This window comes from Xenopus tropicalis, chromosome 10 (genome assembly GCF_000004195.4).
Source record: "Xenopus tropicalis strain Nigerian chromosome 10, UCB_Xtro_10.0, whole genome shotgun sequence".
Taxonomy (NCBI): Eukaryota; Metazoa; Chordata; class Amphibia; order Anura; family Pipidae; genus Xenopus; species Xenopus tropicalis.
This window is the reverse complement of record NC_030686.2, coordinates 46,758,533-46,810,403: the sequence shown is the minus strand read 5'-3', so window position 1 is coordinate 46,810,403 and position 51,871 is coordinate 46,758,533. Positions and strand designations below refer to the sequence as shown.

At 44.8% G+C, this 51,871-nt stretch overlaps 3 protein-coding genes and 1 long non-coding RNA gene across 8 annotated transcripts; 3 read left to right on the top strand and 1 right to left on the bottom strand.

The window, feature by feature from the left end:
• Positions 1-1,927: 1,927 nt before the first annotated feature.
• LOC105945212 (extended synaptotagmin-1-like) lies at positions 1,928-9,433 on the bottom strand. 5 transcript variants are annotated; one of them, XR_004220636.1, is made up of 12 exons: positions 8,547-9,433; positions 8,315-8,443; positions 7,496-7,569; positions 7,322-7,394; positions 6,869-7,235; positions 6,590-6,639; positions 6,055-6,490; positions 5,771-5,906; positions 5,017-5,088; positions 4,761-4,848; positions 2,365-2,616; positions 1,928-2,175 (listed from the first exon to the last, which is right to left on the bottom strand). XR_004220636.1 is itself a non-coding variant. In XM_031894393.1 (4 exons), exons 1-4 carry the CDS (start codon positions 5,314-5,316, stop codon positions 2,594-2,596), a joined length of 228 nt encoding a protein of 75 aa, XP_031750253.1. In that variant the 5' UTR covers positions 5,317-5,649; the 3' UTR covers positions 1,928-2,593. The 5 variants fall into 5 exon arrangements, 2 of the variants coding, with proteins under 2 accessions (XP_031750253.1, XP_031750252.1); XR_001925410.2 differs by having other exon boundaries at positions 1,928-2,616; XR_004220635.1 differs by having other exon boundaries at positions 1,928-2,616; positions 6,055-6,216.
• An 8,293-nt stretch (positions 9,434-17,726) lies between these two features.
• On the top strand, positions 17,727-18,355 carry LOC101731062. Its single transcript, XR_004220637.1, has 3 exons — positions 17,727-17,787; positions 18,129-18,202; positions 18,306-18,355. It is a non-coding gene; the product is annotated as an uncharacterized LOC101731062 (long non-coding RNA).
• Positions 18,356-26,436: 8,081 nt separating this feature from the next.
• LOC116407955 lies at positions 26,437-48,212 on the top strand. The gene is made up of 5 exons (XM_031894390.1): positions 26,437-26,537; positions 28,273-28,515; positions 29,388-29,781; positions 35,353-35,408; positions 46,501-48,212. The coding sequence occupies exons 2-5, from the start codon at positions 28,282-28,284 to the stop codon at positions 46,543-46,545; spliced, it is 729 nt and encodes a 242-aa protein (XP_031750250.1). The 5' UTR covers positions 26,437-26,537; positions 28,273-28,281; the 3' UTR covers positions 46,546-48,212.
• Positions 48,213-48,309: 97 nt separating this feature from the next.
• Positions 48,310-51,061, top strand: LOC100485327 (UNC93-like protein MFSD11). The gene is made up of 3 exons (XM_031894391.1): positions 48,310-48,362; positions 48,442-48,577; positions 49,111-51,061. The coding sequence occupies exons 1-3, from the start codon at positions 48,325-48,327 to the stop codon at positions 49,261-49,263; spliced, it is 327 nt and encodes a 108-aa protein (XP_031750251.1). The 5' UTR covers positions 48,310-48,324; the 3' UTR covers positions 49,264-51,061.
• Positions 51,062-51,871: the final 810 nt, after the last annotated feature.

Below are 51,871 nucleotides of genomic sequence, written 5' to 3'. Positions count from 1 at the left end.
GGTATAGTAGGGAGAGATGGTGCCTATAGTAGCAGTGGGGGGATAATAGCCCCTGGGAAGGGACTGGGGCTGTGGGATAGCAGGTTTAGTAGGGAGAGATGGTGCCTATAGTAGCAGTGGGGGGATAATAGCCTCTGGGAAGGGACTGGGGCTGTGGGATAGCAGGTATAGTAGGGAGAGATGGTGCCTATAGTAGCAGTGGGGGGATAATAGCCTCTGGGAAGGGACTGGGGCTGTGGGATAGCAGGTATAGTAGGGAGAGATGGTGATTATGGTTTCAGTTACACTGATATAATCATAGAAAGACAAGCATTATGGTTACCTAGCAGTAAGAATGCTCTTCTGGTTTCAGTGCTGGGCACAGGAGAGTCAAGGGGGGCTCTGCGGCGAATGAATGACATTTTGGAGACGCTGGTGAGGAGAATGGACATGTTGGCGCGCCTGGAGAATGCCAGTGAATACCGTAGAGGAGAAGAAGCTGAACATTATGGGCTGGATGGGTCTGTAATCACTTCTTGTACCATAATAAATCTGTAATATAGTATAGTTATATACAGTATATATGCCCCGTGTTGACCTTGGTATAAAACCTCCTTGTCCTTGGCAATAATCACTCTCAGACTTACCTTTATCTCCCATCAACAAGACCAGAGGCAGTTGGCTGCGCTTGCAGAGCTCTGTTACTGTCACAGAATTGATTTTATAATCTGTGTTGCATCTCGGCTGCAAGAACTTCTTTTAATTAAGTGGATAGAAATGACTTTATCACTTTAATTACATCTGTTTTTGATTCCTTGTGTATATTTGGGTAATATCTGATGCACTGAGATCATCGAAACCTGGGGAGGAACATCAAAAACCCTGGGCCCCCTGCATTATATTGGGAGGGTGCAACTCCTATACCACAAGTGATTTCCCCCCAACCTGTCCTTCCCAGTCCCCCCTCCCAGGTCCGCAAACAGTTGCAGGGCTGCCATCAGTAATCCTTTGGCTCCATGCTACTTGGCTAGCAGCCCCTCCCCCAATTATTAGCCCAGCTGGGTCAGTGCCAAGACTGACCTGCCATTATGCCCCACCACCATGTTATTCCCAATCAAAGCTGCTTGTCACAACCATAGCATTCCCCAAACCCCTCTCCCAGCTAATGTACTGATTTAAAGTTATGGAAGACAGGAAAAGTTATGTCCTTAGGGTCTTGGCACTTTCCTCACCGTTGTCCTTCCTATCCCTAGTACCTGCCCAGAGCTGGGCCTCAAGTAACATGGGGTCCTGATGAAAGAAATAAGCCCCTCACATGCAAGGCCACACTCCACCCATTCCCCCAAGCTATAAACCATGAATCTCACTTTTAGATTGTAGGGCCCTCTCTTCCATGATGGACCACCCTGATGGCAGCTGCCTGTAGGCCATCATACCACTATGTTGGGCAGCAGTGGTGCTACTGCTTCCATCTTGCTTTCTTATGCTCCCATCCTTCCTGCCTGAAGCAATTAGTGGCCTCTATTTAAACCCTTAAGGCCCCCATACACGGGCCGATAGAAGCTGCCGATATTCGTCCCTTGGACCGACTCGGCAGCTTATCGGCCCGTGTAGGGGCAGAAACAAGCGGACTGGCCGACTGATATCTGGCCTGAAATTGGCCAGATATCGATCGGCCAGGTTAAAAGATTCAGTCGGATCGGGGGCCGCATCGGCTCGTTGATGCGGTCCCTGAACTGACTGATACATCGCTGCCTACATAATCCGGTCGTTTGGCCCCAGGGCCAAACGATCGGATTATTTATTTTTTTAACTTCAAGCTCCCCGATATCGCCCACCCGTAGGTGGGGATATCGGGGGAAGATCCGCTCGCTTGGCGATCTCGCCAAGCGAGCGGATCTTACCGTGTATGGGGACCTTTAAAGACAAATCTGGTGACCAAAGTTCCTTTATTTTAAATATCAGTGTTTATTCTTCATAGCAATCAGCAAACAGCTTACAGTGTGTGCTTAGCCTTAGAATGTAAATAACTGCTATATTTTTTTTTTTCCAGCTTGCAGTCAGTTGGGCTGATGGAGAAGATCCAGGCCATCGCTCAAAACGTGTCGGACATTGCAGTGAAAGTAGATCAGATTCTGCGGAACAGCCTTCTCCGATCAAAGGGTCAGTATGGCCAAGGTGCCCGGTTCCGGTGTTCTGTCATAGGGAGTCACGGATGGATGCCAAAAACAGGTGTCAGTGCTGCCAGTTTCATGCCAATTCTACCAGTGTTATGAGTGGTAGGAGGGGGTAATATGGGCCTTAACAGCCTTAAATCTTACAGGTGTATTTTCTTTGTATCTTTAGTGGTGGAAGGCCAGAGAGACCTCCACGATAAGCACCAACCTCTTTTTTTGTTCCCCCAGGCTGCCTTCCGTACGGAGCTCTCCTCCCTGCTGGACTCAATGGGAACTGGCAAGGAGTCTCTGATCTTCATGAAGAAGAGGCTGCACAGATTAGAGGCTCAGTGGCTGCTAGCGGCTAGGAGGCTGGAGAATAACATTTTGGACACTCTGAAAGAGCAGAAGCAGGTAACAGGTGCTCTCTTGTGTATCTTTGTCTTTTCCTAAGCCCCTCATTTTCTGCTTTTTCTCCAACCTGTTATGTTACAATACCAAAAAAATGCAATTTTCACTAAACTGAATCCATTTCCTTCATGGGTAGTTTTGGTTATTAAACAAGTTACATACAGTAATTTTAAGATGTTTTAATGCAACCTGCGCCTGGTAGCTATGTAGAGTCTCAGCCATAAAGCAGGGCAGGACTGCTGCTTAAAATGGGGGGATCAGATAGGATCTGTGCCACTGTGACAGAATGCTCTGTTATACAGATAGCTAGAATCTCAGCCATAAAGCAGGGCAGGACTGCTGCTTACAATGGGGGGATCAGATAGGATCTGTGCCACTGTGACAGAATGCTCTGTTATACAGATAGCTAGAATCTCAGCCATAAAGCAGGGCAGGACTGCTGCTTACAATGGGGGGGATCAGATAGGATCTGTGCCACTGTGACAGAATGCTCTGTTATACAGATAGCTAGAATCTCAGCCATAAAGCAGGGCAGGACTGTTGCTTACAATGGGGGGGGGGGGATCAGATAGGATCTGTGCCACTGTGACAGAATGCTCTGTTATACAGATAGCTAGAATCTCAGCCATAAAGCAGGGCAGGACTGTTGCTTACAATGGGGGGGGGGGGGATCAGATGGGATCTGTGCCACTGTGACAGAATGCTCTGTTATACAGATAGCTAGAATCTCAGCCATAAAGCAGGGCAGGACTGCTGCTTACAATGGGGGGGGGATCAGATAGGATCTGTGCCACTGTGACAGAATGCTCTGTTATACAGATAGCTAGAATCTCAGCCATAAAGCAGGGCAGGACTGTTGCTTACAATGGGGGGGGGGGGGGGGGGATCAGATGGGATCTGTGCCACTGTGACAGAATGCTCTGTTATACAGATAGCTAGAATCTCAGCCATAAAGCAGGGCAGGACTGCTGCTTACAATGGGGGGGATCAGATAGGATCTGTGCCACTGTGACAGAATGCTCTGTTATACAGATAGCTAGAATCTCAGCCATAAAGCAGGGCAGGACTGCTGCTTACAATGGGGGGATCAGATAGGATCTGTGCCACTGTGACAGAATGCTCTGTTATACAGATAGCTAGAATCTCAGCCATAAAGCAGGGCAGGACTGCTGCTTACAGTAGGTTTGGTACAGCATTTTCCAGCCTTCTCCTGGAGCTAGACAGGCTCCAGTCCTTAAGAAGGATATTAATGAGCTGGAGAGAGTGCAGAGACATGCAACTAAACTGGTAAAGGGGATGGAAGGGTTAAACTATGAGGTTAGACTGTCGAGGTTGGGGTTGTTTTCTCTGGAAAAGAGGCGCTTGCGAGGGGACATGATTACTCTGTACAAGTACATTAGAGGGGATTATAGGCAGTTGGGGGATGTTCTTTTTTCCCATAAAAACAATCAGCGCACCAGAGGCCCCCCCTTTAGATTAGAGGAACGGAGCTTCCATTTGAAGCAGCGTAGGTGGTTTTTCACGGGGAGGGCAGTGAGGTTGGGGAATGCCCTGCCGGGGGATGTTGGGTAGGGGGTTCCTCACGGGGAGGGCAGTGAGGTTGGGGAATGCCCTTCCTAGTGATGGGGTAATGGCAGATTCTGTTAATGCCTATAAGAGGGGCCTGGGTGAGTTCTTGAACAAGCAGAATATCCAAGGCTATTGTGATACTAATATCTACAGTTAGTATTACTGGTTGTATATATATAGTTTATGTATGTGAGTGTATAGATTGGTTAGTATAGGTTGTGTGCTGGGTTTACTCGGATGGGTTGAACTTGATGGACAATGGTCTTTTTTCAACCCTATGTAACTATGTAACTATGAGTCCTCTGACAGCCAGGGTAGCTTTGGTGCTGTTCAGGTGCCTCCCGGTCTATACCATACAATAGTGCTAAGTTTAGAAAAAGACACACATCTATCAATGTCAACCTTTTAAACATTCCTTCTCCATCTTGCTCTCTTCACCAGATCCTTGTTCATATTGTATTCCTGATGAAAGAGCAAGGGGATATTTTCAGTCCACGGGTGCTGAAGGACGGGCCTTTGGGCGAGATGGTACAGTGGGCAGACATTTTAGTGGCTCTCTATGTTTTAGGGCACATCCTAGCTGTAGGTGCCAGTGAATCTACATCTACAGACCCAAGGGGAACAAGCCAGGACTCTTCTACTCACCAGAACCTTTTAACACCTCATTCCTTGGGTCCTTTAATGGGAAGCTGAATTTCTGCTTCCACTCCGGGGACTTGGCATCTTTGCGAAACTGAGAAGATAAAAAAAAGTTTATAAGTAAAAAGTACAATCAAAATGATGAACAATCAACTTAATCATTAGTGAACTACATCTTAGCATCAGGTATGAGGAATACTGGGAATTGTAGTTCACAAATGTCACAAAATCAAGCAGAAGATCCATATACACAAGTCAGTACCTTAGTCTTCCGCTTGGCGTCCTGGATCTTCAGCTCTACTCTGGCTGTTGGTTTCTCCTCGCTATTGTTCAGCTGTTGGGAAAGAACAGATAGAAATGCATGAGGGATTATTGTCAGCAGTGACCAATAGTATAGTAGCCGAAAATGCCTTAATCTGAATGGGCCGGGAGATCTCATTCGCCATCAGGATCTGAAAAAAACAGATATGTTAAAAATGACAAAAAAGGGGCCAAGCATTGCTCAAACAGCCAGAACCTGATCAAGCATAGCGGCATCTGGCACAGCGCTAATGCTTTCCATCCTGATGTGGAGCCTCCCTGATTCCGCATTCTGTAATGGCAGCCACTGTAGGGGGAAAGAGAAGCAGAACTCAGTACAAAGCTCTGGCCCAGCTCACAGGGCAAAATGTCATTATTAACTCCTGGGCAAATACATTTTTACTGTATCAATGACGTCGTGTTCCATTACTTTCTCTAGACTGAATTGGCAGCTGCAAATGAGAAAAATTTAAAAAATCTCAATTAAAACACAGTAAGTAGAGTCCATTAAGCAGAACTGCCACATAGACCCAATATCACTTTGGGAGAGCAACACAAGCGTCATAAAAATTCAACGAGGTGCCAAATAAGGGCTGTGATTGGCTGTTAGGCAGCCTCTATGCACCCTATCAGCTTACAGGGGCTTTATTTGGAAGTAAATCTTATTTTTATTCAGCCAAAACTTGCCCCCAAGTCAAGAATTCAAAAATAACTACCTGGTTTGGGGGCACTGAGAGCAACATCCAAGGGGTTGGGGAGCAACATGTTGTCCCAGAGTCACTGGTTCGGGATCACTGATGTAGATGTAGGGTGCAGGGGGGGGTACAGCCAATGCCAATGCAATAAATGCCCCTACAGTATAACGGGATAGAAAAGCAGATTTCCTCATGTTAATAAAATAGAAATGTTAGAAAGAGAAGGGGAGTTGGAACAAGGATGAAAGGAGAAAGAGAAGGGGGTTGTAGTTTTGTGTGTAGGAAACTGTATAGAGAATTGGTACCTCATATGCTTGGTTCCATGATGGGTTCAGGCTTCTCTTGGCTAATTTGGTCTTTCCTTTCTTGCCTGCCCCACTCACAACCACGTAGGGTCGGAACCTCTTCGCTATAAAGCCGCGTGAGGCTAAATCTTCTGCCTCCAGTACACGGACACGAATCACATTCTGCAGAGACAAAAACCATTGTATTTATTAGTTCTAATTGCTTAATGCCCAGTCACATTGATTAAAGTCCCGCCCCTACTCTTTGTGGGCTTCAGCCAATGGTAATGTTAAGGCAGTGGGTGATGGTACTTTTCCGACTAATGATTATAAACTCAGTCACTCAGTCAAGTGCAAAACATCCACATCAGCTTCTTTCCACATTTTAGTTGATGTGTGAACTGGCTCGACAAAGAAATAGTCTACAAATTTGTTTGCAGCTTTATCCAGTAATTTCCTGCGATGGAACATAATAAATCAATAAAATAAGTGATTTCTACAGAAAGAAATATGGAAAATAACAACAATACAGAGACGGCTGGTTAGAAGCACTTACTTTACTCGTGTAATTCAAGTCACGGTTCCAGTCCATTTTAATTTCGTAGCCTGCAAAATATACATCTCAGCTCAGTAAATGGGAACAGAAAGAACCAATCCCTAAACTTCCCCTTTTAATTAATTGTGGGGTCTTACTGCCCGCAATGACTGCTAATGATTACCCCTCAGCACAAGCGCCTGGTTAGCAGCCCTGCCCCCAAATTAAAAACCTCCTATCTAACATTCATACTACATTTTAGGCCCCAATAATGTCTAAATGGGGTTATTATTAACTTACTGGTCGGTCGCACAGATACCAGGTCACCGCTCCAAACAGTGGTATCTCATCCAACAGCGGCCCCAGTATCACCCGCACTGTTCCACGTAACTAAAAGAAAGGAGAGGCTCATTACTGATATATAGAAGATAAAAGGGAACATACACAGTTAAATAGCATTTGACAATAATGCACGCAACAGCATATAAGGCAGGCATATTACTTCTGCCATGTAAATATGCAAGAACAAATGCAATAGTATATTTAATTTAAAAATTATTTATAGTCATTTTTAAAAATTAAAAAAAAGCTTCACAAGCTGGCAGTGTTAAGAGATGTCTCCGTCAACAAACAGCGGCCCCAGTATCACCCGCACTGTTCCACGTAACTAAAAGAATGGAGAGGCTCATTACTGATATGTAGGAGAGAAAAGGAAACATACACGGCAGTACATAAATGGCGTCTCCAACTTACCTCAAGATGATTGACTCCAAGCCTCAGGAAGCGCTTGAAAAGAGCCACTTCAACCTCAATAGGTCCATCAAAGCTGCAAGAAAAAGACACATTATATTCATTGGAGATAATATTCTGGTTATAAATGGGTTCCTGTGGGATTGGATCAGTTCTGTAAGCAAATAACATCCTTACCTAATGTCCAAATCCAGGACAATTTGTTTGTTTTCCGTCCGTCTGTGGAACCTCACTGCGGTTATCCGTGGGGGCTAAACAGAACATGGAAGGGTTAGTGAGTTGGGTATGAGATCTCTAAGCAACACAATGTACCCTGCAATGTTATTAATACTGTTACATAGTTACATAGGGTTGATATAAGACCAGAGTCCATCAAGTTCAACCCATCCAAGTAAACCCAGCACACACAGCCTATACTTACCAATCTATACACTCACATACATAAACTATATATACACCCACTAATACTAACTGTAGATATTAGTATCACAATAGCCTTGGATAGTCTGCTTGTTCAAGAACTCATCCAGGCCCCTCTTATAGGCATTAACAGAATCTGCCATTACCCCATCACTAGGAAGGGCATTCCCCAACCTCACTGCCCTCACCGTGAGGAACCCCCTACCAACATCCCCCGGCAGGGCATTCCCCAACCTCACTGCCCTCACCGTGAGGAACCCCCTACCAACATCCCCCGGCAGGGCATTCCCCAACCTCACTGCCCTCACCGTGAAAAACCACCTACGCTGCTTCAAATGGAAGCTCCGTTCCGCTAAGCTGTTGTGAGATATGGGGGCTAAACTGCCTTTAGGCAGCTGAATATGTATTTTGGTTATATTTGGGGGCCAGATGATGTAGAAAGCAACATATAATCATTAACTGTATAGGCCAGTTATGGATTTGGCATATGTATTGAGCTGGGGAGTTTAATAGCAACTAGACGACAGACACTCTACTACTGACACAATTATTTAGCGGAAGAGTTTGAGTCGTTACCTTTTCTCCCAAATCGAATTCCAGGAAGCGGAATAGCCACAAGAAAATGGACATCGCTCAGATTCGAGGCCAATCAATAAGGAGGTTTTTCAGATAACAATTAAAATAAGGCCAGACTTCTGCGAGGAGCTGCAAGAGAATGGAAATAAATTGAATTTATAAAGGAACATAGAATCAGGGCAGGTTACAACAATCATTGTTACACCCGGTACCTACAGAAATGGCCACTTACCTTGTTCTTACAGTCGACTTGATCATTTAGCTCCTCTTCTGGCTCATCCTCTTCTTTTTCTTCGTGGGCAGTCTGCAGATTAACAGAGAGAGAGAGAGATTAGGGTTCATCTTCTGATTGTGAAAAATAATAATTATTTGCTTGAAATGGACTCTATTTGAGATGACCTTCCTGTAATTAAGAGCTATTGGGATATGGGGTTTCTGGATAAGAGATCCCATACCTGTACCGATATAATTAGCCCTGAGAATGTCCTCCTGCCCCTGATTATGCTTTATTCTATAAAAAAAAGTTTGGGGGAGGAGAAATGTAATATTTTAGAGACTTATCATGACTGCTTCATCCTTTTCTTCTTCAATGTGGGGTCTCTCTTCCTTAATTTTACCTACATACCCCAGGAACGCGATTGGAAGAAAACAGAGGGATTTCCAGTTTTCCGGAATTTCTTCATTCCGTGCCAGTATCAGGCTCTTCGTCACAGATTAAATAACATCTCAGGAGATTGCCTGCAATGGCATATAAAGCAGGTATATCAGTTCTGTTATGTAAATATGCAAGAAAAAATGGAATTGTATATTTGATTAAAAAATTATTGATTTTGGAAAATAAAAAAAAAGCTTTACAAGCTGGCAGAGTATCAGAAGATACTCCCTCAATAAAGCCAGCTCCCAAATGACTAAGGTTCTCAGAACGTGCAGCAAAGCTGCTTAACTGTCCACTCACATACAGACCCACACTGACCTATCCACTCACATACAGACCCACACTGACCTATCCACTCACATACAGACCCACACTGACCTATCCACTCACATACAGACCCACACTGACCTATCCACTCACATACAGACCCATACTGACCTATCCACTCACATACAGACCCACACTGACCTATCTATCCACTCACATACAGACCCACACTGACCTATCCACTCACATACAGACCCACACTGACCTATCCACTCACATACAGACCCACACTGACCTATCCACTCACATACAGACCCACACTGACCTATCCACTCACATACAGACCCACACTGACCTATCTATCCACTCACATACAGACCCACACTGACCTATCCACTCACATACAGACCCACACTGACCTATCCACTCACATACAGACCCATACTGACCTATCCACTCACATACAGACCCATACTGACCTATCCACTCACATACAGACCCACACTGACCTATCTATCCACTCACATACAGACCCACACTGACCGATCTATCCATCTCATACAGACCCATACTGACCTATCCACTCACATACAGACCCACACTGACCTATCCACTCACATACAGACCCACACTGACCTATCTATCCATTCCCTTTACCAGTTTAGTTGCAGTCTCTGTACTCTCGCCAGCTCATTAATATCCTTCTTAAGGACTGGAGATTTAGCAAAGTCGAAGTAGATCCCATCAACTGCCATTCCAGCATCGAGGTTCATACTCACCTCCTCATAAAAGGCGACTAAATTAGTCTGGCAAGATCTGTTACGCATAAAACCATGCTGGCACAAACCCTATAGTATCGTGATTTGCAATGTATTCAAGTATCCTATCCCTTATTACCCCTTCCAAACAGGCTTGGATTTGTGGAAAGGCCACAAAGGCCCGGGCCTAGGGTGGCAGAATTTTAGGGACGGCATTCAAATTCAGTCTAAAGCACTGGGGATGTGAGGGAGATTTGATAGCTATTTCAATTTTCTATGTGCCAATCCCCAGCGCTGCGGATGCAAGGTAAAAAAATCACCATTCACTCAAGTTCAATGCCAGAGAGAGGGTGGGGCAGTGGGGTGAGTGGTGCAGGCCTAGTGGTGCCTGCAGTTTGAATCCAGGCCTGCTTCCAAAAACTTTCCTACCATTAATGTCAGACTAACAGGCCTATAGTCCTCACGCTGAGAACAGGATCCCCACATTAGCAATTAGCAGTCTCTCGGCACCAGGCCCTCAATAAATCCTGAAAAATTAAGTAAAGAGGTTTGGAAATGACTGCGCTAAGCTCCTTTTGTATTATTTTTACCCCTAGCTGCAATACCCCTTTCCATCTCTATTTTAGCTTGCCTGATAGCTTTTTGCTGCTTTATTTGCTTCCTTGTACCTGATAAAAGTCAGAGCTAACTTGAATGCTTTAAGGGCTCTGGCACACGGGGAGATTAGTCGCCCGCGGCAAAACTCCCTGTTCGCGGGCGACTAATCTCCCCGTGTGCCAGAGCCCTAAAAGCACGTTTTTTCTTACCCACTTCAACATTAAAACATTTAACAACCATAAAGGTTTTGCTTTTTGATGCCCCGGTTGCTTAAAAGGGGAATATACTGACCTGTATACTTGTTAAGCAATATATTAAAGATATTCCATTTACCCCTATTTTCCATAGTTGATACAGTGATACAGCCTTTTCCAGTTGGTACAGCGCAGAGATGCCCTTATACTGGTAAAGTCTGCTCGTTTATAATTAAGTGTTTTAGTTACTCCCTTATAGAGCTGTCTCTGCAGCATTATCTCAAAGGAGACCATGTTATGATCACTGTTCCCCAAATGCCCCCCCACACAAATGTTAGAGATGAGTTCAGTGTTATTAGATATCACCAGGTCCAAAATAGAGTCATTCCTAGTAGGTTCTTAAACTGCCTGAAATAAAAAGTTGCCATTTAGCATATTTACAAACCTACCAGCTTTTTCTGACTTAGCCCCCCCATTACTCCAATGTCCGGATAATTCAAGTTCCCCATAATAACAACTTGACCTAGTTGTGAGGCCTCTTCATTTACAGTAGGTGGGTCTTATCCTCCTCACTTATACAGGCTGGTTTATAGCATTAATGAAGAACTCACCAGCACTCCCTGGCCCTTCCAAAGTATATTCCGCCTGGTGCACAGCATCCTCTGAGGGATCGGCACCCTCCAACCTTAAGTGATATGTATATAAACATGGGCACAGCAAGGCAATTATAAGCCCCCTCCGGTTTATAACTGCCACAATTTCTATATGTCCACTAATGAACAATGAAGGAGCATTGCTTTGTGGGAGTTCAGTAGACGGCCCTATCTGCTGACCTCAGAATGGATACCGACGGTGGCCTATCTGCTGCCTGACCTCAGAATGGATACCATCGGAGCAAGGCCTAGATTAATCCTAGGGTCCCTAAACTTTACAGAGTTAGTAACTGGGTAACTGCAGTTAGAAAAAGTAGGTGGAACCACCAACCGCCAATCAGATGTTACGTATTGACTTTCAGTGGAGAAATTTAAATTGCTGCCACTCAGACACCAAGTACACAAAGTACTAAACAGAAAAAAAAATGTTTTTTGAAACTAAGAAACTAGACTTTCTAAAGAGCTCACCATAAAGATGTAAAGAGAGTGGCAAGCACCACTATGATCAAAGGCAAATACCAAATCTTGGGCGGGTCTGTAGGGACAAAAGGATGGAATGGACTGAAACCTGAGGACTTTAAAAAGAAAAGTAAACTGCGTGTAAATGGAAATTTTAGAAGAGATCCTGGGTTTCCTTCCCAGAATTCCTTCTGCTTTGCATATAAATAATGAGGCTATTGCCTCACTCCAAATTTTATTCGACTGGTAGCGTTCTAGGCAGTGATGTCGGGGGAAGGAGACGGAAGACAATAAGGGGCGGGGCTGGTGATGTCTGGGGGGTGGAGTGATGGTGTATGGTGGTAAGCGGGTGGGGTAATAACACAACAAGCAGGGACTGATGCAATTCGAGAGTCAGGGCTTCAGAACTATGAAACCTGCAGTTTTCAACCAGACACTCCATATAATAACCCCAAGCCTTACTAGGAGCCCCAATTTCACCTACCCCACTATCAGTTGGGGGCATCTAACAGGGGCAATTTTAATAATGTGAGGTGACGCGTGGGTGAGGAGGCCAGCTGGGTTGCCTATGGTGCCTGATTGGCTTGGCCCCCCCTGCATCTATTCTCCCCACTTTCTACCTATTGGTTTACTTCTGTTGCCATGGCAGAAATTTCTAATCAGGACATTTTTACCCTAGACCAGCAGCCAACAGCAACCAATCAGATGCTCTCATTCTGACTGTACTAGCCAAAGAAATGCTATCAACTGATTGGCTGCAGTTACAGGCCTGATTAAGCATGGCACGTGCATTTTTATCCTGTAGGGAAGCACGGTGACATGTTTTTACATATATATATATATATATATATATATATATATATATATATATATATATATGTATGACGAACAGCTGAGGGGTCACAGGTTGGACAGTGATATTTAGTGATGACCAAATTTTTTCTGCAGTCACGGATTCGCTGCAAAATTCCGTATATCGCCATTGGGTAATTTTTTTTTTGGAAAACTGCTGCAACATTGAACTGCGACAAAACTTCACCAAGTGAGGAAAAAGTTGCCCAAAGTAGTTGTGGTCACATCAAATAAGCCACGCCCGCCTCATTAAAAAAATGGCAAATTTATCGGCAAAGCAAAATGGGACAGGTTCACTCATCACTAGTCCTATTTTATTTTAGCCTTGCAATTCAATCAGATGTGTTTCTATAATTGACTGATTAGACAGAATTACACCAGTCAGAATATTAAAGGGGTGGTTCACCTTCAGGTCAACTATTACTGTGTTATAGAATGGCCGCTTCTTAGCAGCTTTTCAGCTGGTCTTTATTTTTTTATATTTTTAAATTATTTGCATTCTTCTTATAACTCTTTCCAGCTTTCAAATGCCCCCCATTTGAAAGCTGGAAAGAGTTATAAGAAGAATGCAAATAATTTAAAAATCAGTGGTCAGTGTCAAAAACCTATTGCTCTGTGGGGCTCCAGATTTATGGTTATTGTTTTGAAAGAGTTTTATTTATGCATTTACTGTATAACATAAAACAACAATAAACATTATGACTTTGGCTCTGGAGTCATTTTCATGTTCATGTTTAGGATATACACAGTACATAGTAGAATAAGTAATCAGTAACAACCTATAGATATCACAGGTGTAAGGGCCACTTGTTCATCAACCTGTGACATTGCAATAGTGATAATTAATTCCATGTGGGCACAGATGATACGGTCGCTCTTATCAACCTGGTCTCCTGCAATTGTGCAGCCCAGGACTTTGTCTTTTAGTAAAAGGTCTCTTTGTTGTCTTAGATCCCCAGTTTTACTATTGAGAAGGAACATTACAGACAGCCACCCATGATGCTTATGGCAGGGTTTCCCAAATCTTTTCTTTGGGGGACCCAGATTAGGTAGAGAAGTCAGCTTTCCAACCCAAAAACTTCAGGGGACCTGTTTTATGGGTCATTACCTATAGGCAGCAGTTGGACAATTTATAGATATATAATATACATCTGAAACAATGAACATTTATGTTAATAAAAATGTATCTTCTATCTTGTTGTTGTTTTATTATGCTTTTGGGCCTGACACTTTGTGGTATGTGTGGGATTTGATCTCTGATCCTGATGATGGACTTGCCCAGGTTCAGCAGGAAAGAAATGCACAGAACCTTGTCGATTCCTTTACTGCCCTTATAACATGGTCACTGACTTTACAAGTACAATGAATGCAAAAGGAAGAGTTACAAGGAGCAGCAGCATTACAGCAAGGAAAGTCTCTATATACAGTACCTAGACAGGCAGTCTAACAGATTTTGGAAGAGTAAAAGAACATCTAAACACTCACAGATCAGCTTGCTTGTATAGCCACGAGCGTGTAGGTGTTGGCTTGCAGAAAGCTGGGTTGCAGGTTGTCTGAAATGCAGTCACACATAAGAAGAAACCCATATTTCCACAGAAGGCCCATAAGCATTCCATCCCTTTGCTAATATTCTGGCTCAGGTTTTTATAAAGTAGTAGCCTTTTCCTACTCACCCCAATAGCAACTCTTAAAACATGGTGGCTAGGAGGAACTTACAACTAGGGATGCACCCAACCCAACCCAGTTTTTTGGGTTCGGCTGAACCCCTGAACCCCCCCTGATGGATTCAGCCAAATACCGAACTGAATACTATTTAGCATATGCTGAGAGCGGGAAGTGTTAAAAATCGGTGCGCGCGGACATTTCCCTCCCCAATATTTACCCTTTGGAATAATAATTAGCATATGCTGATTAATGCTAATTAGGATTTGGATATAGTTCCTGTGTCCATTTTATACGTATCTGATCTTGGGAGATCTTTGCCCCCCCCATACCTGCCTCCCACCGAGCCACCCAATTATATATAGGCTATAGTTCAGGGACCCCCAATGCTTTTCTTTTTTTTTATATTCTTAATTTTAATTTTTCAAATATAAACACATAAATCAGGGTGACGTACATAAGAAAGTGAGGGAAATAAAAGCGTAAATGGTCTGTTACAGTTACCATAGTGAACATATTAACAACATTGCTTAAAACTCTGATGCTTTACTGTACTTAGAACCATTTAAAAAATAATAGCATCATTTTAGGTTATATTTGCAGGAAAGAAAGAAAAAAGGGGGGAAAGGGTTAGGTGGGTCATACTAACTTGGTGATGGTAGGATCTTAGTCGTCTTGTTCTGTCCCCAACACTTTTAACTCGTGAGAATTAAAAATTGTTGGTGAGCCACATGAGCATGAAAAAAGTTCTTTGGGGATGCCAAATAAGATCTGTGATTGGCTATTTGGTAGCCCCATTGGGACTGCTGGCCTGCAGGAGGCGCTGCTTGGAGTAAATCTGTGTCTGTACATCCAAAACTTGTTTCCAAGCCAGAAATGTAAAAATGGGCACCTACTTGGAGGCCACTGGGAGCAACATCAGTGGGGAGCAACATGTTTGCCCTGAGCCGCTGGTTGGGGATCACTGCTATAAATGAAACATTAATAAGAGGACAGATTATTTCTCAGTTTATGCCATTCAGGTGCAGTTAGCTACAGTGGGCTCATCCCATGCATTACATTTTTATTAAATAGTGTTTTGTAGAGAATTCTTGCCACATTGGGCAATGCTAGGTCATCAATTACCCTCAAACAAACGGCAGGAAAAATATTTGCTTTCACAAGATTAGTTAGGCATTTCCCAAATGCTATGTGACTGTAGGATTGAAACCTATGAGTTGGAGCTTTATATTCGGGATGTCTCACAGGCAGTCTCATTTCAGCCCTCCTGCTACAGATTAGAATTTGAGGTTTGTCATTTTTTTGAAACCTTCGAAAAATGAGCTGGGGGTGATTTTACACACAGTTCAATGTAGGAGGGCTGGATTAGCAGGGGCAATGGGGCTCACTAGGGCCAGTCCAACCCTGCAATAAGGTGTCACTGAACTATAGACCAGAGTGACCTCAATGTTGGACAGAGACTTTCCATTCTGGCTAAAGCAAACTGGGCTGTAAAGGCATGTCTAAGCCTCAAATAGTGTATAGGAGCAAATGTAGTTATTTTAGAGCAATTTTAGATACTGAATTTATAACATGAAAGAAGATCTGATAATTGCCAGATGCCCTTACTAGGCCAAAAAATAAAAGCCTGGATGTTATAAAAATGTGAAGGAACAGAATTTGTCCAAAGAGGGTGATTCGGTGGATTAGGTGCCAATCCAGGCCTGGCTTCAACTGTGCATGCTTGGTGTCACTGACCAAAGGACATAACGATCACAATAATATTTGTAACAATTATACTTATATGCTCTTAAAGGAGAAGGAAAGGTTAAGTCACTTGGGGGTGCCAAAATGTTAGGCACCCCCAAGTGACTTAAATCGCATACTTTTTACCCCGGGCTGGTGCCCCTGTTCAGAGAGAACAGCACCAGCCCGGGGTAGCTGCAGCGCTTCCTCTTCCGTATTCGCTGCGCGCGCATACGCAGTAGAGTGAAAAAGCCGAACTTAAACATAGAAGTTGGCTTTTCACTCTACTGCACATGCGCCGGCCCACGGATTTCGCCGGCAGCGCGAAGACGGAAGGAGGAAGGCTCGCTGCAGGTACCCCGGGCTGGTGCTGTTTTCTCCTAACAGGGGCACCAACCCGGGGTACAAGGTAAGCGATCTAAGTCACTTGGGGGTGCCTAACATTTTGGCACCCCCAAGTGACTTAGCCTTTCCTTCTCCTTTAACAGTTACACACGTGTGAATAAATCCCAACTGTATATAATAATATAATATATATATTTATGTAATCTGAATATAATTCTTCCCATATCCGTCTAATAAAATGTTAAATTCCATTTGGCTTGGCTAGAGATCGGCAGCTGTTTGGCACTGTGACATCACAACATTCCACCTTCACCATTACAACATCACAATGTCACAAATTTGTCAAAAATGACTATTAATAATTGTATCATTAAATATACTATTGCATTTGTTCTTGCATATTTACATGGCAGAAGTGATATGCCTGCCTTATATGCCGTTGCCTGCATTATTGTCCGATGCTATTTGACCCGCGAGGAAGAGCGGATACCGGCACGGCATGAAGAGATTGCGGAAAACTGGAAATACTTCCGTTTCCTTGCAATTGTATTCCTGGGGTATTATTTAGGAAAAATTAATGCGCACATTGCGCTTGATGAAGACCCCCAGGAAGAGAGACCCCACACTGAAGAAGAAAAGGAAGAAACAGTTGTGGTAAGTCTCAAAAGTATAATTTTTTCCCCAAAAAATTCTTCCTGTTACAGAATTAGTTTTCTAACCAGGGGCAGGAGGAGCCTATGTGATGATCAGGGCTCTTTATATTGGTACAGGTATGGGATCTCTTACCAGTCATTTGAACTGAAGAAGCCACTCGGATGAGTGGTGAAACGTTTTCAAGAAAAAACTCAGAAAAGTCCAGTTGTTTTAGACTTAATTCTTCTAGATACTTCTTATCCAGAAACCCCATATCCTGATAGCTCTGAATTACAGAAAGGCAAATGATTCCTCTTTTTAACAATCAGATGAACCCTAATCTCTCTCTCTGTTAATCTGCAGACTGCCCACAAAGAAAAAGAAGAGGATGAGCCAGAAGAGGAGCTAAATGATCAAGTCGATCGTAAAAACAAGTTAAGTGGCCATTTCTGTAGGTACCGGGTGTAACAATGATTGTTGTAACCTGCCCTGATTCCATGTTCCTTTATAAATACAATTTATTTCCATTTTCTTGCAGTTCCTCGCAGAAGTCTGGCCGTATTTTAATCGCTACCTGAAAAATGTCCCCATTGAATGGCATCAGCCTCGAATCTGCGCGATGTCCATTTCCTTGCGGTTATTCCGCTTCCTGGAATTCGATTTGGGAGAAAAGGTAACGACTCAAACTGTTCTGCTAATTAATTGTGTCAGTAGCTGAGTGTCTGTCATCTAGTTGCTATTAAACTCCCCAGCTTATTATACGGATAGTCAATACATATGCCAAATCCATATAATTGTTGCATGTTAAATCAAGCAAAAACTGGCCTATACAGTTAATGATTATATGTTGCTTTCTACATCATTTGGCCCCCAAATATAACCAAAATACATATTCAGCTGCCTAAATGCAGTTTAGCCCCCATATCTCACAACAGCATTAATAACATTGCAGGGTACATTGTGTTGCTTAGAGATCTCATACCCAGATCACTAACCCTTCCATGTTCTGTTTAGCCCCCACGGATAACCGCAGTGAGGTTCCACAGACGGACGGAAAACAAACAAATTGTCCTGGATTTGGACATTAGGTGAGGATGTTATTGGCTTACAGAACTGATCCAATCCCACAGGAACCCATTTATAACCGGAATATTATATCCAATTAATATAACTTGTGTCTTTTTCTTGCAGCTTTGATGGACCTATTGAGGTTGAAGTGGCTCTTTTCAAGCGCTTCCTGAAGCTTGGAGCCAATCACATTGAGGTAAGGGGAGGCACCATTTATGCACTGCCGTGTATGTTCCCTTTTCTCACCTACATATCAGTAATGAGCCTCTCCTTTCTTTTAGTTACGTGAAACAGTGCAGGTGATACTGGAACCTCTGTTGGATGAGGTACCACTGGAGCGGTCACCTGGTATTTGCCCGACCGACCGGTAAGTTAATAATAACCACATTTAGACATTATTTGGGCCTCTAATGCAGTACAAATGTTAGATAGTAGGTTATTAATCTGGGGGGCAGGGCTGCTAGCCAGGCGCTTGGACTGAGGGGCAATCGTTAGCAGTCAGTAAGACCCCACAATAAATTAAAAGGGGAAGCTTAGGGAATGTTTGATTCTGTCCTGTTCCCATTTACTGAGCTGAGATGTATTTTTTGCAGGCTACAAAAATAAAATGGACTGGAGCAGTGACGCGAATTCCAGGAGTAAAGTAAGTACTTCTAACCAGTCGACTCTGTATTGTTCCTATTTTCCATATTTCTTCTATAAAGATCACTTAATTTATTGATTTATTATGTTCCATCGCAGGAAGTTACTGGATAAAGCTGTGAAAAAATTCGTAGACTATTTCTTTGTCGAGCCAGTCCACACATCAACTAAAATGTGGAAAGAAGTTGATGTGGATGTTTTGCACTTCAAAGTGCCCAAGGTACGTCCCAGAGGTCCCATTTTCATCTCTGTCTGGGATCCTGTGTCCCCATCCATGAGGGTCTCCTGTAGGACTGAGTGACTGAGTTTATAATCATTAGTTGGCAAAGTCCCATCACCCACTGCCTTAATGTTACCATTGGCTGAAGCCCAAAACAAGAGAAGGGGCGGGACTTTAATCAATGTGACTGGGCATTAAGTAGCAATTAGAACTAATACAATTGTTTTTGTCTCTGCAGAATGTGATTCGTGTCCACGTACTGGAGGCAGAAGATTTAGCCTCACGCGGCTTTACAGCAAAGAGGTTCCGACCCTGCGTGATGATAAGTGGGGCAGGCAAGAAAGGGAAGACTAAATTAGCCAAGAGAAGCCTGAACCCATTTTGGAACCAAGCGTATGAGGTACTAATTCTCTCTTCAGTTTCCTACACACAAATCTACAACATCTTAACATCACAAAATTCCACCTTCACCATTATGACATCAAATTGAAAGGGGGGCAGCTTGCTGGGTTTGTTGAGGGAGAGACATCTTATTAATAATTTTATCATCAAATGTACTATTGCTTTTGTTCTTGCATATTTACATGGCAGAAGTGATATGCCTGCCTTATATGTCGTTGCGTGCATTATTGTCAGATGTTATTTAACCCGCGAGGAAGAGCGGATACCCACATGGCATGAAGAGATTGCGGAAAACTGGAAATCCTTCCATTTCCTTGCAATTGTATTCCTGGGCTATTATTTAGGTAAAACTGATGCACACATTGGGTACATTGCGCTTGGGCTGCTGGTCTTCTGTCGCTTGTTGCTTTCTACATCATTTGGCCCCCAAATATAACCAAAATACATATTTAGCTGCCTAAATGCAGTTTAGCCCCCATATCTCACAACAGCATTAATAACATTGCAGGGTACATTGTGTTGCTTAGAGATCTCATACCCAACTCACTAACCCTTCCATGTTCCGTTTAGCCCCCACGGATAACCGCAGTGAGGTTCCACAGACGGACTGAAAACAAACAAATTGTCCTGGATTTGGACATTAGGTAAGGATGTTATTGGCTTACAGAACTGATCCAATCCCACAGGAACCCATTTATAACCGGAATATTATCTCCAATGAATATAACGTGTCTTTTTCTTGCAGCCTTGATGGACCTATTGAGGTTGAAGTGGCTCTTTTCAAGCGTTTCCATTTATGCACCGCCGGGTATGTTCCCATTTCTCTCCTACATATCAGTAATGAGCCTCTCCTTTCTTTTAGTTACGTGGAACAGTGCGGGTGATACTGGAACCGCTGTTGGATGAGATACCACTGTTTGGAGCGGTGACCTGGTATTTGCCCGACCGACCAGTAAGTTAATAATAACCCCATTTAGAGATTATTGGGGCCTATAATGTAGTACAAATGTTAGATAGGTTATTAATCTGGGGTGCAGGGCTGCTAACCAGGCGCTTGGGCTGAGGGGCAATCGACCCCACAATTAATTAAAAGGGGAAGTTTAGGGAATGTTTGATTCTGTCCTCTTTCCATTTACTGAGCTGAGATATATTTTTTGCAGGCTACAAAAATAAAATGGACTGGAACCGTGACACAAATTCTACGAGTAAAGTAAGTGCTTCTAACCAGCCGTCTCTGTATTGTTCCTATTTTCCATATTTCTTCTATAGAGATCACTTATTTTTGTGACTTATGTTTCATTGCAGGAAGTTACTGGATAAGGCAGCTAACAAATTCATAGACTATTTCTTTGTCGAGCCAGTCAACACATCAACTAAAATGTGGAAAGAAGTTGACGTGGATGTTTTGCACTTCAAAGTGCCCAAGGTACATCCCAGGGGTCCCATTTTCATCTCTGTCTGGGATCCTGTGTCCCTTCAGCCTGTCCCACTGTCCTTCCCCAGCCCTGAGGGTCTCCTGTAGGACGGAGTGACTGAGTTTATAATCATTAGTCTGCAAAGTCCCACCACCCACTGCCTTAACGTTACCATTGGCTGAAGCCCAAAACAAGAGTAGGGGCGGGACTTTAATCAATGTGTAGCATTAAGCAATTAAAACTAATAAATAGAATTGTTTTTTTCTCTACAGAATGTGATTCGTGTCCGCGTACTGGAGGCAGAAGATTTCTGAGCCCATCTTGGAACCAAGCGTATGAGGTACCAATTCTCTATACAGTTTCCTACACACAAACCTACAACCCCCTTCTCTTTCTCCTTTCAAAATTTTTCCAACAGTTCTATTTTATTAACATGAGGGAATCTGCTTTTCTATCCCGTTATACTGTAGGGGTATTTATTGCATTGGCCAGACCCCCCCTCTGCATACCTACATCTACAAATATACCTTCTCACAAATCTAACCTGCTTCCACGTTTTCTCCCCAGATGATATTTACGGATCTTCCCCTTCAGAAGGTCAAACTCGTGAAGTGGGAAATTCGAAACTTTACGGCAGGTGAGTGACTCTTTACAAATTACATCTCCCTAACATGTATTTGTCCCATTGGTTTGTTTGTGTGCACCATGAATTGTACAATCTCAGGGGGTTGCCCTTAGTACTTAAAATGGCAATTTTCTATTTAGGAGTACTTAATAGCACATACTACTAAAAAAGTTTGTGAAAACAGTTTCTTTAGATAAAGCAAAATAAAGAAAAATAGAAAAAAAATCCCCCTTACATTTAATCCTTCTAAATGCGAATTAGCATATGCCTATAAGTACCATACCCCAGTGCCTGTATGTATATAACACAAACAGTCATTAGATCCTTAGAAGTTAGGGATAGATAACTCAATAAATCAGCAATACTATGTCCAGGCCAAAATAGGAAATACTGGCACACAAGGTGTGAAGTAACACATGTGGTTTCCTACTGGGGATTTACATTCTTGCCAGTAGGAAAGCATTCAAGGAGTTTAGTCACCACTGCTAGAGGAGATTATCCAGGGGACGAATAATCTCCTTGTCTGTCATAGGCCCAAGGGTCAGAGATTTGTCACTTGCATTAAATCTGGGCAACTGCAGGCAACAAATCTCCCCTGAATGCTTTCCCACTTTCCCAAAGCAAATCACCGGAGGCAAAACGTACGCGTCGCTTCATTTTTTGAAGATACCTGGTTTCCTTGTGGAAAATGAAGCACCAGTGGTACAACATTCAGGGAAGAAAGTTCCATTGTCTGATGGGAGCAAAATATAGCCATTTTTTGGCTATCAGACTAAAACCCATGTTTTATATAAGCCCAACATTGCAACAAAACTCCCCGTTTGCCATCACCCTTAGAGTGTGATGAGTCAGTTACTTGCGCGATCCTTATAAGTTCCCATCTCCTGCCCTGCTCTGCCTGTGTGTGCCATACTCTGCCTGTGGGAGATGATCCTGGTGGGGGTTTGTAAGCATTTGGAAATAGTTGTAGGGGTTCCCTAAGGTGTGTAGGTGGTAGCCAAGGCATGGAGAGTTAATAAAAGTTTCTGTGAAGCACTGGTTATATGGAACATACAGAATCATGGACAATTAGGCCTGGACTGGCAATCTGTGGGTTCAGGCAAATGCCAGAGGGGCTGCTGTAAGGTGCCATAGACAGTCACTATTTATTGGGCTGGGGGGGGCTGTTTGGGCCTCTGGGTACTGGGAATGCCAGGACCCAGGCCCAGACTGGCAATCTGTGGGTTCAGGCAAATGCCAGAGGGGCTGCTGTAAGGTGCCATAGACAGTCACTATTTATTGGGCTGGGGGGGCTGTTTGTGCCTCTGGGTACTGGGAATGCCAGGACCCAGGCCCAGACTGGCAATCTGTGGGTTCAGGCAAATGCCAGAGGGGCTGCTGTAAGATGCCATAGACAGTCACTATTTATTGGGCTGGGGGGGCTGTTTGGGCCTCTGGGTACTTGAAACGCCAGGGCCTATTTTGAATCCCAGACCAGACCTGTGCACAATACAGTCAAACTCATGCAGAGCTAAGTGTTCAATTATTGGCTGGCACACCTGTTGGCACAGTATAATGAACACTTTATGAAGACTTACCGCCACGTTACTGCTTGTCTGAAGCCTATGCCCAATATGATAATATTCAGCAGTTTCTGGATTCTGGAGACATTTTTGGTTTATGGTTTGTAGTGAGGCTTTATCTGAAAGGAGGCAACGACAATCCTGCAAAGCGATATAAACCCATTAATAAAACGATAATAAAGAAACATGAGGCAAGAAACAGACATTTTGTCATTTGTGTCAATGTCACTGGTACGGGGGAAGTCTCTTTCACACACTGTTTCGTTACACCTGTATCTGGCTATTGCAGTAAGATTTGGATCCGCATGCCAGGGATTCTGGAGGGTGGGAGGCTGCTTTACAAGAGCAGTTCAATGTGAAAATTAAAATGGGCAATATAGATAGACTGGGGCAACACAAAATATGAAACATACTAATAATCATAAATAAAACGGCTGATGCTGGGTATATACATCAAGTGGTAAATCACATCATACCAAAATAATGTTAAAAAGCCGGCTGTACAAACCCCAGGCCTATCACAAAGTAGCAATCAGTCACAAAATCCCCAGCAGGACTGAAAATGATTCAAAATGAATACAGCTCAGTTTTCCAAGAGTGGTCTGGGTGTGCAAAGCCCCTAACCAGTAGCTAGAGGGAGTAGAATCTTCATGCACACCAGAGAGCCAAAAGGATATCCATTAAAATCATTACGCCTAACGAGTTTTGTGCACACTTGCACTTAATAATAGGCCTATGAGTAAGTGTGCACAAAACTCGTTAGGCGCAATGATTTTAATGGATATCCTTTTGGCTCTCTGGTGTGCATGAAGATTCCTTTTGTCTTATAAAATAGACAGACTGCGTAAAATAAAAAATGTTGTCAATATAGTTAGTTGGGCAAAAATATAATCTATAAAGGCTGGAGTGAGCGGATTTCTCACATAATGGGCAGAACTCTACTTCTTTCTTCTACTATTTTTTGACTAACAAACTACGTTAGAAATATTTCATTTTTACACTGAAGTGTTACTTAAATAAAACCATTTCTCATTGTGTTTTCTTAATTTTGCTCTTATTTTGCCCCTAAATTGTGACAAATCTGTCATTTTGCCCACCCAAAAAACACACTGGCACCCTTTGATGCCACTGTAAACAAAATAAGTTGAAAGCTAAAGATTACCAAGAATAATATATATTTTCTAAAATGAGCCCATATTTTGTCCCTAATTTGTAAAAAAATGGCACTGAACCTGAAGTCAAAATAACTGAAAATCTCAGTTTACCCCGTGGGTGCAGCTGGAGTGGCCTAACTGTTTTGTGAAACAGGGGAAACCCTCCGCCAGCACCTTGCTGATGCCCTTTTGGGGCCCTAGAACTGACATGAACCTGCAGACTGTAACGTTAGAACCAGAGTAATAGAGGAATAAAAAGCTACTTTTCATCACGTTCACACACAGTCATCCCCTAAATTAACCCTTGTTCTTTTCATAGTGAAGAAATCTGCCCCTTGTGCAAACAAAAATTGTGAAACCCTCTGAAAAATGTGTCCCTTCTGTGAACCAAAATAGTGGGACCCTCTGATACTAAAGACGAAAGCGACAAAAAATGACTTTTGACCAATTGTATGCTCCTAAATTAGCCATTGTCCCTAAATGGTGAAAAATGGGGCCCAAGTGACTGTGGGCACAGCTGGTATGGGCAAACTCCTCCGTGACACAGGGGAACCCCCTGCCAGCACCGGTCTTCACCGACGCCCTTTTGGGGCCCCGGAACTTTCTGCTGCGGAACTGACAGGGAACCTGCACACTTTGGAATTAAGACCAGAGTAAAAAAGTTACTTTTGCCCAATCGCATGTTGTTCTCCAAATTTTGCACTTGTTCTGTCACTTAATTGTGAAAAATTTGCCCCTTCTGTGAACCAACATAGTGGGACCCTCTGATACTAAAGAGGAAAGCGACAAAAAATGACTTTTGGCCAATTTCACCAATTGTATGCTCCTAAATTAGCCATTGTCTCTAAATGGTGAAAAATGGGGCCCAAGTGACTGTGGGCACAGCTGGTATGGGCAAACTCCTCCGTGACACAGGGGAACCCCCTGCCAGCACCGGTCTTCACCGACGCCCTTTTGGGGCCCCGGAACTTTCTGCTGCGGAACTGACAGGGAACCTGCACACTTTGGAATTAAGACCAGAGTAAAAAAAAAGTTACTTTTGGCCAATCGCATGGTCTTCCCCAAAATTAGCACTTGTTCTGTCACTTAATTGTGAAAAATCTGTCCTGTGTGAAAACAAGCTAGTTTTTTTTTTGTGCTCCCTGGCAGAGGGTTTCCATTTTCATGAGGAGAGACAAGTGCGTGACTCTGTTGCGGCCTATAATAGGAATGGAGCAAAGCTTCTGGTGGCCATTTCTCATTGTGTTTTCTTAATTTTGCTCTTATTTTGCCCCTAAATTGTGACAAATCTGTCTTTTTGCCCACCCAAAAAACACACTCGCACCCTTTGATGCCACTGTAAACAAAAATATGGCACTGAACCTGAAGTCAAAATAACTGAAAATCTCCGTTTACCCCCGTGGGTGCAGCCGGAGTGGCCTGTTTTGTGACAGCACCTTGCTGATGCCCTTTTGGGGGGCCTACACAGATATAGCAGCCGCCCGGCGGGATACACAGCCAGCCCTGACACCCAATTCGCTGCCCTACAGCTTGCTAACCAATCCCCCAGGCTGTGTACCCACCTCACTGCTATGCACAGTTACACGCACAGTTTGAATAATAATGGTTGGTAAGAAAAGTCACTCTTATAACAGGATCTCTCCACATGAATTCAAGGGCAGCTATCAAGAGCCGCAGTGAGAGGCAGAGAATGGCTATTAAGGTGTATATAAAATGGCTTCCCTCTGTGCCAAACCCACACAAAAATGAGCTACAAGGGGAAAAAATCTCCTCAGCAGACGGATGCTCAGAGCCTCTATAGAGCATCCCCACAGATTGGAGCCAAGTGAGCGCATTGTGAGGGAAAGGTAAGCGCTGCCTCAGTCCTTCCACAGTTGGAAGTTCAAATCTGAGCATGAGGCTATGATCGGTAGTATTGATTTCTGGGGGTTGTAGTTTCCGCCTGGTAAAAAACGCAAGAGTGAAGTGAGAAAAGACTACAACTCCCATAATTCCATGCGCCCAAGGCTCTCCAACCAACAACAACAGGGCTTCTTGCTGTAATCCCTCCTCCCTGGCAGAATCTGCTTGTAACAAAGCTGCGGGGGTGTGTGTGCTGCGTGGTTCCGCCCAGCTGTAGGGACCAGCCAGTACTTCATTGATTTAATTCATAGTCCCCTCCCCTCTCAGTGGTACATTCCCATGGGCGGGGTTACACAGGGTGTTTGGCTTGGGGACTGTCAGCCTTCCCTATCTGGGTAGGATTTTAGGTGTGTTTGTGTTAAAAGGTCCTGCCCACTTGGATCTCAGAGTTGCAGTGGAGAAGGAAACATCAGTCAGAGGGCAGGAATCAGGGGTGAGTAGGCAGTGGGGCAGGAATCAGGGGTGAGTAGGCAGTGGGGGCAGGAATCAGGGGTGAGTAGGCAGTGGGGGCAGGAATCAGGGGTGAGTAGGCAGTGGGGGCAGGAATCAGGGGTGAGTAGGCAGTGGGGCAGGAATCAGGGGTGAGTAGGCAGTGGGGGCAGGAATCAGGGGTGAGTAGGCAGTGGGGGCAGGAATCAGGGGTGAGTAGGCAGTGGGGGCAGGAATCAGGGGTGAGTAGGCAGTGGGGCAGGAATCAGGGGTGAGTAGGCAGTGGGGCAGGAATCAGGGGTGAGTAGGCAGTGGGGCAGGAATCAGGGGTGAGTAGGCAGTGGGGCAGGAATCAGGGGTGAGTAGGCAGTGGGGCAGGAATCAGGGGTGAGTAGGCAGTGGGGGCAGGAATCAGGGGTGAGTAGGTAGTGGGGCAGGAATCAGGGGTGAGTAGGCAGTGGGGCAGGAATCAGGGGTGAGTAGGCAGTGGGGCAGGAATCAGGGGTGAGTAGGCAGTGGGGCAGGAATCAGGGGTGAGTAGGCAGTGGGGGCAGTAAATCTGGGGCACCCAGCCTGGGACATTTATAGTCCCACAAATGCAGCACTGGCACTGGGACTTCCATGGACTGTAAGGAGCTGCTGTAAATGCCAGCCCCATTGCTTGTATTGTGCTTCTTACCATAGGGGCCGCTGGGTAGGGCTGGGTAAGGCTTTATTCATAGGAGTTGGCCAGTTGCATTAGTTATAATATAGAAACAAAAATCTAATTGCAGCCTTCTCATCCAGTTGGCTAATGGGGCGCCAGTTTGAAACACTTAATGAGAATTTTATGGCAGTTTAATGGCAGTCTGCAGGGCCGCCATCAGGGGGGCAATTGTCCTGGGCCCGGACGATCGTCACTTTAAAGGGGGCCCGGCCGTGATACAGTTTTTTAGCTCGGGCCCCTTTAAAGAATTACTGGCCTTGTCATTGGTGGTCAGCGGGTTATTCTATTGGTTGCGCCCATGTGTACGCGTGACATCAGCACCCTCGGTGTGCAACCTTATAAAAAGGTGCAGGTGCAGATACAGTGGGGAGCCGGGCGACATATCAAGAGGATACCGCTGGGGGGAGCCGCAGGAAGCAGGAAGACGCTGGAGTATGCTGGGAAGGATGCTGGGGGGGTAACTGGAGGCTGCTGGCTACCAATGTTTTAGGGTGCCCTGGCTACCAATGTCTGTGTCCTTTGTACTGATGGGAGGGGTCACTGGGGAAGGGGCCATTGGGGGACAGGGAGTGGGAGGAGGGGGGCTCAGAAAATTTTCTTGTGAGGGGCCCCCTGATTTCTGATGGCGGCCCTGACAGTCTGTGTGTATTGGGATGAGCAGATATGCCCTTTCCCTACAGGCACACCCTGGGCCAATTGTCAGCATTTAGTCACCATTGGAATTAGTAGTCCTGTGGGAAGGTGATAAATTGCCCCACCCCATTAACTTGTGCGCCCAGTCTGCAGGCAATTACCCAATAGGCACTGACACACGGGGCAGAAAGAGTCTCTGGGGGACAGAAAATTCCACCTTCTGCAAAATTGTTCATTTACACGACTGAAGGATTTTCCCATTTTTGACTTTGTGGCTTTTCAAACAGGTTGCTAGGGCCAGTTACCCTGGGATCCTGACTGTTCAGCCATGGGGGGCGCCTCTATATAAATACGCCCCTAAAGGTGCCTACAGCTCAAGTGGTTTCCCATTCCTTTGCAGGTGAGGAACATGCCGCATTGCGTGGTGAGCAACTGTCCGCTTTTTAACTACAAGAAATCCAATCTACAAGAATCAAATCCGCATCGTATGTGTTCCGCCCATTTTGCCCCCAACTCTTACGTAGTGCAGGATGCTAAACTGGTTCTTCGGTCGGACGCCGTCCCAACCATCTTCCCAGCGATGATCGAACCGACGGCCAACTTGCAGAATTTCCCTTCTCCTCCCAATTCATCAGGGTGTCAGGTAGGGGGCAGTTTGTGGGTTAAATCTTAATGGGCACTTAGATATCATATCTTAATGGGGCCTAGGGAGACCCATTGGGAAAGGCATCAGTGCAGCTCTCACCTAATGGGATTTTCTAATTCACCTGATATTTTACACAGTATCACTTGGCTGGTAGTTGGGATGGCCCCTTACGTGGGTCACTGAGATGCCAACTCATTCTGGAGAAACAGAGGTGGTATATATTATTGTCCCTTAAAAGTAACCTTTAGTATGACGTAGAGAGTGATATTCTGAGACAATTTGCAGTTGGTCTTCATTTTTTATTATTTGTGGTTTTTTAATTATTTAGTTTTTTTGTTCAGCAACTCTTTCATTTGGCATTTCAGCAGTAATCTGGTTGCTAGGGTTCAAATGACCTTAGCAACCAGGTAGTGGTTTGACTTTCTGAGCCCTCCTTCTCTCTCCGATTATGATTACCCCAGAGGTGCCTACTGCGCATGACTGATGATTGATTTTAATTGGAGCAGCGGCAGTGAGCATGCCCAGTGGCACCTCTTTGTGTCTTCATAGTCGGACAGTAAAGGGGGTGGAGCTTCACACTAAACAAGAAAGTCGGTAAATAACCTGCTGTTTAGCTGCTTGTAATAGAGAAAATAGAGAAAAAAAATCTGGGTGCAGGGAGAAAAGTATGTTATTCTGGGGCTGTACAGAGTAATTTTGGGGGATTTAAAAATTAAAGGCTTACTTATCCTTTAATAATAAAGGTGGCCATACATGGGCCAGACAGGTATGCTAGCCACATACTCTAATATAGAAATAGCATTTAGTTATTTTTTCAATTACCAAAACTTTTTTTTTTGTCTAATTTGTTATGAAACTCTCTACTTCAGGGTGAAGTGTGGCCGAAATGCATCGTCAGCAGCTGTCGGCAGCCAATCGGTGGGGTTTTGCTTCACACGTTTCCCAACAATCTGCACAGGATAAAGCAGTGGTTGCTCGAAAAGAGGAGGAGTTATGACTATTGCATGTGCTCCGCCCACTTTTCCCCAGAATGCTATATCTTTCAAGAAGGCAGAGCCATTCTCCGAACGAACGCCATGCCGACCATTTTCCCAAGCAGACCACAGGCACAACAACCGCAAGTTCTTTGGAATGTTTGGCCACCGCTGATGGTAGCCCAGGTGCCACTTTCTGCTGAACAGAATTCGGCGCCTAAAACACCTGAAGCTCCTCCCCCAAGAATTCCTAAATCTAGAAAGAAAACACCTCCAACAGGTCCAACAGGTCAGTAGCGGCACATCTAGGCCAGTTGAAGGGACAGAGCACACTTAGACAGTTGCTGGTGGTTTATACAGAGTACAGGCATGGATCCAGATTATGGAAATGCTAAGGTCCCCCCTTAGTCCCAGCATCATGGGGCACTAGGTTGCACCTGATAAAATTAAAGGGGATATATCCTGCTGATTTTATATACATATTTTCACCATGCAGTCATATATATTCACAGGGCTTCATACCATGGTGCATGCAGCCGGGGAATCATACGCATTGCACCCTACATTCTGTAGAACCATTTGCTTTTACCCTGTAAGTGGCTGAGAGCCTACAGGAGAGATAGATAGGAGGTAGTGACGTGCAGCATTTTGTGAACCCACACCCGACTAACCCGCCTGCTCCCAACCCGACCCAGAAGGCACCTGTATTTATAGACCTGCGCCCGACTGCAGGGAAACTCGCGAGTCCCACAGGTTTTGGGCCGGCCCGCACATCACTATTAAAGGCTCTGGCACACGGGGAAATTAGTCACCTGCGACAAATTTCCCTGTTCACGGGCGACTAATCTCCCCAAAATGCCATCCCACCGGCGAAAATGTAAATCGTTGTTTTTTTATATTTGTAACCTTGTTATGGGCTAAGGGGGCCCAGCCTGAAGGCCAGTTAGGGGGGGATTTGGGGTGAGTGCTTATTTGTGCCCTGGGTACCCCTGGAACTATAGCAGGGTGACTGTTACCCCAATGTTTCTATATATCTGTAACCTTGTTATGGGCTAAGGGGGCCCAGCCTGAAGGCCAGTTAGGGGGGGATTTGGGGTGAGTGCTTATTTGTGCCCTGGGTACCCCTGGAACTATAGCAGGGTGACTGTTACACCAATGTTTCTATATATCTGTAACGTTGTTATGGGCTAAGGGGGCCCAGCCTGAAGGCCAGTTAGGGGGGGATTTGGGGTGAGTGCTTATTTGTGCCCTGGGTACCCCTGGAACTATAGCAGGGTGACTGTTACCCCAATGTTTCTATATATCTGTAACCTTGTTATGGGCTAAGGGGGCCCAGCCTGAAGGCCAGTTGGGGTGGGGGATTTGGGGTGAGTGCTGGGAAAAGCTGGGTGAGAGGTATGTGTGAAGGGGAATGGGATTTGTGAGAGACACGCTGGGGGGGGTGGCTGGTGAAGGGAAATGCTGGGGTACAGGTATGGGAATGGGCTTTGTGGGGGATACGCTGGGGGGGCTGGTGAAGGGAAATGCTGGGGTACAGTTATGGGAATGGGCTTTGTGGGGGACATGCTGGGGGGGTGGCTGCTGAAGCGAAATACTGGGGGACAGGTATGGGAATGGGCTTTATGGGGGACACGCTGGGGGGGCTGGTGAAGGGAAATGCTGGGGTACAGGTATGGGAATGGGCTTTGTGGGGGACACGCTGGGGGGGGTGGCTGGTGAAGGGAAATACTGGGGGACAGGTATGGGAATGGGCTTTGTGGGGGACACGCTGGGGGGGGTGGCTGGTGAAGGGAAATACTGGGGGACAGGTATGGGAATGGGCTTTGTGGGGGACACGCTGGGGGGGCTGGTGAAGGGAAATGCTGGGGGACAGGTATGAGAATGGGCTTTGTGGGGGACATGCTGGGGGGGATGGCTGGTGAAGGGAAATGCTGGGGTACAGGTATGGGAATGGGCTTTGTGGGGGACATGCTGGGGGGGATGGCTGGTGAAGGGAAATGCTGGGGTACAGGTATGGGAATGGGCTTTGTGGGGGACACACTGGGGGGGTGGTTGGTGACCGGAAAAGCTTAATAATTATACATAATTAAAAATGAAGACCAACTGCAAGGTGTCTCAGAGAAGCACTCTGTACATCATATTAAAAGTTAAACAACCCCATTAACTAGCAGTTAAGCTGCTCTGACAGATGCTTTGTAGGAAATACACTGGCAAAACCCCACAAGCTGCGTGTATAACTGTGTATAACTGTGTCGCCCCGGGGGGAAGCTGTTTAGGTTGGGTGGATTAATAATAATTGTGTAATAAATAACTGTAACATAAAATGATCAATTTAAAGAAATTGTAGGCATTAAATTAAAGGGGAAGTCTACCCAAATACAACTTAAGCTCCTTTAGCCCTAAGTAAAAAGTTCAACATCTTTGCAATATACATTAGTTAAAAACGTGCAGCCTTTTCATGATTTTTAATGTAATAATATGGGTTGGAACAGTTCCCTAAGCCCCGCCCCCTGCTTATCTGGCTGACTACTTTGTGACTCAAATAACAGTAGTCGCCTAGCTGTGGGGAAGTTGTTCCAATTTGTAACATCAATGTTTTAGTCCCTCCTCCCCTGCCGGGATTTCAAATGATGCAGAAGAACTTTTTGCAGCTGGATTTCAGCATATAAAAATTGTATTTATTCCTACTTTTTTGAAGGAACAGATTACAGTGACAGGTATATTAGGGGTTTCTGGGTTGTGTGGGGCTCTTTAACAAACTTTGGTTCGGAAGCAGGAGTTCCCCTTTAAGACTATATATATTGTTCCTACATTTCACAGATCAGCAGAAATAATCACATGAAATGCATGTATTATGTGCCTCCCCACTGCCTCGAGCTGAGTGACAACTCGCAGAAGGAAGTGGGTTCCAGAGGGAAGCAGATCCACAGTAGCCAACACAAGTAGAATAGCTGGCATTACCCTGCCCAACAGTTCCTCCCAATACTCATTATAGCCAGAGTGCCCCCAAACCAGCAACTACATTGTAACTCACAGTCCCACCCACACATATGCCGCTCAAAATCGCTCTTTAGCAGGAGGGGGGTTATTAAATAACACATAATAATGGCGCTGGGGCCCTCAGTTTGATTCCAGGCAGGGCACTGGCTGCAAGGTGTGTGTATGTTCCCCGTGTCTGTGTGAGTTCCCTCCCACACCCCAAACACCCATACAGGCAGGGTAATTGGCTAAAATGGGATATGGACCTTATATTGTAAGCTCCACTGAGGCCAGGACTGGGGAATGTGTAATTTCTGTATAAAGGATAATAATAGGGTGTCCATTTTGCTACTTTTTAACCCTGTCTCAGGAGGGTGGGACGCAGGAAAGGTTTTCTATGCGGCACATAATAAAAAAATGAGTTGCCGTGCCAGAACCCAATCAGTGTGAGAATGTAGCACCAAGCAATGACCCTACAGCCTGCCTTATAACAGAGAGGTGAAAGAGATGCAGTAGGTCCTGTTTTAAGGCCAAGTAATGACAAAGTGTGTCTGTTTCTTGCCTCATGTTTCTTTATTATCGTTTAATTAATGGGTTTATATTGCTTTGCAGGATTGTCGTTGCCTCCTTTCAGATGTATGTATGTATATGTTTATTTATAAAGTGCTACTTATGTACCCAGCGCTGTACAGTAGAATACATTCATACAAACAGGGGGTTATTAAGATAATAGATAAATACAAAGTATAACAATAAATACAAGATACAGTTACAGTTGCAATAAGTTAAGAGTCAAAAACACAAGAGGATGGAGGTCCCTGCCCCGTAGAGCCTACAATCTAAATGGGAGGGTAACTTACAGACACAAATAGGCAAATATAAGGGCTGTAGGTCACAGTGGGTAACACTACAATATAGGTGCCACTTCCCAGATCAGGTGCTGGGTGAGTGCTCCAAAAGGTAGTCTTTCAGTTTGGTTTTAAAAAGACTGAGGGAGGATTCTCTCCGGAGTAAATCAGGGAGGGCATTCCCAATGTGAGGGGCAGAAAGGGTTAAGGCGGAAAACCGCAGTAGTAGTTGGGGGGCGCAACCAAACGATTGCTCTGTGAGGAACAAAGGAATCGGCCAGGAACAAACGGAGACACAAGGGAAGAGATGTAGTGAGGGGCAGAGGAATGGAGGGAAGGTTAAGAGAAGGAGTTTGTAAGATATTCTTTGTTTAATAGGAAGCCACGATAAGGACTTTAGCAGGGGAAGGGCCTGAACTCTCCTGGATGAGAGGAGGAGAATTCTGGCAGCAGTATTTAATATAGACTGTAGGGGGGAAAGATGGGAGTTAGGGAGGCCGGTAAATAGCAGGTTACAGTAGCCCAGTCGGGATAGGATGAGCGCATGCATGAGCAGCCTAGCTGTTGTAGTGAGGCTTCAGATAAAGCCTCGCTACAAACCATAAACCAAAAATGTCTCCAGAAAACTACTGAATATTATCATATTGGGCATAGGCTTCATGTTTATGTTCACAGCCTTTCAGACAAGCGGCAACGTAGCAGTAAGTCTTCATAAAGTGTTCATTATACGGTGCCAACAGGTGTGCCAGCGAATAACTGAACACTTAGCTGTGCATGAGTCTGGCTGTATTGTGCACAGGTCTGGACTGGGATTCAAAATAGGCCCTGGCGTTCCAAGTACACAGAGGCCCAAACAGCCCCCCAGCCCAATAATTAGTGACTGTCTGTGGCACCTTATAGCCCCCCTGGCATTCCCAGTACCCAGAGGCACAAACAGCCCCCCCAGCCCAATAATTAGTGACTGTCTGTGGCACCTTATAGCCCCCCTGGCATTCCCAGTACCCAGAGGCACAAACAGCCCCCCCAGCCCAATAATTAGTGACTGTCTGTGGCACCTTATAGCCCCCCTGGCATTCCCAGTACCCAGAGGCCCCAACAGCCCCCCCAGCCCAATAAATAGTGACTGTCTGTGGCACCTTACAGCAGCCCCTCTGGCATTTCCAGTACCCAGAGGCCCCAACAGCCCCCCCAGCCCAATAAATAGTGACTGTCTGTGGCACCTTACAGCAGCCCCTCTGGCATTTCCAGTACCCAGAGGCACAAACAGCCCCCCCCCAGCCCAATAAATAGTGAGTGTCTGTGGCACCTTACAGCCCCCCTGGCATTCCCAGTACCCAGAGGCACAAACAGCCCCCCCAGCCCAATAAATAGTGACTACCTATGGCACCTTACAGCCCCCCTGGCATTCCCAGTACCCAGAGGCCCAAACAGCCCCCCCCAGCCCAATAAATAGTGACTGTCTATGGCATCTTACAGCAGCCCCTCTGGCATTTGCCTGAACCCACAGATTGCCAGTCTGGGCCTGGGTCCTGGCATTCCAAGTACACAGAGGCCCAAACAGCCCCCCCAGCCCTATAAATAGTGACTATGGCACCTTACAGCAGCCCCTCTGGCATTTGCCTGAACCCACAGATTGCCAGTCTGGGCCTGGGTCCTGGTATTCCCAGTACCCAGAGGCACAAACAGCCCCCCCAGCCCAATAAATAGTGACTGTCTGTGGCACCTTACAGCCCCCCTGGCATACCCAGTACCCAGAGGCCCAAACAGCCCCCCCAGCCCAATAAATAGTGACTATGGCACCTTACAGCAGCACCTCTGGCATTTGCCTGAACCCACAGATTGCCAGTCCAGGCCTAATTGTCCATGATTCTGTATGTTCCATGTAACCAGTGCTTCACAGAAACCTTTGTTAACTCTACATGACTTGGCTACCACATGCTCTATTGGCTAATAAGGCATTGCATAATTATTAGCATATTGCAGCCAAATACCTGTAAGTTGTGCCTAAATTATTTCTCTGTTTTCATCCACAGCAAACTGTCATCTCCAGGTAGAACAGCACCAGTTTCCATGGAAGCGATTATACAAGGTACCCTGCAATATCGACTGAAATTATTACACAGGATGACACAGGATAGGGCAGGCAGTGGATGGCACACACAGGCAGCTTAGGGCAGGCAGAGTATGGCACACACAGGCAGCATAGGGCAGGGAGAGTATGGCACACACAGGCAGCATAGGACAGGCAGAGTATGGCACACACAGGCAGCATAGGGCAGGCAGAGTATGGCACACACAGGCAGCATAGGGCAGGCAGAGTTTGGCACACACAGGCAGCATAGGGCAGGCAGAGTTTGACACACACAGGCAGCATAGGGCAGGCAGAGTTTGACACACACAGGCAGCATAGGGCAGGCAGTGGATGGAACACACAGGCAGCATAGGGCAAAAGGCAATCCCAAAAGGCCCCCCCTCCCCTATATTCATACCTGCGCCTCCTTGGGAGATGTACGAAATAAGTGTGTGGAGTTGCAAGCATAGTAGGAAGGTGGAGTCAGTAGGGCAAGATGGACATAGTAGGACAAAAAAATAAAAAGAAGAGCAATATAAAGACATTAGAACAAGATGGTGACAGTAGGGGAAGAAAGTGACAGAAGAGCAAGAGACGGACACTGTGGGGTAAGATGGAGAGAATGGGGTAAGACAGTTAAAGTGGGGCAGCAGTAACAGTTGTGTTACCCAACCTATAACATAGTCACACAATCATTTATGTTAAAAAAGCCACACGTCCCTCGAGTTCAAGCTGAACCTGCCTACGTGCCGGTTACTGTCAGTCCTGCCCCATTAGGCGCAATGTGCCCCAGCGACAGCTCCCTGTACCCACATCCTTCATCGTGAGACTGCCCAGTGAGCGCCAGTGTCATAGGGCTCTTTATAGTGTTTGGGCACATTCACTGTAACTCATACCGGCCTATTAGCATTGCAGTAATCCCAATATATAGATATGTATAAAAGCTTTGGTATCTCCCAGCAGCCCCAGGCATTCAGCTATAAATGCTGAGAGTGCAACAATCAGATTCCCAACTCATACATTGGTTTTGGATCAGTTACGTCTCTCATTTGTATTAACTATTCTACTTATGGAACAAGATATTTGTATTAAAGGGGAACCGAAGCAGCACAGGGCCTGACCCATAGATACGAATCCCTGTTGTATGTTCCTATGTGCGGCCTGTATAGAAACATCCAGTTACCACAGAGTACAGAGTGCCAAGGGGGATAACTGCAGTTGCACATTAGAAAAAACAACATGGCAGCTTAGTGGCTACTGTGACAGGAGCTTCTTCTGAAATAAAACTCCCAACACCCTCTTGAAGCATACAGAGAGTTGCAGATGAGCTGTGTTTGGCATTCAGTATAGTCAATAAACAATGCTATCAGACTTTATCCTATTGACAAAATATGCATTCCTGTCATAAACTTATTGTAAATAGAAAAGTCTTGTCTTTGTGCGGCTCGGCCAGAATTCGCTGTGCGCTGCAATTTCATGCGAAATTAATGCGCCCGGTAGGTATCAAATTATCTGTCTGCACATTAAATGGTAATTTATACACTAACTAGTGTAGAACCTGGTGAGGAGATGGGATTGAACAGGGTTAGCAGGTTTAGTAGGGAGAGATGGAGCCTATAGTAGCAGTGGGGGGATAATAGCCTCTGGGAAGGGACTGGGGCTGTGGGATAGCAGGTATAGTAGGGAGAGATGGAGCCTATAGTAGCAGTGGGGGGATAATAGCCTCTGGGAAGGGACTGGGGCTGTGGGATAGCAGGTATAGTAGGGAGAGATGGTGCCTATAGTAGCAGTGGGGGATAATAGCCTCTGGGAAGGGACTGGGACTGTGGGATAGCAGGTATAGTAGGGAGAGATGGTGCCTATAGTAGCAGTGGGGGGATAATAGCTCTGGGAAGGGACTGGGGCTGTGGGATAGCAGGTATAGTAGGGAGAGATGGTACCTATAGTAGCAGTGGGGGGATAATAGCCTCTGGGAAGGGACTGGGGCTGTGGGATAGCAGGTATAGTAGGGAGAGATGGAGCCTATAGTAGCAGTGGGGGGATAATAGCCTCTGGGAAGGGACTGGGGCTGTGGGATAGCAGGTATAGTAGGGAGAGATGGTGCCTATAGTAGCAGTGGGGGGATAATAGTCTCTGGGAAGGGACTGGGGCTGTGGGATAGCAGGTATAGTAGGGAGAGATGGTGCCAAAATAGCAGTGGGGGGATAATAGCCTCTGGGAAGGGACTGGGGCTGTGGGATAGCAGATATAGTAGGGAGAGATGGTGCCTATAGTAGCAGTGGGGGGATAATAGCCTCTGGGAAGGGACTGGGGCTGTGGGATAGCAGGTATAGTAGGGAGAGATGGTGCCTATAGTAGCAGTGGGGATAATAGCCTCTGGGAAGGGACTGGGGCTGTGGGATAGCAGGTATAGTAGGGAGAGATGGTGCCTATAGTAGCAGTGGGGGGATAATAGCCTCTGGGAAGGGACTGGGGCTGTGGGATAGCAGGTATAGTAGGGAGAGATGGTGCCTATAGTAGCAGTGGGGGGATAATAGCCTCTGGGAAGGGACTGGGGCTGTGGGATAGCAGGTATAGTAGGGAGAGATGGTGCCTATAGTAGCAGTGGGGGGATAATAGCCTCTGGGAAGGGACTGGGGCTGTGGGATAGCAGGTATAGGAGGGAGAGATGGTGGATGTAAGAGTACTATATCCTGCATGACAAAACATGGAAACATTCACGAGATAGATATTTACCAAGACAGCCAACCAATCATATCACTGACACTATCCCTCGTTGCTTAAACATGGCCCAGGTGCTTAGCCCCATATGGCTTATTAGCCCCATTTTCCACATATGGAAAATTCTCTACACGCCAACCCCCTTCGGTACAACGCCCCAGACACATTGATATCGTACAGATGTGCACTCCAGGACCCACATGTAACAGTTAAAATAAGTCTTTATTATAGAGAAGCCACTAGGTGGCTATAAAGGTTTGGTTATAGTCTTGGCCTCTTCCAGAAGTTCTTCAAAGTAGATAGTTGAATAAGGAAGAGCTGGAAGGTTCAATGTGGGACTTCCAGCCTCCCTGCTCTGTAGAGAAGCCATCCTCTCCCTCCATCCCACAATGCAATGCTTCTCTTCTCTTTGTAGGTCTTGGCTTCTTACAAAAGTTCTTCAAAGTAGACAGTTGAGTAGGGAAGAACTGGAAGGTTCAGTGTGGGACTTCCAGTCTCCCTTCTCTGTAGAGAAGCCATCCTCTCCCTCCATCCCACAATGCAATGCTTCTCTTCTCTTTGTAGGTCTTGGCCTCTTACAAAAGTTCTTTAAAGTAGATAGTTGAGTAGGGAAGAGCTGGAAGGTTCAGTGTGGGACTTCCAGCCTCCCTGCTCTGTAGAGAAGCCATCCTCTCCCTCCTTCCCACAATGCTTTGCTTCTCTACTCTTCATAGTATTTCATTGGTCATTAATTTTTTTTTGGCGCTTAAGAGTTGACAAATTCTGCTCCAGAGTTTGGAGGAACAAGAATCTACAGAACAGAAAGAATATAAAGTCACTAGCTGATCAGCACATAAGGGATTTCACTCCATATGAATAAATAAGGTAAATGTTTGTATGAAGCAGATCCCTGTCCCAGACATGTAATGATTAGGGGATGTCGCTCACTTACCCTTAACTCCAGCTTTATCCACACGGCACCACGAGGCTCGGTCGGATGCAGCTTAAGCCAGCCTTCCATGGTTAGGCCCTGTGCTGTGATCAGGTTGGACAGGGGAATGGCCATTGTTCCCATCTGCCCATTTGCCTTGTCTTTCACCTGCAAAATAAATAAAGCTTTAGTGCCCTCATAAACCACCAATGGAAACCCCACAGCAACCGCAAACAAACAGCAGTGATTCTACATCTACCGACCCAAGGGGAACAAACCAGGACTCTACTACTCACCAGAACCTCTAACACCTCATTCCTTGGGTCCTTTAATGGGAAGCTGAATCTCTGCTTCCACTCCGGGGACCTGGTATCTACGCGGAACTGGGAAGATAAAAAACAAAAAATTAGCACATAATACAAAATAAATAACAATCTGTGTAGTTGTTTGCATCCAAATGCTCAACCCAACCCTCAACTTATTAATAAGAGAACTACATCTCTCGGCATCAGCATGGGGGAAACTGGGAATTATAGTTCACAAATGGTAGAAAATCAAGCAAAAAGTCCATATACATATGTATCTGAGCCAGTACCTTAGTCTTCCGCTTGGCGTCCCGGATCTTCAGCTCTACTCTGGCTGTTGGTTTCTCTACGCTATTGTTCAGCTGTTGGGAAAGAACAGATAGAGATGCATGAGGGATTATGGCCGGCAGTGTCCCTTATGGATACGACATACAATAATAAAGATGGTACTAGGATGGGGAGGTGCCTTACCCGGAGATCCTTGCCCTTTTGGACATGTACAAAGAGCATAGTTGATGCAAATTCTTTAATCTGAATGGGCCGGGAGATCTCATTCACCATCAGGATCTGAAAAAACACAGAAACGTTAGAAATGCTAAAGAAGAGCCAAGCATTGCCCAAACAGCCAGAGAAGGGGATTGTGGGTAATACCTCATCAAGCATAGCGGCATCTGGCACAGCGCTGATGCTTTCCATCCTGACGTGGAGCCTCCCTGATTCGGCATTCTGCAATGGCAGCCACTGTAGGGGGAAAGAGAAGCAAAACTCAGTACCAAGCTCTGGCCCAGCTCACAGGGCAAAATGTCATTATTAACTCTGGGCACATAAATTCTTACCGTATCGACGACGTCCTCTTCCATCAGTTTTTCTAAACTGAATTGGCAGCTGTATATGGAAAATTTTTTAAAAAGTCAATTAAAACATGGAAACTGAAATTGGGTGTATATATATTAAAATGACATACAGCCTCCAGGCCTCTAAAGTCCATGAAGTAGAAGGACAGAAGGACCCAGCGATCACTGAAACTTAGACATAAATACATTTACTCACCTGCCGTAGAGTTTCGATTTTCCCACTTCGCGATAATAGAGGTCAAACTTGACCTTCTGAAGGGGAAGATCCGTAAATATCATCTGGGGAGAAAACATGGAAGCAGGTTAGATTTGTGAGCAGGAGCCATATGTATGTAGATGTAGGTATGCAGAGGGGGGTCTGGCCAATGCAATAAATGCCCCTACAGTATAACGGGATAGAAAGGCAGATTTCCTCATAATAATAGAAATGTTAGAAAGAGAAGGGGAATTGGAAAAAGGATGAAAGGAGGAAGAGAAGGGGGTTGTAGGTTTGTGTGTAGGAAACTGTATAGAGAATTGGTACCTCATACGCTTGGTTCCATGATGGGTTCAGGCTTCTCTTGGCTAATTTGGTCTTTCCTTTCTTGCCTGCCCCACTCACAACCACGTAGGGTCGGAACCTCTTCGCTATAAATCCGCGTGAGGCTAAATCTTCTGCCTCCAGTACACGGACACGAATCACATTCTGCAGAGACAAAAACAATTGTATTTATTAGTTTTAATTGCTGCTTAATGCTACACATTGATTAAAGCCCCGCCCCTACTCTTGTTTTGGGCTTCAGAGATGAAAATGGGACCCCGGGGACGTACCTTGGGCACTTTGAAGTGCAAAACATCCACATCAACTTCTTTCCACATTTTAGTTGATGTGTGAACTGGCTCAACAAAGAAATAGTGAACGAATTTGTTCGCAGCTTTATCCAGTAACTTCCTGCGATGGAACATAATAAATCAATAAATTAAGTGATCTCTATAGAAGAAATATAGAAAATAAGAACAATACAGAGACGGCTGGTTAGAAGCACTTACTTTACTCCTGGAATTCGCGTTACGGCTCCAGTCCATTTTATTTTCGTAGCCTGCAAAATATACATCTCAGCTCAGTAAATGGGAACAGAAAGAGCCAATCCCTAAACTTTCCCTTTTAATTAATTAATAACCTACTAACATTTGTACAGTATTATAGGCCCCAATAATCTCTAAATGGGGTTATTATTAACTTACCGGTCGGTCGGGCAGATACCAGGTCACCGCTCCAAATAGTGGTATCTCATCCAACAGCGGTCCCAGTATCACCCGCACTGTTCCACGTAACTAAAAGAAAGGAGAGGCTCATTACTAATATGTAGGAGAGAAAAAGCAACATACACGGCGGTGCATAAATGGCGCCTCCCACTTACCTCAGCGTGATTGGCTCCAAGCTTCAGGAAACGCTTGAAAAGAGCCACTTCAACCTCTATTGGTCCATCAAAGCTGCAAGTAAAAGACACAAGTTAAATTCATTGGAGATAATATTCCGGCTATAAATGGGTTGTTGTGGGATTGGATCAGTTCTGTAAGCCAATAACATCCTTACCTAATGTCCAAATCCAGGACAATTTGTCTGTTTTCCGTCCGTCTGTGGAACCTCACTGCGGTTATCCGTGGGGGCTAAACGGAACATGGAAGGGTTAGTGAGTTGGGTATGAGATCTCTAAGCAACACAATGTACCCTGCAATGTTATTAATGCTGTTGTGAGATATGGGGGCTAAACTGCATTTAGGCAGCTGAATATGTATTTTGGTTATATTTCGGGGCCAAATGATCTAGAAAGCAACATATAATCATTAACTGTATGGGCCAGTTATGGATTTGGCATATGTACTGACTATCGGTATAATAAGCTGGGGAGTTTAATAGCAACTAGACAACAGACACTCTACTACTGACACAATTAATTAGCAGAAGAGTTTGATTCGTTACCTTTTCTCCCAAATCAAATTCCAGGAAGCGGAATAACCGCAAGAAAATGGACATCGCACAGATTCGCGGCTGATGCCATTCAATGAGGAAATTTTTCAAATAACGGTTAAAATATGGCCAGATTTCTGCGAGGAGCTGCAAGAGAATGGAAATAAATTGTATTTATAAAGGAACATGGAATCAGGGCAGGTTACATAGATCATTGTTACACCCGGTACCTACAGAAATGGCCACTTACCTTGTTTTTACGATCAACTTGATCGTTTAGCTCCTCTTCTGGCTCATCCTCTTCTTTTTCTTCGTGGGCAGTCTGCAGATTAACAGAGAGAGAGATTAGGGTTCATCTTCTGATTGCGAAAAATAGGAATTATTTGCCTTTCTGTAATTCAGAGCTTGGGATATGGGGTTTCTGCATAATGGATCCCATACCTGTACCAATACAATTAGCCATGAATATAGGCTCCTCCTGCCCCTGGTTAGAAAACTAATTCTGTAACAAGGAATTATTTTGGGAAAAATAATATTTTGGAGACTTACCGCTTCTTCTTCTTCTTCCTTCTCTTCTTCAGTGTGGGGTCTCTCTTTTTGGGGGTCTTCATCGCAATAGATCCACCAGAAGACCAGCAGCCCAAGCGCAATATATCCAATGTGCGCATTAATTTTTCCTAAATAATACCCCAGGAATACGATTGCAAGAAAACGGAAGGATTTCCAGTTTTCCGCAATTTCTTCATGCCGTGCCGGTATCCGCTCTTCCTCGCGGGTCAAATAGCATCGGACAATAATGCAGGCAACGGCGTATAAAGCAGGCATGTCACTTCTGCCATGTAAATAAGCAAGAATAAATGCAATTGTATATTTAAAGATAAAATTACTAATAGTCATTTTGGAAATTTATAAAGAAAAAAGCTTTACAAGTTGGCAGTGTATCAGGAGATATCTCTCCCTCTACACAGCCAGCTCACAAATGACTGAGATTCTCAGAATGTGCAGCAAAGCCTCCACCCTCTCATTGTGATGTCATCATGGTACAGGCGGAATGTTGTGATGTCACAATGTTGAGCAGCTGCTTATCTCTAGCCAAGCCAGCTGGACTGTACCATTCCACAAAGTGGTGCATGGGGAATTCCTGTGTGATGTCATGATGCCAAGCTGCTCCTGATCTCTAGCGAAGCAAAACAGAATATAATAAATAATAAAACACCAGAGAGGAATTACATTCACTTAGCCCCTCATTAATAACAGCTACTTTCCAAGGTGTTACCTATATATGTGTATATAGTAAAAAATGCTTAACGAGATAATAAAGAAAATGTCTTTTATTACAATTGCCAACTTTGCAGAGATCTGTTTTTGCTTTGACGTGAGAGTCCTGTTTCGGACAAGCACAATTACATCCACTTTGATTCCATGATCTATGACAATAAAGATATTAAAACCTTGGGGGGAGTGAATATAATTGAGAGGCACTGGAAGTTAGCAAGTTACCTTTACTTCCACTTATATTATTTTGACTATATATATATGTTTTACCACCTGTATGTGTAAATATATATATATATATGTGTGTGTGTAGATATATATATATATAGAGAGAGAGAGAGAGAGAGAGAGAGAGAGAGAGAGAGAGAAAAGACCTAATAAGGACCAAAACATTGGACTTTTTCTGCAATGTGCTTTTTTTTTTTTTTTTAAAGGGTGTGCCAGTCTAATATTTGTGTGTGTGTATTTATATATACCTATAATATATAGGTAAAGGTAATTGATATAGTTCCAAGCACAGAAAACTTTTCTAGGGAAAGGAAGGCACATCTGCCATTGATTTCTGCCTGACCTCGACAGGTTTGAGCTGGAGAGTTATCAGATTAGGAATTGTCGTGGAAGAAACACATAATAAATCTCAAACAAGACATGACTTTTTGGGGGTTTGCAACTATTTCTGTGTCAAAAACCCCGACCCAAAAAAGTTGCGGGTTAGTAAATGCCCCCACTCCAAATTGTAGCCTCTTAGAACAATAGTTTTTTTGGCTGCTAGGGTCAGTGACCCCCATTGAAAAACTGGAAAGAGGCAAAAGAAGAAGGCAAACTAGAAAGGGAAGTTTGAGAACAAACCATGTTGGGTTGAAAAACGTGAAGTCACTGAATGAAATCTGATCTGTTGGCTCTGCCCACTTTTTTCTAACCTTGAGTGGAAGTCACCCATTGACAAACAGTGGCACCCTGGCATAATAGTGTGAGACTGACAGCATTTTACACTTTACCATTGAAAGTAAATAGGTGAATTGTGATTGGCTGTTGGTGACTCCGCCCACTTTTTTAACCCAGTGACTAACTTTGGAAAGTCTAACAACCCTGGAATTAATACTTAAATAATGGCATCAGTTTAAATATAAACCAATGAAATTTAATGGGTGTAAATGGATTGGCTCCGCCCACTTGTTCTAACCCTGAATATGTAGTGAGCCAGTGACTGATTGTTTAACGTTTGGGAACCCTGGCATAAATAGTGTGAGAAAGGCAGCATTTTAAATTTAAACCAAAAAATCAATAGGTCAAGTCTGATTGGCTGTTGGTGGCTCCACCCACTTTTTAAAACCTAAAATTGCAGTCCCCTAGTGACCCTGGTGTTAATACTGTGAGAATGGCAGCAGGTTGGATTTCCCCATTGAAAATCAATAGTTAAAATCTGATTGGCTGTTGGTGGCTCCGCCCACTTTTTCTAACCTTGAACCGCAGTTACCTGGTGCCTAACTCTGCAAAGTTTGGGGACCCCAGTGTTATTACTGTGAGACTGGCAGCAGGTTGGATTTCCGCCAAGTCAATAGGTAAAATCTGTCCACAGCTCCGCCCACTTTTGGGCATCCAACAATCATCATATTTTCATTCAGGCTGAGCCCATGACTATGTGATTCATGTTTGGGGGGTGCAGCTTCAGAGCTGTAAGTGTGGCAGCAGTTTGAAAATCTTCCCTGTCAAAGTCAATAGGAAAATTGGGGGGTTCAGAGCGACGCCACAAAAAGACGGGGGGCAGGATCACTTAGAAAAGCACAAGCAACCTGCTCCTCTATAGGGCGAAGAAGTGTGGGGAGTTTGGGTGTTGTACCCCTAAAACTGTAGGAGGAGTAGCGTTTAGAAAATGGGGGGCTCTAAGAAGTAGGAGAAGAGTCTGTTCCACCCGACATAATAATTCCCAAACTATAAATAATAACATTGAAGAGCAATTAAAACGTTGCTTAGAATTAGGCATTCTGCAACATAGTTAAACGAGAAGGAAAGGTGCCAAATGTTACCCCCCCCCCCAGTGATTCTAATCACTTACCTTTTACCCTGGGTTGGTGTTCCAGTTAGGGGAAAATACAACAGAGACCTTCCTCGCACACCCTTAACTCTCCAAAATGAGTTAAACGCCCGGTGCTCACTGCCAAAGGGATCGGCACCCTCCAAAAGTCCAGAATTGTCAAGTAATGCAATGGCTCTCAAGGCTACAAACGGGACAAGCCCCGTTTTGTTTTGTTTTGCCCTGAAACGTTGCACTACCGCAATAAAGTTTGAATTAAGGGCTTGTCCCGTTTGTAGCCTTGAGTGCCATTGCATTACTTGACAATACCAGTTAGGGGAAAACCCACCCCGGGGTCACTGGGAGCGAGAGATCTTCTTCCTTCTCTCTCCGGAATCCCATGGCCGACAGCTGCGCAGTGGGGAGAAAAAGCGGCTTTTTGTTATGGTTCCGCCTCTCACTCTACTGCGCACATGCTGGCGGCACGGAGAGGGATCCCAGCGACCCCGGCCTGGTGGGGTTTTCTCCTAACAGGAGCACCGACCCGGGTATATAAGGTAAGCAGTTACAGTCACTGGGGGGCCAAACATTATTGCACCCCCCGTGATTTCACCTTTACTTCTCCTTTAAAGTTAGCAACTTTATGTATGTAAACTCCAGTGGAAGGAGAGCAGCCCATGAGATGGAAATAGGCACCTTAGAGCCCTTAATGCTAAAAGTCCATTACCAAAGAGATGTTGCTTTTAAGCATACTGGTGGCCTACACAGGTAATGTAAGAATTGAATGAAAATTCAGCTGGGGATATGGTTGTCCTATCAGAAATAAATGCTACCCCCCACCCAGCCCCCTGCAAAGATGACCAGCCCCACAATGCAGGAGCCACTAAGATACCCCAGCCCTGTGTGCCTATATACCTGCATCTGCTTTGCTTTAAGGGATCCAGCTGTTTTTAGCTTGTTAACATCGTTTTCCCTGACACATCAGTCACTGGGGTCCCAGTGTCTTCAGTTTTGGGGGTGATATATACTTAATGATTCCTATGTGGAAATGTATTGTTTTTATTAACCTCTTCATTTCAGGCTTGGAGCTCACATTTTATTCCGGTGTGTATGGAACTTGCATAGGCTCCATGAAAGTTTTTGAGGCTGACGCCAAGAGCCTGATTGGACTCTCTGGAATATTTGTCGGCCTGGGAGAAGTGTTGGGTATGTTTTCTCAGTCATATTCTAAAAGAAGAAAAAAAATCAGTTGGTGAACTGAGCACAAAATATTCCAGCGAGCTTGTTATGTGACATAGTTTCTGGGTTATGCCCATATGTATAAACGAATATGCATTCTGATTTATGCTCTTGCGCATTGTTGGTAATGCATGAGAGCATAAATGAGAATGCACACGGAACTGTCAGGCTAAGGCACGGGCAGCTAAAGAGGGGGAGGCTGTAGGCTAAGCCGTTCCCTGTCAGGGTGCAGACTGTAGCTCATAGAAGAGATAAGGAGACTTGACTTGAGGTGGATGCCCAGCTGGGGTGGGTGTAGGTTCCCATCACAAGGAAGAAGATGAGATTGAGTGGCAGGTCCATGGTACAGGGAACCACAGACAGGAAGAGGGGCCACAGGTACAGGGAGACCCAATAATATCCAGTGGCACTGCTTGTGTTTGGCAGTGCCCCCTAAATTGTGCTTCATTCTGCTGTACAGGGGGCTGCCTTGTGGCTGACCATGCTTCCTTCCACCCCGCTTCTCCTTACCTGCCTTCAAACATTCCATCAAATCCAAGCTTCCATAAAAGTTCCCCATTCCAGCCCTTTTAAGTTTTAAATGTTTCCCCAGTTCATTTTCCAGCGCTGAGGACAGGGCCATATGTTCAGTGTAGACAACTAAGGGCAAATTGTAAGTAGGGTGGGCCACAAGTGCCCGTATGAACTTTTCATTCAGGCCATTGGAACATCTCTCTGCATTGGCTACTAGTGTAAAGCTATCGGCGCCTTGTCAGTTTGACTGTTAGATATAATGGGCTGATCTGCTAGTGTTTAAGGCATAATGTATTACATATATACCTGCAGGCTTTGTAGGAAGTGTCAGCTTGTAAATATTTTTCTAATAGCTGCAGCTTATTTATGGACAGATGGTAATTATAAAATGAAAATGTGTTTTCTGAGGACGCTGCCGTTACTGTGTATGACAGTTTGCATACAATATATACGGTGCGTGCTGTTCCTTGCGTAGCTGCTCTCAGCGGCTTTACCTGCACAGTAACAGTAACACAATACAGTTCCCTGAGAGGGTCGGCATTTGGGACGTGAGGTGTTGGACATGGACATTAGCAAGTTGAGATGATGAGCAGAATTCAGTCACGGCCTACAACATTTAAGCAATACACAGCCATAAGATATAGATTGGTTGCACTAAAACTACAGAAAAGAAAAGGAATGAAATGAATAGCATCCTTTTCTCTAGCTATTGTCTTAATAATCAGAATAATGGGCAATTCCCAGTAGGGTGATCTAATGGACCTGTTTGGGGGGGTGTCTGTGATTTTCTGGCCACCATCTGGAGAGCAACTGGTAAAAAACATTGATACACTTCTGGGGCACCTTACTGCCAGGGCAACTGGCCTATCAGTAGCCACTGGTCCTAGAGGTTGGAAGCGATGCCCTAGAAGGAAGCAGAATAGGGATACAGACAGGTCAGATACAAGCTTTATTACAGGTACAAGGCAGAAAGTTAGGCCCTGGAACAGACATAGCAGGCAATGCAAAGGCACATAAGGGGTTAAACAGAGGCCCCAGGTCCAGGCAGTAGGGCAGGGCAGGCAGCGTACAAGCAGGCTCAGGTACAAATCAACTAATGAATAACAGTAACGGGATTGAATGCATCAGACATTCATAGCAGGAGGGCCTACCATGGGCAGAACGACTTCTACAAACTTGCATCGTACACTGTAGGTTGGTAAAATATAGAAGCTGCCCCTTGCTTATTTCAGTACAGAATTAACTCTCTGGTTGCTTCCCTTCTTGCAGCAAAACCATAACCCTGGCCTGCAGCTTTCTGCTGGGATTGGGCGACAGCTGCTACAACACTCAGATGCTGAGCATTCTGGGATCACTCTACCCCGATAACAGCGCCCCGGCCTTTGCCGTCTTCAAGTTTGTGCAGGTAAGGAGCTTTTCAGGCAATTCTGTAGCGCTTTTGCCCCTTACATGCAGTATATATCTGTAGCGTATGCAAGCTTGTGCTAGAGTTTAAAGGGGAACTCCACCCAAAAACAGCTTTTTTGCCTAATAATAGAAAATATTATTCTTTCATAATGCAGAAAGTGGTTTAGTGGTGGATTGAAGTTCCCCCTTCAATAGTTATATAATAATTGACAATTAGAAAAGAATGTATCAGCAATCATTTGGGTATGAATATGTAGGTAAGGGCAGTGGTGAGAGCTCTGCCCATGCAGAATGAATGTCGCTTCTATGTAAGCAGCGCTTTTGTTTGCCGAGCTGCTTAGGTTTTCACCATGAAGCAACGTAATCAGCAAGTCAAGCGCACTTGGCGATTTATTCTGATTAGCGCGTCTTCTAATGAGTCAAAGCTGCAGAGTGCACATATTTATAGACTGTCGTGGTTGAGAGGACAGATGCGCAGGAATTAACTATGTCAGTAACACTCTCCTTTTTGTTTTCCTCTTCTTTCCCTAGTCCGTCAGCGCGGCCGTGGCCTTCTTCTACAGCAACTACCTCCTCCTGCACTGGCAGCTTTTAATCCTGGTAATATTCGGCTTCTTTGGCACCATCTCTTTTTTCTTTGTTGAATGGGGACTGACACGGAGATCCCAGTATAACAGCATGTAATGCTAACCGTGGCACGCCTGCCTGCCATCCATAGCAACTCGTTCTGTGCCACTTGCAGGGCAAATCCCTGGCATTAAGTTGTGACATTTTTATATGCGGCACCACAGTCATGCAGTGCAAGTGTGACAGCTTTCACTAGCCATTGCACAATTTTCTTTCATACACACCGGGCCGTTATTTACAGCTCCATTCCAGGCCTAAAATTAATTCTGGTGCCAAAGAAGCGGCCAGTTCTACAAAACACTCCAGTTGCCAGGGATTCTCGGCAGCATTCCCAAGTGCTTGATAAGGCGTCCCCTGGATTATTGCTGACTTTGTTACTCTCAGGGCTGTGTAGGAACCAGTGCTTAGTTTTGTTTTAGAATTTTATTTTATGTTTCAGTGCGCGAGTGGGCAATGCTCTGAAGACAGGGTTATTATAGTTTTAGCAGTTGTATATAATAGGTATAGCCACGGTTATGGTGACTTCCAATAACCAAATTATGTTTCCAGAGACAATTCCCTTTACGCTTGTTTTGTTTTATAATTCTCTTTTATGAACATTTATCATCTTTTCAAACCTCCTGCTGCTAAGGGGGTAAAATCAGTACTTGACAAAACAAACTTGATACCGGTTTACTTCTTTGAGCCCCTCACTATATTCCACTACTTTAAAGTAAAATGTACCAGCTATGCGGATATAGCATGTGTTTCTCTGGAAGAGGCAGCCTCTTGTTATTATGTCCCAGAGGAAGGAAGCCTTCCTTAGAAAGAGAAGTTTGTTAATAAAACAATATTTATATATACAGTATATAGGCTGCATTTTGGTCTCATTGATAATCATTGACAGGTACCCAAACCTGGAAGAGGGTGACAGTCATAAGTATGTAAAGTATGTTTAAAATTGTCCAATGAGTTTGTGTGTCATTAAAACAACGTAATTGTAACAAGCATAACGGAAAGGTATCCAGACATAATCTGCACTTGATAGATATTAACCTTCTTACTAATTCATATTAAACATTCTAAGGAATTCATCCCGAATCCGCTCAGTGGGGATAAGGCAGAGACAGAACTTAGGGGTAGGCAGAAGGGGCCAGGGGTTAGAGACCTGCATCGATTGGGTACCCAAAGAATTCCTGCAAAGTGGTCATGTTGTGGGCAGAAAGTCCCCAGTTCCCTGAGCGTGCCGGCAGTCCATGAAAATACCCTGTCTGGGTAAATGGGACACAGTAATCACGTTTGGATCATGATCCTGTCACTTTCTGGGTTGTAGCAAGTTAACCCATTGTGGGTAGGGTTATTGTAGGTTTGACAGGTAGTGTTGTGGGTCCGGCTCAAACACGAGATGGGGGTGGTGAGTTAGCGCTGAGCCGTTTTTTTCCTGCACTGTCTGTTACTATCAAAAGTTTCCCTGGTATAAAATGCAAAGTGGCACAGCGGGGGTTAGCAGGTGCCATCTCTTGCTACTTTGGATTCTCTTCTCTCAGATCAGGTGCCATCTCTTGTCGCCTGGCGGCGATGCTCAGGCTGCAATCTACCGTAAGTGCTGCCCTTGCACAGAGTGTTGTTGGGAAATCACCGCTAATGTAACATCATTCAGAGGGATCAGCTTGATGATGTATATCAAATGTAATAACAGTCTCATTCATTATATGCCTCCCCCCCCATTCACTGCAAATGTGTATTACTATGCTAAATCACTCTATGTACGTTTGACTTGCGCCAAAACTACTGTGTATTTCCGTTGCCCCCTCTTCTCCCTTCCTTCTCCTCTTTCTTTATGTTATATTAAAATAATAAAAATAATACTTTAAAAATCAAGTATGATTTCTTCAAGTTCAACCAATGTTTTCTCCTAAAATAGGACATTTTGCCCCCTTAAAGGAGAAGGAAAGGCTAAGTCACTTGGGGGTGCCAAAATGTTAGGCACCCCCAAGTGACTTAGATTACTTACCTTGTACCCCGGGCTGGTGCCCCTGTACAGAGAGAACAGCACCAGCCCGGGGTAGCAGCGATCACTTCCTCCTTCCTTTTCGCTTGCGCGCGCATGCGCAGTAGAGGGAAAAGCCGAACTTAAACATTAAAGTCGGCTTTTTACTCTACTGCGCATGCGCCGGCCGACGGATTGCGCCGGCAGAAGAGAAAGGAAGGAGGAAGCGCTTCCTACAGGTACCCTGGGCTGGTGCTTTTTTCTCCTAACAGGGGCACCAGCCCAGGGTACAAGGTAAGCGATCTAAGTCACTTGGGGGTGCCTAACTTACAGCTATAGAGAGGTGTCTGTGAATCCAACATACGGGAGTCTATGTGCCTGTACACACAGTTGCCTGTGCAGAAGTCTGTAATATTGCTGCAATTGATGTGTCACTGGTATGGGGGAAGTCTCTTTTATACACTGTTTTGTTACACCTGTATCTGGCTATTGTAAAATGAAAATGGGCTAAATAGAAAGACTGGGGCAAAACAAAATGTGAAACATTTACTAATAATAATAATCATAAACAAAACGGCTGATGCTGGGTATATACATCAAGTGGTAAATCACATCATACCAAATAAATTTGAAAAACCCGGGTGTACAAACCTAGCAGAGTCACAAAATCCCCAGCAGCGTTGAAAATGATTCAAA

What these genes read in the sequence shown, in the direction of transcription:
- LOC105945212 (XM_031894392.1), bottom strand. Translation starts at nt 5,193, where the DNA reads ATGAGATCTCCCGGCCCATTCAGATTAAGGCATTTTCGGCTACTATAC. An exon ending in ACGCCAAGCGGAAGACTAAG is followed by an intron (nt 4,849 to 5,016) that starts GTACTGACTTGT and finishes TTATCTTCTCAG; the next exon opens with TTTCGCAAAGATGCCAAGTC. An exon ending in TGAGGTGTTAAAAGGTTCTG is followed by an intron (nt 2,617 to 4,760) that starts GTGAGTAGAAGA and finishes GTAACATAACAG; the next exon opens with GTTGGAGAAAAAGCAGAAAA.
- LOC116407955 (XM_031894390.1), top strand. Translation starts at nt 28,282, where the DNA reads ATGCCGCATTGCGTGGTGAGCAACTGTCCGCTTTTTAACTACAAGAAA. An exon ending in CCAATTCATCAGGGTGTCAG is followed by an intron (nt 28,516 to 29,387) that starts GTAGGGGGCAGT and finishes TCTCTACTTCAG; the next exon opens with GGTGAAGTGTGGCCGAAATG. An exon ending in ACCTCCAACAGGTCCAACAG is followed by an intron (nt 29,782 to 35,352) that starts GTCAGTAGCGGC and finishes TTTCATCCACAG; the next exon opens with CAAACTGTCATCTCCAGGTA.
- LOC100485327 (XM_031894391.1), top strand. Translation starts at nt 48,325, where the DNA reads ATGGGCAGAACGACTTCTACAAACTTGCATCGTACACT. An exon ending in ACAAACTTGCATCGTACACT is followed by an intron (nt 48,363 to 48,441) that starts GTAGGTTGGTAA and finishes CCCTTCTTGCAG; the next exon opens with CAAAACCATAACCCTGGCCT. An exon ending in CCGTCTTCAAGTTTGTGCAG is followed by an intron (nt 48,578 to 49,110) that starts GTAAGGAGCTTT and finishes TTCTTTCCCTAG; the next exon opens with TCCGTCAGCGCGGCCGTGGC.